The 57,979-nt window shown below is 42.2% G+C and overlaps 2 protein-coding genes across 4 annotated transcripts; both read right to left on the bottom strand.

Moving 5' to 3' along the window:
- Window positions 1–1,623: 1,623 nt before the first annotated feature.
- Window positions 1,624–11,819, bottom strand: LOC116539853 (sulfotransferase 1C4-like). Its single transcript, XM_032263035.1, has 4 exons — window positions 11,621–11,819; window positions 6,463–6,585; window positions 4,801–4,898; window positions 1,624–1,767 (listed from the first exon to the last, which is right to left on the bottom strand). Exons 1-4 carry the CDS (start codon window positions 11,808–11,810, stop codon window positions 1,624–1,626), a joined length of 555 nt encoding a protein of 184 aa, XP_032118926.1. The 5' UTR covers window positions 11,811–11,819.
- Window positions 11,820–22,537: 10,718 nt separating this feature from the next.
- Window positions 22,538–43,669, bottom strand: SULT1C2 (sulfotransferase family 1C member 2). Of its 3 annotated transcripts, XM_032262986.1 has the most exons (9): window positions 43,653–43,669; window positions 42,750–42,952; window positions 37,654–37,826; window positions 36,795–36,926; window positions 31,126–31,223; window positions 27,406–27,532; window positions 26,846–26,940; window positions 26,517–26,697; window positions 22,538–24,024 (listed from the first exon to the last, which is right to left on the bottom strand). In XM_032262986.1, exons 3-9 carry the CDS (start codon window positions 37,802–37,804, stop codon window positions 23,912–23,914), a joined length of 897 nt encoding a protein of 298 aa, XP_032118877.1. In that variant the 5' UTR covers window positions 37,805–37,826; window positions 42,750–42,952; window positions 43,653–43,669; the 3' UTR covers window positions 22,538–23,911. The 3 variants fall into 3 exon arrangements, with proteins under 3 accessions (XP_032118877.1, XP_032118876.1, XP_032118878.1); XM_032262985.1 differs by lacking the exon at window positions 43,653–43,669 and having other exon boundaries at window positions 42,750–42,998; XM_032262987.1 differs by lacking the exon at window positions 43,653–43,669 and having other exon boundaries at window positions 23,666–24,024; window positions 36,795–36,920; window positions 42,750–42,996.
- Between the last annotated feature and the right edge of the window lie 14,310 nt (window positions 43,670–57,979).

The raw sequence follows: 57,979 nt of genomic DNA, 5'->3' as shown, positions 1-57,979 counted from the left end.
AAATTCCATTTGACCCAGCAATCCCATTACTGGGTATATATCCAAAGTATTACAAATCGTTCTACTATAAGGACACGTGCACACGAATGTTCATTGCAGAACTGTTTACAATAGCAAAGACCTGGAACCAACCCAAATGCTCATCGACGATAGACTGGATAGGGAAAATGTGGCACATATACACCATGGAATATTATGCAGCCATCAAAAATGATGAGTTTGTGTCCTTTGTAGGGACATGGATGAACCTGGAAACCATCATTCTCAGCAAACTGACAGAAGAGCAGAAGATCAAACACCGCATGTTCTCACTCATAGGCGGGTGTTGAACAATGAGAACACATGGACACAAGGAAGGGAGAACTACACACTGGGGTCAGTTGGGGGGAAATAGGAGAGGGACGGTGGGGTTTGGGGAGCTGGGGATTGATAGCAAGGGAAGAGATGCCAGATGTATGTGATGGGTAGGAAGGCAGCAAATCACACTGCCACGTGTGTACCTATGCAACAATTTTGCATTTTCTTCACATGTACCCCAAAACCTAAAATGCAATAAAATAAATAAATGGGAAAATAATAATCAGCAAAAGTGTTTCAGCTATAAATTTTTAACTTGAATAATCAAGTGCTCTGGTGTAAATGTTAAAGGTTTTAATTATGCAAATTTGTCAATTCAACTTAATGGTGTAAACCAATTTGATATTTTATTTATATTGTACTTCCCCATAAGTATAACATTGTAAAGCCTTGCTTAAATTACCATTTTTAACTTTTGAGAAATGTTTTTATTATGAAAGTATTCAAATATATATGAGTAGAGGAAATAGTGTGATGAATTTCCATGAACTTATTTTCCAGCTTCAATAATCTTATCACCTTTTAGTACTCTTTAGACTTCTTTAGGAGAACAATTGATGTATTAAAAGATATACAGCATTTGAGACTTAGAAAAACATCAGGAAACTTGTGAAGACACAGTTTTGACAGTGGAAGCATGATTGAAAGACCTACATTTTTGCATGTGATCGTTTGTGATCCTACAGTGTCGGGGCCACCACTGCACCACCAATTCAAATGATGTTCATGGTTGGAAAACTTGCATGCACATTAAACCATGTCTTTCTTTCCAGTTGAACATGCAGGCAACTGGGAAGACTTCAGCCGCCAAGCACACAGGGTTGGAGCTTAAATAAACCTGCCTATGTTCAAATTCTAGCCCCTGCTCTTGCTAGCAGGGTAATCATAGGCAAGTTACTCAAACTCACTGAGCCTCAGTTTCATCACCTACAAATGATGAATATTGTTACCAAGCTTATAGGGTTACTCCAAAGATAAAACAAGTTAATGCATGTAAAACACCTAACATAGGCTTAGAGTTGGGACCTTCTCATATAGCTGGCTTGCCTACAATACTGGTTTGACCTCATTCAGAGGCTATATTACAATTGGAAACAAATCCATTGACCACAGATGACAGCCAGGACTATGCCACATCTCTCAGGATGCTGCCCCTAGTCCTAGTCTCCAAGACAAGCTAAGCCCCTTCTACACTGACTTTTTTTCTCAAGAAGGAGAATTTGATGGGGAAATCTTATCCTTTGCAGATGTAGGTGAAGGCTGGTTTCATGCACTTGGCTCACCGTTGCCTGCCAGGACTGTTTCAAAGTACTCATCCCAGCTTCCTGGGTCAGGGAGTAATTTGTTCATCCTTTGAAAATGGTAGTAGGACACCAGGTTGTCCTTGGGATTTCTTGCCACATAGATTATCTACAGTGGTGAGAAGAAACAATATAAATGGTAGAAGAAGTTAGAGATTGGGCAGTCAGTGTGCACAGTATATGTGTTCTGGTAACCATGTCCTAAAGGCCATGAATGCATCTTTTTCTCTTGCACTCATCATCCAGCAGCCAGAATGATCTTGTAAAAATGGAAATCAGGTAAGGCTGCTCCCCTGTGTAAAACTTGTCAATTTCTCTACATTGCTCCTATGATTAAGTTCAAAGTTCTCAACCTGGTGTTCAGGCTCTATGTGATCCCACCCTCCGATTCCCTTTGCTCACTTTCTCCTGGTCACACTTGCCCTCCCTCCTTCTGTGGTAGTGCTGATTTTGTGGCTGCCCCATAATATTTCTGGTTGTCCTTCTTTAGCATGTCCTGCTCTGCCATTCGGCTCTTAAAACAGGGAGTCTTAAAATGATGACCATCAAGAGGTCTGTGCCTCTTTCTAAAAGTGTATGCAGAATTTTGTACAGATGTACACTTTGTCAGGAGTGGAGTCACAATTTTCCGTAGATTCTCCATGGGGTTTATGATCACTAAAAATTTGAAATATTTAATTTAAATGTTGGCCTTTTTTAGTGCTCTGCCTGGATCTAGGTCTACTTTTATTTTTGCTTTATTTACTTTTTCTATTTTTTTTTTTACTATTTTCTTCTATTGCTGTAAATTTCATATGTTTATGACTCACAAATTTGTTTCTAGTACATATCTGTCTCCTGTGCTAGAGACTCATATCTGTATCCCTACCTGAATGTTCTGCATTCGTTTTAGACTCAATGGGGTCAAAATTCAATTCATCTTCATACAAACTAACTGCCCCTCTTTTATGATCTCTTTCCATTAATGGTACCACCATCAACAGTTACAATGACATAATCATACGAGATGCTTCTTATTCCACATCTTCCATAGCCAGTCATTGAGAGGTCTTGTGAATTCTGTCTGTTGTGTACATTTGGAATTCATTTTCTCACTGCCTCTGTCTTAACCCAAGCCTTTTAAATTCTTTTCCTGGACTATTGCTACCATCTCCTCACAGACATCCTGTTTTTCGTCTTGCCCAAGTTCTGTTCACCCCTCCCAACCACCACATCCCCCAGGGGAACTTTCTACAATGTAAATGGTATCATGTCACTTTCTTGTTCACTTCACATCTTCAGCGGGATCCAAGTAGCCTATAGGTTAAGTTCAAACATCTTAGCAGGCAATGCTGTGTAACAAGGCATCTCTGGCTCCTTCCCACTGCTCATGCCTCTTTTGTGGCCTTGGACCTATTTTCTTAAGTCTTGGCTTCTGATCTTTCAGTAACATGGAATGCCCTTCCCCTTCTTATTACTTGAAAAATTTATGTCTATTCCTCATGCCCTGACCTCTCTCTCACTCTTGTTGACACCCCTTGTCAAGGAGTTTTGTACTTCCCACTTCTGCTCCCATAATGCCTTACCCAGTTCTTTTTTTTTTTTTTTTTTTTTTTTTGAGACGGAGTTTCCCTCTTGTTACCCAGGCTGGAGTGCAATGGCGTGATCTCGGCTCACCGCAACCTCCGCCTCCTGGGTTCAGGCAATTCTCCTGCCTCAGCCTCCTGAGTAGCTGGGATTACAGGCACGCGCCACCACGCCCAGCTGATTTTTGTATTTTTAGTAGAGACGGGGTTTCACCATGTTGACCAGGATGGTCTCGATCTCTTGACCTCGTGATCCACCCGCCTCGGCCTCCCAAAGTGCTGGGATTACAGGCGTGAGCCACCGGGCCCGGCCCTTACCCAGTTCTTAATCTGTCATGGCTAATGATGAGCTCAGTATATACCTACTTCGAGAAGAGAGGACCAACATCTACTAGGCTCAGTCCTGAACCTCTCAGCCTCTTAATAATGCTATAAGGTGGAGGTACTTGAGCATAATTTTGATACTTGTTAAATTGCTGTTATATTATTCTTATTTTACTGACACTCCCAGATCAGCCTGGCTCTATCTGTACTAACAACATATTTCCATTTGCTTTCAGTCATTCAGCTACATCTGCCCCCAGACTCCATGTCTACATAGGAAATCCACTAGGGTCAGTAAGTGGAGTAAGACCCTGAATGTCACTAGAGAACCAGAGAGAGTAAAGTTGTGAATCTTGACAAGACTGTCAGAGGGCACAGAATGCCACATGGAAAATGAAGGTTGGGACTGCTTTGGCTTAGTGCCAAGGTCCATTTACAGATTCTCCCTGTAGAGGAATACTTTTTTAGATTGAAAGGCAATAAATGGTATCTTGGTGCTCTGAAAGAATTAAAAAAATTCCTTAGTGACCAATTTGAGACATAAATGAAAATGCATCTGCACCCCTGTAGGCTACAGTTGGAAAATAATTTTGATGTTTACAAAAATTTGACTTTCATCAGGTCTCAGAATGTCTAGGGCTTGCTGCTTGTAGGCACCTTTAGATGCTTAAAAGAGACAGTTTATCTACAAGTGAGATAAAGTGAGAGGATAGTAGAGCATATAGTTTTTAAGATTCCTTCAGTGCCACTTTCTGATCATTTAAATACTCATTACCTTAAGGGTGGCTGGAGGCCAACTGCCTAGAAGCTTCGGAAGAGTTCTGTAGTTATAGGAGGCATAGAGTGGGTGGTGTAGAGTAGCAGAAAGAGCATGGGCTGTGGTAAGAAAGAGGTGGATTTGCAGCCCATCTCTTCCACCTTCCATGTGTTTGTCATTGGGCAAGTTATGCAACATCTCTGAGCTACAATGTGCTCAGGTACCTCTACCTTATAGCATTATTAAGGGGATGAGATACTCAGAAATGAGCCTAGTAGATGTTGATCCTCTCTCTCTTCTTGATATAGGTATATGCTAAGCATATCCTTATCACTGAGAGATTAAGAACATAAATTATGATTGTAGATTCCATAATCTGCTCCTGGCAGATACAATGTGGGGATGACTGGGCAATAGTTATGACACAATAAACTAACTGCTCCCTATGTTTTCATGAGGAAAATCTGTCTCTGAATATTTTCTGTTTCAAGCTTACCTTACAGTTTTCCTCCCAGAAGGATGGAGGCAGTAGTTGTACAGGAAGATGAGTTTTCAGGGTCCTTGGGGAAGGCATCACGTTAGCCTCGTCAATCCCTGCAAAAATTTTCCTGACTCATTCTCTGATTTTAAAAAAAAGTTTTAATTTTTTATGCAATTGATCTTATCGGTTTTTTTTCTAATGGTTTCTGGGTTTTGTGCCATGTTATGCTTTTTTCATTCTTAGATGATAAGAAACTATTTCTCCCTATTTTCTTTTAGTATTTAGCACTTTGTATTTCCTTTTGTACCTCTGATTCTTTGCTACATTGGCCTTCATTTGGTGTATTATTTACTGCTGAGTGCCCTCTCCATTTCTCATCCCATTAGCCTTTAGAAATTACCACAGTTCCACTTGGCCACAAGGGATTGTTGGCACCAATGCAAATGAGGACCATGAGACCACATTGACAGAATTCAGGTTACATGGTGATCATCCAGGTGACCCAGAATGTGCCTACTTTATATTTTTTAATTACCATGAAAATAATAATTAAGAAATTATTGTAAAGGTCTTGAGGACTCTCAAAGATGTGTCCACAGATGGCCTCCAGGGTCAAACCGAGATGATTTAGTATGGAGTAGAACACTTTTCAAAACCTGTTCTTCGTTATATTTAACCCTAATTTTGGCTGTTTTTCTCAAGCACACTGGTGTGACACCAACTGAGCGGTTTGGAAAACCTGGCACATGTTAGTCTAGTTTCCCAACCCTACCCCTTCTCCCCCAAAAGAAGAATGAGAGAGAAGGCAACAAACAAGATTTGGTTTTAGGCCATTAGTTTGTTCATTCATTTCCCAAAGATGAGATCATAAGTCAGTTGTTCAGATGGAACTAGGATGGATTTCTGTAGAAAAATTCTAATTAAAGATGACCAGGTGCCCATGTTGGTCCAACATAGTCTATTTAATTCCACTGTATCCCTCAGATACCTGTACCTGGAGTCCATATAGGAGACACACACACATTCACGCACACTGCATAGCTTAGTGCTTGAGAGCATGAACTTAGGAAACAGAATTCTTGGGTCCAAATCTTGGCTCTGCTACCTATTAATTGTGGACCTTGAGCAATCATAATCTCTCTGTATCTTAATTTCTTCACATATAACATGGCAGCTACCTCATAAGTTGTGAAGAATAAGTGAGTTAATATGCAAAAAGTATTTAGAATAATGCCTAGCTCCTGGTATGTGCTATGATTGTCTTAGCTATGACTATGACACTTACTATTTTTCCATGGGAAGTGCATGGTGCATCCCAAATTTGAATCTGTGGTCCTTGGTGCCAGGCATCTTTGGCCCTGACACTGGGGTGCCACATGAGGATGCAGGGACTCTGTTGGGTGAGAAATGTGTAGCTAACGATTGGCACTTGTAACTGGTTGAATATTTTGTTTAATAGATAGATTGTACCTCTCTATTGTTAAGTGTTAAAGTGAAATACATTAAGCAAAAGCATCTGTCTAGATTTGCACAAGGAAAGTTATTTTTCACCCAGTACTTAGAATTAGGGATTAAAGGGAGTATTTCTCCCCCAAAATATGTTCAACTTTCAGACTCTCTACTCCTGAATTGTTCATCTTTATGTGAGGACTGTGAGTTTGTAAATGGAAGACTTACCCCAGTATGTCATTTTTATACACTCCAGGAAAGGTTGTCGAAGTTGAATGGGAGCACGCCTGCTCTTCTCAATATCTCCATCATTTTGTATCAGATCTACAATTTCCTGTGTCCAAGTGGTTCCTGAAAGAAAGTAGAATAAAGATCTGAGGAACTGATTTTTGATTTTCTGCAACTTAGAATTTAGAAACATGTTATAAAAAATTAATTTGCCTGCTAATACCTCACTTATGTTGCTTACGACATTGAATGAAAACCAAAACCAGCTATTATCTTTTCCTCATCAGAAAGATTAAGGGCAGAAATGTGACTTCTTTATTTTTTACTCCAATGATGTGCTTAAAAAATCTGAATATGCATTAATATATAAATAATATATAAATGCATTAATATATAATATATAAAACGATAATACAAATAACTATTATATGTAACAACAGGGATTATTTTTAAAATTTCCATTTGAAGAAAATCACAGAAATTCCCAAACATTAACTTTATCATTAAAAACTCTGGCTGCTAATAAGTAGTCTAGTTTTTTTTTTTTTTTTTTTTTTTTTTTTTTTAAGAACCAAGAAACTGACACAATGTCCATAATACGAAAAGGAAGAAAAAGTAAGAATTTCAAATAATCCACAAGCTGAAAAAATGAGATTGAATGAATTCCTCTTTCAAAGACAAAGCAAGATTAAACAGTGACTTCTATAAGAAAGGCGAACTCCTTATAAATGAAAAAATGATCTTTGCTGCATTTGAGGGTAAAATTTGTTTCTCTTCATGGCCTCATCTGTGATCTTACTGATTCTGGCCTCTGCAGGGCCTGTCCTCAGGAAGTGCATCCTTGTTTGGCTTCTAGGACCCTTGGCTGACCTGGTCCTATTTTTCTGTGGGGAAGCATGGACTGGATGTGTGTGGGGCTGTGGAATCAAATGGACTCAACTCCTGTATATGACGTATGAGTTGGGTGGTTTTGGAAAAATTACATAAACTTGTTGTACATTATTGATTCTCATGTGGTTTTGTGAGTTGGAAGAGAAAAAAGGTAGAACCCAGCTTGTCGTAGGCACTAAAGAAATGGTAGGTGTCGTCACGTTTTGATGGTATTGGTATATATCCTGAGGGCCAGAGCTAGAACAAATGGGACCACTGTGCTCGGGAAAACCCTGGGAAATAAGGTGCTATTCTTGTCGTGGTTCCCCCACGCCAGTTTTCTGTGATCCTGGTCTCCTTTCTCTAGTACCCTGATGCAGGTTCCTGGGTGCAGTGCCATGGCTCTGGCTCCACCTGTAGACTGTGCCCTTGTACCAGCTGCTCAGCTCCTGGTCAGTTCCTACTCTGCACTAAAACCAATTTATCTTTCTGCCCTTCTGGAGTCAGCACTGGTTTCATCTTCAAACCTTTGTTGCCTCCTGGTGATGTGCTGTCCTAATTCCCAGTCCATGCTTCTTTGACAGTTTCAGAGAGCCTTTCTCCACATAGGTTAGCTCTGCCTTTTCCTGTAAACTATGAGCATGGAATGTGGCCTTGCTTCTCTGTAGCCTCTCAGAGGAAGTCCTGGGTGCCTCTTCCTGCAGACTCCACTTTGTACTTGGCTTTGGTGTCAAAGATGCTGTCAGCATCTCAGGAAACCTGGGCTCCTTCAGTATCCCTTGACCCTATTCCTGTTTGGTTGGTGTAAGGGCTTCTGCCAGACCTCCTAGCCTCACATTCCACACTTACTCCCAACCCAGCCTGCTGACAGGGCCCCTTGCACCATGACTGGTACTCATCAGTAACTGCTCACCTCTTGCCCTGGGGAGCTGAGTGCCACTACATTATGCTCCTCAGTCACCACTATGGCCTGGTTTCCAGCACAGGCTGATGTCTGCTTTTCCGTGGACTCCACCTACAAGGTGGCAATTTCAGGCACATATGTTGACCTGAATGGCAACTCAGCAAGCCATGGTATGGCTCAGGCAAGCTGTGGCAAAGACTGTGCTCTGCAGCTTGTTCATGGAGATTGTAAAAGGTGCTGGATGCACAGCCGGATTTTCCTTCTGAATGGAAGTGTTTATTCCACCAGCTGCTTGGGATGCTGCTGGTAGATGGTCCCCAGCTATTCAGCCCTCTCCAGGCCCCTTCCTGGGACATCTTCCATTTAGGGACTGGCTAACACTCTGTTCCCCTCTCCCCAACTGGGATGGGACCAACTCTGCAGGGCCATCCCAGCTGCAGATCATACCATAGGAGGCTTTTTGCTGGGACTGAGTTGAAGCTCAGCTTCTCCCTCTGGCTAATTCTGCTTCCTTCCTTTCCTTAACTTCCAGGGTGGGGGGAGGTGTAGTAATTCCAGGCACACTCCCTAATAAACATCTCACATACTTATCTTGAACTCAGAATCTGACTCCTGGGAAGAAAAGGGGCTGGTTTGGGAGTGAGTATCATGATTTCAGATTATGACAGGGTGACTTAGATAAGTATTAGATGGGGCCTGGAACCTAGCATCTGGGATGGCTTGTGTTTTATAGGGTCACTGTCACCTTCCAATTTGCCCAGGGCAATACAGGTTGATCCTGTTGTGCCAGCTTAATTATTAAGTGTCTCTTTCTATATCAGATGAGTTAGTTTGGCAGATAAATGATTAAGTCACCACAGCATCAGGTCAGCCATCTCCCACATGTCTCAAGTATCTGTAATGCCCTGTTGCTAATCTCAGAAAAAATGTTCTTACTTATTTTCTGGGTTTGAGCTGGGAAAATGCTCAGTTCTCATGAGTCCCAAGAAGACAAACTTCTCACTCAAATGAATTTCTCTTTTCATAATTATTTTCCACTTGTAGCATTGTATTTCTTGTTCCGTATTGATAAGTGTTATCCTAGAGGGAAGTTAGTAAGAGTGTGACCCTGGATAACTTGACTTGCTTTGTGAAAAAGGCAGTTCAAGTTTTCAGGGGATAATCTTGCCTCTAGGTGATTCAGATAGAATCTGTGTTGATAGAACTGACAACTTGAGGAAAGGAAACCCAGTAGTCATTCCAGGCTGTGGCTGGGGCTGTTCACAAGCACCAAGTGCAGTGCCCATCTAACAACCATGTTATTAATTTGATCAAAACAGGTACTTACTTCAGATCTTTCTGGCTCGAAGATTCACTCCACTGGCTGCCAGGACACAACCCATTTCTGGCTGCTTCTCTGTCCAATGTCTAAGTGAGAAAGCTTCTTGGGGTTTGGTCCTGTGCCCTCTTTTTCCTCTATGCTTTCTTCCCATGTGATTCCATTCATTCCCATTGTTTTAAACATCATTTTTAGTAGACACTGTTGGTGCCTTCCTCAGATCCCCTGTACCAGCCTCTTGCACCCCCTCCAACCTCTCCATTGCTGTGAGTGCTGGCCGCTCATGTCTCTCAGCTCCCTGCTTTGCTGGAGAAGTGTCATCCTCTGAAGGGAGGCTCCTAATGGAGACAGCCTCCATCCTTCCACTTCCCTCCTGCCCTAACCACATCAGGGCAAGGCTTTACTAAATGCCACATCTTTGCTTGGCCTCTTCCCCTCCCTTATCCTACACATACCCTTACTGTTTTTTTTTTTTTTTCCTAAAAAGCACCACTTCAATAACTCATGTACGCTTGAATCCTTGCCTCAGGCTCTGCCTTAGGGCATTTAACCTGAGATGTTTCAATCTGCAGCATTTCCAGTTATATCTCCAGCTAGAATGGGCTTCCCTCTGTGATATATTTCTGACATCTCCCCTGACATCAAAACTTACTGGTCTAAAGGTCATCTCGAACTTAACGTGTCCCAAACTGAGCTGTAGTTTAACTGCCCACCTCCTGCACAGGCTCTATGCCTCTCCTTCTCCCAGGCTCTCCCATCTCAGCACAAGGGGCCACTCAGTTGATAAAGCCAGAAGAGAGTCACCCAGGAGTTATCCCTTCCTCTCAGATCTCAAGTAATTTTACCTCCAAAATACATCTCAAGTTTTCTCTCGCTCTCCATTTGCACTCTTGCCTCCTTAGTCTAAGCTACTTTCTTTCTCATCTGGAAATGGCAACATATACATCTTGTGTTCCCCAGTCCATATTTGACCCCCTTCGATCCATTCAACTGCCTAATAATAGATACCCTGGCCCCTCTCAGACCTGTACTTCCCTGACTCAGTGCTTGGCACTGGCATCCACTTGATCATTCCACCCCCAAATCTTGTCTCTTCTCTTTCCCTTACCCCCCACATATCATCTATCAGCAAGTCCTACTGCTCCAGTCTGCATATGTAAATGCTTCCTCTCCATGCTCACTATTATGGGCTAACTTGTGTGCTCCTCTATTTATATGTTGAAGTTCCTACCCACAGTATCGCAGAATGTGACCTTGTTTGGAGATAGAGTCTTTATAGAGGTAATCAAATAGAAATGATGTCATTAGAATAGCTCGCACCCAGAAAGACTGATGTCTATATAAAAAGGGGAATTTGGAGGTAGATGTGCACACACGGAGAGTGCAACGTGAATGTGAAGATGCCAAAGAGAGAGGCCTGGAACAGTGGCTTTCCTCACAGCCCTCAAAAGAAACCAAGTCTGCTGGTACCTTGATTTTGGACTTCTGACGTCCCAAACTATGAGACAATAAATATCTATTGTTTAAGTCACTGAGTTAGCAGTACTTTGTTCATAGCCATAGCTATGATAATACATTCTCTAATCTAAATTAGGACCTCCAATGTTCTCTCATTACACTCTACATTTCTTTCTAAGGTCTTTTCACAGGTAATCAAATATCTGTGAAAAGATTTGTTTAATGGTTTAATGTTCTTCTCTAGGCTGTACTGTAAATCCCTGCAGGGCAAAGATAATGAACATTTTACCAATCCTATGCTTGGTGCGGGTCTCTGGCATTTAGAAAGTTCTTAATAGGTAATTGTTGAATGCAGGGGAAAAAATGAATAACATGGATTTTTTTAACCTGAAGAATCTGCTTTGACTTGTTACCTATTTTTGATAAATGAACTACTCTATCTCTAAAGAAATCTCTATAGTATTATAGAAAAATCTTAGATCCTTTGCCATTCTGTCTGATTTCTAGAGAAGGACACTTTCTTCTTCTGCTCTTTGATTTTACTGCATGATCCTATAAGGTGCTGATACACACTCCAACTTTCCCTCTTCTCTTTCCCATGTGCATACCTGCTTTGGGGTAAGAAGCAATGAGAAGGTCATCAGGCTTTGCTTGGAAGTTCCAGATCTTATCCCAGCAATCGCATACTTTCTTTTGAAGGATGATTCCATTCACTTGGGAAAATTCTCCTCGGCATAATAAGCCCCATTGTAACTCACTTGTCTTCTCCACCTTATCGTTAGCCATTTCTTCCACCATGGTCTTCACCAGCAGGGGAAAGTGAAAAGTAAATGAAAGTTGAGGTTCACATGGGTTTTATGTATTCAGTGCTTTGGGCACAGAGCTCTGGTCATTCATTACAGGTAAATATGTTCAGGCAAACAAAGAGAGACAATTTGCATGGCTTCTGGGTGGAACTGGAAAAAAGTCTTCAGCATTGTACCAGAATAGGCCTTACCTTTTCTACTGGCGAGACTCTGGTAGGGCTCCTCCTCCGTACTGCCAGGAGGAAGAGCAGCAGCGAGGCACCAGTCCAGGAGCCTGCCCAATTCCAGGAGGTCACTTACTGGTCCCACGGTTACCCACGGAGATGAAGAATTTCGAAGAAATCACTGAAGGAATGCCTGGAGCAAGTCTTCAGGAATTCCCTTCATTCTTCCTTCTCTTCATCTGGAGTTACTCTCCCTACAGAAAGAAGAGTGATTTTCTCTTCTGGGTTTGGTTATCCATGGAGATTTGGAGAAACACATTCCCTAGACCTAAGCAGACCCATGCTTCGTTGACATATCACATGCTAGGTGTGCATGTTAGGTGCACATGTTGCCAGCTGGGGCAGTCCAGCTGGAAATTCCATCTCAACTTCTAATACTCAGTTAGAGAGTTACCTAATTCTCAGGTCTGTTTCTTTTCTGTGAGAGGTTAGACTGCAATATTTGAGGACTGTTATTACAACGAGTTTTTTTATATCGAGGCACAGCTTACATGCAGACAAATGCACAAAGTATAAGTTTACGTCTTGATGAATTTATACTTCTATATGCACCCACGTAACCACCATCCAGATCAAGATATAGGACATTCCCATTGCTTCTGATAGTTCCCTCCTGCTCCTTCCCAGTCAATGCTGTACCAGTGCCCCACACCCAAGGCAGAGGCTATTCTGACTTTTGTCACTGTAGTTTAGTTTTGTCTATTCTTTTTTTTTTTTTTTTTTTTTTTTTGAGACAGAGTCTCACTACGTCACCAGGCACCAGGCTGGAGTGCAGTGGTGTGACCTTGGATCACTGCAACGTCCGCCTCCTGGGTTCAAGCAATTCCCCTGCCTCAGTCTCCCAAGTAGCTGGGACTACAGGCATGCGCCACCACGCCCAGCTAATTTTTTTTGTATTTTTAGTAGAGATGGGGTTTCACCATGTTGGCCAGGATGGTCTCGATCTCTTAACCTCTTGATCTGCCCGCCTTGACCTCCCAAAGTGCTGGGATAGTTTTGTCTATTCTTAAACCTCATATTAATGGAATCATACATTATATACTTCTTTGTGTGTGGCTTTCTTCTTTCAACATAATGTCTTTGAAATTCATCAAGTATCAGCAGCAAGTATCAGTAGTTCATTTCTTTCTTTCTTTCTTTTTTTTTTTTTTTTTGAGATGGAGTTTCGCTCTTGTTACCCAGGCTGGAGTGCAATGGTGCGATCTTGGCTTACTGCAACCTCCGCCTGCCGGGTTCAGGCAGTTCTCCTGCCTCAGCCTCCTGAGTAGCTGGGATAGTTCATTTATTTCTATTACCATATGCTATATCACTGAATGAATATACCAGAATTTTAAAATCCATTCTTCTTTTGATGGACATAAGGGGTGATACCAATTTTTGGTAATTATGAATAGACCTCCTATGACATTTTCACTCTTTTTTTTTTGTGGACAGATGCACTCTCTCATATTCTTTTGGGTGCATGACTATGATTTGAATTGCTGGATCATTGGTATATTTAGCCTTAGTAGAAACTTCCAGTTCTTCAATACATAAACAATGACACTTCAGTTAATGATATGAAAAGAGCTACCTGACCACCTGTCTGAATGATCTCTAAGTGCTTCTTCTAATTCTGAGATTTGGACTCCCTGGCAGTGTGGGAGGACTGGCAGCCCCTTATTTATGTTACTTAGCTGTTGGCTCAGTCAGGTGTCTGCCTTATTGGAGCTGTAACTTCTACTCAGTTTGAAGTGAGTGGCCGAAGAACAATGGGCTGCTGAACAAATGGGCTCCTGTCACTGTGTTGGAGAGGCAGGCTTTTCCAGGGACCACCTCTGCCAGGATTTCTTTTAGCATTTAGATTGACTCAACCCAAGCAAGGGGGCTTCGCTTAGTCATGCTGGAGGGATTTTAGAGCTCCTACTGTTCATTTACTTTCTAGAATGTGTCATCTGACATACTGGGCATTGGCATTAACTGCACATTTCAAACAAACCATTATAAAGGCCAGCAGAGAAACATTGCCTCAACTGGTCAGATGGAGAGAATTCTACCACGCTCACAGTAGCCGCGGTGTTATCCCACTCTCAGTCATTTCTCAGCCTCAGCTTCAGGCACTATTGCTGTTTCTGAGAGCCCTTGCAGGGACTCAGAGACTTCAGAGAAGACCTGCTACCTGGAGTCCCCGACAGAAGGTGGAGAGGGAGTGTTCACCAACACTGTTAAGTCTTTTGATTTATTTCTTGTATATTTATTTATTTAACAGATTTATATATATACATATATGTTTACATATATACATTTATATTTACACACACACAAACACACAAACTAGCTTAAACCATTTGAAATGACCATTTTTGAGCTTAAAAAGGTCAGATATTGGCTGGCTTGTTTTTAAATTTATTGCCTCTCACATCCTAGTTCACGTGTCATGAGTTTTCTTTTGGATGTGGGGCTGGGACTCTGCCATCCGTGTTTCTACTGGGCCAGCTGACGCCTCTTCTTTGAGTCTTTGCTCACAAGGAGACTGAGAGGCAAGAGAAGGGGTAGAGACTTGCCCTTTTTGCTGCCTTCTTGCTCCAGGGAGTGGTAACCCTGAAATAACTCACTTCCTATAGCAGCAGCAGAGTCAGTGTGCAGATCACTTCAGAGCCAGCGTATTCACAGTGTCCTCAGGGACAGAGCCCTGGCCAATCTGTGCTCCTTCCCCAGGGGTGAGGGTTTTCTCTACACACCCCTCCTTCAAAATCCTGTTTCAGTAATTCTCATCTTTCCGAACTTTCTGTGTGATACTTGAATGTTTGCTTTCTTTTTTGGCACCAATTTCAAGTGACTCAACCTAATACTCACACATCTGAATTTAACAGTAAATCATAAATGTAATGGTCCCTTTAACAAAGGGAGAATAATGCTCCCTTTTCAGTGATAGGCAGATGCTTGGCCTATCACTGAGATATAGTAAGAGTAAGAGACTTACTGGGAGACAATGCTTGTGAGGGATAAATGAGCAGGGCTGTCAGAGCCTGGTGTAGTAGTAACCTCTGTGGAGAAGGGCAGGAAAGAGGGAAGGAAGGAAGACTGGGTAGGCAAAATCTTAGACTGGTTTAATTCTCAGAAAGTTTTAGCAAAACTGTCGGGGGGTTCTCCTTCCAAGTGCCCATCTGAGAAGATGCTCCTCCTGAGAAGGACAGGGCCAGGTGATGGGCGGAAGAATGTGGCCAGCTGACCTCAGGACCTTGAAACTTTGGTTTGGAGAGTTAACCACCAGACTTTTGACAAGGTTCCATAGTTTCCGTTACAACTATTCTGTCAGTTTATGAAGCACATTGAGCTCAGCTCCTTAGCTAACAAAATGATTTTATTTTCCAGGTGCTTGCAGAGAGGAAACGGTAATTTATAATTTGAGCAAGCTCAGGAAGTCATTTCTAGGGAAAAGCAGTGATAAGGGGAATAAAAATTGGAACATAAGGTATTAAAATTGCCCCTGTGTAGTACAGCTTTGTTTCTCTCTCTCTCTCTATATATATATCTCCATGTGGAAGGTCAGCGAAGAGTCAGCCATTTTCCTCCTTAGTCTTCATCAAATCTCTCATTCTGTGCCACTGTGGAGTAATGCTTTCACTCTCCCGTGGTCCCTGAAAAGCAATGCAATCATGCTTGAGAGATTGGAGAGGAAGTCTAATCTGAACGCTTTTTCCTTAAAGTGAAACCTTACAGATAATTAAAAAGTATGAATTCTTATAACAGGTACACATCACAATCAATTTTCTTTCAAAGACTTATTAATATTTTGAGAAAACCTCAGAATAATTGGCAGTATCATGTTAGTTAAAAAGGTTTTAAGGTCAGTCATGGTGGCTCATGCGTGTAATCCTAGCACTATGGAGGCCAAGGTAGAATTGCTTGAGCCCAGAAGTTCAAGACCAGCCTAGGCAACATAGTTAGACCCTGTCTGTACGAAAAATAAAAAAATTAGCTGGGCATGGTGATGTGTACCTGTGATCTCAGCTACTTGGAAGGCTGCAGATGGGAGGACTGCTTGAACCCAGGTGTTTAAAGTTGTAGTGAGCTGTGATTGTACCATTGCACTTCAGCCTGGGTGACAGAGTGAGATCTTTCTTTAAAAAAATAAGAAGGAAACAAGCATATTAATATTCCTTTCCAAAATACTAGTTATGTAATAATATTGTTCTCAAAGAAATTCATGGTGGTTGGCAGGCAGCTTTCCTCATAAACTGGGAGATGGAGTGGTTCATGATGTCACAATTTATTGCCACATGGTTGGTCATCTAGTTTTTCCTCATACTTTCAAGTGATGTCTGCTGAGCAATACTTTTGACAGCCTCTTCATCTAGTTTCTTCCCCATAAATTCCATTATCTTTTGAACTTCATGTTCTGCATGCTGTTGGGTGGGGAAAGGACAACAAGTTGTCATGAGGGGATTTAGGGGAGTATTAAAGGAAAGCAAGGAAACCAAATCTGGGAGATGTTCTTTAAATTCTCTTCATCTTGATATTCGTGATATTGTTAATCTTGCTCACCGAAACTTTCCCTACTGTGCCCAGCACTGCAGTTGTGTCTCTGCTGTTAGAAACTTTCCCACCAGCAGAAGGATCTGGAACTCAAGGCCTGCTGTGCAGATTCTTTTGTCCCATGAGGTGATCACTTGATGTGGTGTTCTCTCCCTTCTCCTGAGAATGGGGCTTCCTCAGAGCTGGACTCCAGTGATTATTATTGCTCTTCTGGGTCAAGCCCCTCAGAGGGCTACCAGGCTCTGGGCTGGTACTGGGGAATATCAGCAAAGAGTTCTGTGATGTGATCCATATCCAGGTCTCCCAGCAAGTGACAGGGAAGTGACATAGACTCTGAGATTACTTGGTTGTAGATAACCTTAGTGTGCTGACTTTCTCAAATATTAGTTATGCTAGCAGTGAAGTCATAACGTGGGCAGACTCAGGACCAGGGTGTTGCAGGCAGTGGTGTTAGCTATTGTTTTCTTCTTCCTGGGAGCAGTGTTTCTCTGCCAAGTGTTTCTGTAAGGGTCTCAGTTGGATGGCTTCCAGCCAGGAGGTGGAATTTGCAAGACAGCACGTGCTGCAGTAGAAGAAGTAGGATATAAGCTTGCTCTAAGTTGACCAGGGGAAGTATTCTTGTTTCTCAGCTAACGGGTGGGATCATAAAGCTTCCCAGTGTTTATGGGGCAGGGTGAGGCAGGTCTGAGCTTTTGGGCCTGGCTTGCTACGGCCACTGGGGGATGCAGGGTGGTTCTCAGGCCAATGGGATTATGATTCAGAGGGGAGTGTGGCTGTCTCTGCCTTGCAGTAGAATTCATCAGGGTAGTAAGGGATAGCCAGTAGCAAGGGGCCTCACCCAGCTTCCATGCAGTTGGTGAGGTCAGTCTTGCTCCTGCAGCACCCTGCTAACAACGCCTAGTTTAGATCCAGGCAGCCTAAGCACAGAACTCAGACCTGGCTCAGGCCATAGGGTTCCCTGGTGAGAAAGCAAGTACAGCTTTCCTCCTTCTTTTTTATAAATTAACCTCCATTAATACCTCACACAGTTAGACCATGGTATTCTCTTGTTGAAAAATCTATGTAAGTATTCTCTTGAGGGGACAGGAAATGCTAGAAGTTATCTGCATTTCCCCTGTGGTTTTAGTATTCTCCATTTCAAAATGATTGGCCAGCTCATCCTTTGTTGAGTGGGAGGGGGAGAAGAAGGAGTGGGAAAGGTGTGGCTGGGTGAAGAGATGCAGGAGAGGGCAGGGCTGAATGGCCATGGACCAACCTCTATTCTGACCCATAGTTAAGCCCTTGACTAGGCATGTTCCTAGACCAAACCGAGGATCAGGCTGCTTATTCTCACGGCCCAATAATGAGATGCAGATGAACTAGGGAAGAAGAGAGTTTAATTCTGTAACTGGGTACCAGGGGAAGGCCTGGAAAATATTGCCAGACCAACTCAAAATTACAAAGTTTTCCAGAGCTTATATACCTTCTAAGCTATATGTCTACATGTAAGTGTGCATTCATCTAAAGACATAAATGATTAACATCTTCTAATCTATAATTAAGGACTGAGTTTTGAAGGCCTTCCTCTGGAGTCTCAGTAAATTTACTTAATCTGGATGGGTCCAGGTGCCAGGGTGATTACTATTATCTTGTCTCCTGCTAAATCATGGAGGTTTGTGGAGTTCCTTTAGACCGCCAGTAAAACTTTTTTGTGGAGGTCTGGGTCCTGTTAAAGATTCCTTCATTGTTTTTCATGCTTCAAGGCCCAGGAAAGGCTCATGCAAAACTCTTTGTGGGCTTTTGTTACATTCCAGCCTTTGTATAAGGGCACTGGTTCTTTCAGCTTTTAATATTTAACCACTAAGTGCTGAAACAGTTGTTATGGAGGCCTGCCTGTTCAGCTGTTTATGAGACCTGGCCTGCCACAGACAGAGCAGAGAATACCACACGAGTCACTCACCACAAACACTTGACAACCTGACCAGCATTGGCCTAAACTCTGAGGTCTCTGACTTGCAGTAACCTGTTTGGGCGAGTCTAGTTTTGTATTATTAAGACGTTAAGTAAATTGTGCCATTTGGGTCAGATATATTGCTGCATATGAGAAACAGTCCTGATAGAGAATCTGTTAAATATCTCAGACCACATTTTTCTTTTTAGAGGGATGTCTCAACCTCTCCTAGTTTGCCTGCTGATCTGAGGCTCGGTTACCCTAATCTTTTCCTATTGCTCTTTCTCTTCTCATGAATCTCCAGTTGTATTTAGCATACTATGTACTAAAGAACTGTGTCTGCAGTTAAAATGAAAAAGACCAGGCACAGTGGCTCATGCCTGTAATCCCAGTGCTTTGGGAAACCAAGGTGGGGGGATTGTTTGATGCCAGGAGTTATAGACCAGCCGGGGCAACATAGTGAGATCCTGTCTCTACAAAAAGTAAAAAATAAAAATTAGCCAAGTGTGATGGTGCACATCTGTGGTCCTAGCTCCTCAGGATACTGAAGTAGGCGGATTGCTTGAGCCCAGGATGTTGAGGCTGCAGTTAGCCACAATTGTGACACTACACTCCAGCCTGGGCAACAGAGTGAGACCCTGTCTTAATTTTTTTTTTTTTATAAGGAACGAGTAACCTTCTGGTCAACCTGAAATTCTATGTCCTGCTTTTGTAACCAGGTGTGAGAGGCTGAGGGAGGCCAGCTTCCTACCTCTTACCTTAATCCTGAAAGTCTCCACACCCGTGAACACTTCCCAGCCCTCTTAACTGCACCAGTGTGGCTCCCACCCTCGTACTGTGTGTACGGCACAGCCACAATGGATATATTGACATGCTAATCTCAATGTTTCACCATCTTTCTTGGAGCCTGCAGGGGCTTCCTGATGCTCCTAGGATAAAGTCTAACATTCTGCTATCACCATTAAGGCTCCATGTGACATGCCCACCTTTCTTTGGGGCTTTATTTTGCCGGTTCTCCCTGAGCTTACTGCTCTTCTCCTCACAGCCCTTTCTCCTGGCCCTCAAACAGGCCCCCCTCACCAAGCCTGCTCCTGGGTCTCCTTCTCTCTGCCCAGTCTCTGTCTCTTGCCTAGATAAAGCCAGCACATGCTTTACATCTGGGAAGAACCGTGTCCTGTCAGGAAAGCTGTGCCTCAGTCCCCAGTCCCAGCTGATCTGCTGTGGCCTCTCAAAGCCTGAAACCATCTCGCATGGCATTCTCCTCAATTGGTGACATGTGTCATGACTTATTGGACTTTTGCTTCACATGCTAGACCATAAAATCCACAGGGGAAAGAACTTTGCTCACCACTGTGAGCATTCCCATCATTCACACAGTACCTGGCACATAGTACGCGTACAATTGAGAATGAATGAATGAATAAATGAGTAAATGAAGGATGGCTGTAACTTTAGGAGGAAAGAAACAAAATTATTTCTTTTGAGCTGCTGGTGCATACATATGGTGCACGCATATAGGGGGACAGGGTGTGCTAGGGCCCTATGCATCTTAGCTTAAATACTGAATTTCCTGGAACTGGTTCTATTTCTTGCATCTCTGTTCTTGTTTGATTGATCCCTTCTTGCTTAAATTGTGGGCAACTGGTTGAGTTGCAAAACACTGTGCTTTACTGGTGGCTTTTCATTCTTGACCTTGATTCTACATGTTCCCGTTGCCATATAGTTTCCACTGGTCGTTGGAAGCTGAATTTAAATGTGATTTGTTGATGTTTAAAAAAACTCATAGTCCCATGTAATCTCACAGCATTAAACTTCAAAGCTCTTTGAAATACTAAACTTCAAAGTAGGCAGGTTGAGGTCCTAGCTAGTGAAGGAAAAGGAAGCAGAAAGAATTTAAACCAAATGAGAGACTATTTGCTTGACCAAACTTTAGTCAGTCTCCTAATATATCTCCTATACCCCTCTGTGTACCTTCTTGAAAAAAATCCAGTTTTTGCAAGAAAGCTATTAAGTCAATTTAGTAGGAACTCGCTAACCTCAAAATCGGATCAGGTTCTTCATCCTCCCCCATCGCCCAGGTAATATCTAATCACCCTGGCCTATCTTTAGCAACAATCCTGTTGGATCACTGTAGCTAGAATCCATCCCTTCCCTTACCCATGATGTTTCCTCTTAGTAATTTTCTATCCCTCCTTCTTCACTCTACTACATGGCTATAAATTCCCACTTGCCCATATTGTATTAAGAGTTGAACACAATCTCTTCTACTGCAAGACCCCATTGCCATGGTCCCTACACGTGTGAAGATGGTCCTGACTAAAATCTGCCCTACTGTGCTTTAATAAGTGTCATTGAATATTTTTTCCATGAACAGACCAATCAATCAACCAACCACCAACCAACCAATTAAAAATCAGAATGCAGTTTAGTATTTGGGATCATTGCTAACCGTGGGGTGAATTATTATTATTATTATTTTTACTATCTTTGTATTAGTCAGTTTTCATGCTGCTGATAAAGACATACCCAAGACTGGGTAAATTATAAAGAAAAGAGGTTTAATGGACTTACATTTCCACATGGCTGGGGAGGCCTCACAAGCATGGTGGAAGGTGGAAGGCATGTCTTACATGGAAGCAGAAAATGAGAGCCAAGTGAAAAAGGAAACCCTTCACATACTCATCAGATCTTGTGAGACTTATTCACTACCATGAGAATAATACAGGGGAAACTGCCCCCATGATTCAGTTATCTCCCACCACTTACCCCCAAAACACTGCACTTTGGTCAAAGCCATTCAACAAGTCTCTAGGAAGTTCCAAACTTTCCCACATTTTCCTGTCTTCCTCTGAGCCCTCCAAACTGTTCCAACCTCTGCATGTTACCCAGTTCCAAAGTCACTTCCACATTTTTGGGTATCTTTATGGCAGTGCCCCACTCCACCGGTACCAATTTACCGTATTAGTCTATTTTCACAGTGCTGATGAAGATATACCCAAGACTGAGTAAATTATAAAGAAAAAGAGGTTTAGTAGACTCACAGTTTCACAAGGCTGGGGAGGCCTCACAATCATGGCAGAAAGTGAAAAGGCACATCTTACATGGTGGCAGACAAAAGAGAATGAAAGTCAAGGGAAAAAGGAAAATCCTTGTAAAATCATTAGATCTTATTCACTACCATGAGAACAGTATGGGGAAAACCACCTCAATGATTCAATTATCTCTCATGGGGTCCGTCCCATAATATGTGGGAAATATAGGAGCTACGATTCAAGATAAAATTTGGGTGGGGACACAGCCAAACCATTACTTCCTTAAACAGCAAAATTATTTTCAGTGTTAGTCATGCATAGAGACAAATAATAATATAGTAAAGAAATGTAGTCAGTGAAACTTTTCTTTTGTTCAACCTTGTGTATAAACTCATGCCAGTAAAAAAATCAGAATGCCAATTTAATAAAATTAAAATGTCTACAAAAAGTACAAGTCAGATAATTACTAAATTATACCACTGGTGTAATGTCTTATTTTCTTGATTCATTCTTATATTTTAAAACAAATAATTAACACTTAGAAAAGAGTAAATTTCATTTTTAAAGTTATTCAAAGTCTGTGAACTTCCTGTATGAACACAACTTTGTACTTACTAAACAAGGATGTAAATGTTGCTGTTCACACTCTGAAATTTTACTGTTTTATATTTTGGATACAACTGAAAACCCCAAGTCATTTCAGAGAATAAGAGTATTGCACAAACTCAGATGTTCTGCTTCTTTTCCTTTACAATCATTGTGCCATCATCACCTATGGCAAATCTACTGTTTAAACAGCAATATCCAAATACTGCAGGGTTGGAGACACAGGTTATACCTGAAGTGAGCTTGAAGGATTCTGAACTGTTATGAACTTAACCTTGGAAGGAAGCAGGCAGAGCTACATCTACCTGTTGCAATTATAAAGGTAGGTTCTATGCCTGGGGTTTCTGAATTAATTTCCGTACAAAGGTGAATAAGACATGAAACCAAACAACAAAAATTTACAATATCGTGGGGATGCAGATCACTTTTATTTATTTACATAATAAAAAGATGCTTATTTGAAGCTCACATGCATATAGTTAAAACTCAGTAGTAACCTAGCTATTATTTAGAACTTAGGACAAGAGGAGTTTTTTTCTTTTTTTCAGGGAGAAGTATTTTAACATCGACATTGTTTGGAATTGCCAGTGTATGGTGATAATAAAAAGCAGTCAGTTGAGACTAGCCTGGGCAACATAGTGGGGCCCTGTTAAAAAAAAAGAATACTTTCCAAAATCCAACAAAAAACAGTCAGAATTTTAGTTGGTTTTATGCTTCCTCTGATTGCCTGCTCCCAGGGTGAAGTGCTCTTACTACCCAAAGCTGTAGAATGCCACTGTTTGGGACTAAAAAAAAAGTGTCAAAGTTGAGAATTTGTCATTTGCTGTAGTCATTTATCCATGCATTTTTTTACTCCCTCAACAAGTTCTCAAGGGCACTTATTGTGTGCCAGGCACTGCATTAGGTACTAGGAGTAAATACTGCATGAGACTGAACCCCAAAGAATTAACAATTGAGTGAGAGGAACAGATAAGAAATTGATAAGTAAATGCACAACAACAGGCCTGCAACTGGGACAAACATGGGAAGTGGGGGAAAAGAACACCTCACTTGGTTTAGGGCTTCCCAAACGGGTAGCATTGAAGCCAAGACCCAATTACCTCCACGCCTGAGAGCCATGCCCATGATGACACTGTTGCCAGCCATCCTGTCTTCTCCTTTCTGCTTTCACCAGGATATAACTTGGGTTCCTAAAAGGCCACCATCATGCTTTCTGTTTTCTACATGACCTAGCACTAGGACGATTAACCAGGTTTTGGTTTTCTGACATCTCTTCTGTGCACTTCCATTTATTCCCATTTGCCAGTGAGAGCACTCAGGCCATGTTTCCTCAGGGCTGGCTGCACCACAGTTGCCCTCAAAGTGTTCCTGAGACCTGGCAGAACTCCAGGACTCAGCCCAGGCTGGATTTCCTTGAATGGCCAGGACAGATGCCAGAAATTTTGTTATTAATATAGACATAACCTAATATTTGGACTAGGACACATTTTCTAGAATAATGGGGATTAAAACGAACTTTTTAATATTCAAGTCATATGTTTTACTTAGTTTATTAAGCTATCTTATTTCTTACTTTGGAAAGAATAGTTGAGAAAATGGACATTAGACGTGATCCTTTTTTAAAAGTGAAGTGGTGACATAGTGTTAATCATCATAGACATAGTTTGTACCACATCATATACATTCACAGTAGGCTTTCAGAGATTCTTCTGGCTGGGACTGAAGTATCGAAGATAGTATTTGCACTCTTGCCATCCACCTTTTAATTTTATTTATATCTTGCTCAGAGTTCCATGCAGAAGTTTATGGAGGTTCCTTCCATCTTTTTTCTATAGATTTCATCAAACCTCTCATTCTGGGCAACAGTGAAGTGGTTTTTCCAATCCCCCACAGTTCCTAGAAAAAGGAAGGCCAGACAGGAGTGTAACTTTATGATTGAAAGATATAGTGTCCCTGAGTAAAGTGGTGTAGTGCCCATACTGAATCTGGCCTGTCCATATGCCTGACTCATCCAACTCCTCCTTCAGTGGACACCTGTCCATGAGCAGCTCTGGTCTAAAAAGCAGTCCTAGGGGGTTCTGTGCAGGAGGATGGACTTCTAAGTCAGCTGGACAACTGACCCAAGGCAGCTAGTGGCCTGCATGACCTGGCCCCACCTGTAGCATATTTACATGATGGATTACTACATAGACATAAAAGAAGAATAAACTACAGACACACAACAACATGGAGGAATCCCAAAACCTTATGTTCAGCACAATACACCAGACACAAGAAAGTAAATACTGTGAGATTACATTTATGTGAAGTCCGGCAACAGGTAAAATCAATCTAGAGTAATAGAAATTGGAAAAAATGGTTGTCCCTGGAAAGTTCCCTCAGAACTTTCCCACCCCAGAAAGTTCCCTCTCGTGCCTCATTGACTGAAAAGGGGCATCAGAGGGAACTTTCTGGGGTGATGAAAATGTTTCATATCTTGATTGGGGTGCTGGCAGTGTGGGTACATACATTTGTCAAAATGGGTTGAACTGCATACTTAAGTTCTGTGCATTTTTAGTATGTTGATTACATCTCAATAAAAAACAATTTTGGAAAAATATGAATGAGATACTATTTTCTCACCAAGCAACAACTTAAACTAATTTTAAACAGGGGAAATACTCTTTTCCCCACCAATGACTTTCCCAGAAAATTATGCAACAGAAGTAAAACCATCAGGAAATAATAATTTATGCACAAAGGTATTTACTGTAACATTATGCAGAAAAACAAACATTGAAAACAATAAGTATAGTGTCTATCATTAGGGGAATAGTTGGATGAGTTACGATGTATCTTTAGCTTGGTATAACATGGGACCACAAAAATCAGTGAGGTATATGAGTCTATATGCCTTGCCCTGGAGGGGTGTTTCATATCCTGTTAAGTAAAGGCACAAAATATGACCCCATTCTGCATTTTAGGGAGCAAGCTTTCATTATGGTTACATATCTTTGTGTCTGTATGAATCTGAAGAAGGAGGGTGTATAGAAAGATGGTTATGTATGAGCCTGAAGAAGGGCATCTTTACAAATCATTACCACTGATTATCCAAAGAGAAAAGGGGTAGAATTTTTTGGTTTGTTTCATTGGTATGGAATACTGTTGTAGATTGGAAAATGCAAGAGCATAAATTCAAGCACATGCAAAATCAAAGAGGAAGAAGAAAAGAATTTCAAAGCAATATGTATATCATGATTTCACTATTGTGAATAAAAATGTATATGTTATAAATGAGAGAGAAAGGGACTTCCATACTGTTGGTAGTTACTTATTAGGGGTGGAGTTTTGGTGGAGAGACCTTTAAAAATATATTTTATATCAATTGAATTTATTTTTTAAAAAGAGCTAGTGTCTTGTTCTGTTACCCAGGCTGGAGTACAGTGGCAAAGTCCTAGCTCACTGCATTCTCAAACTCCTGGGATCAAGTGATACTCCCGCCTCAGCCTTCTGAGAAGGTGGGACTGCAGTCATGCAACACCACACCCTGCTAAATAATATTTTTGTAGAGATAGGGTCTTGCTATTTTGCCCAGGCTATCTTTGAACTTCTAGCCTCAATCAATCCTCATGCCTCAGTCTTCCAAGATGTGGGATTATGGACATGAGCCAATCTGCCCGGCCCAGTTTAATATTTAACAATGACATGTTATGCTTTTTAAATTACAAAGGGATAAAGGATTTCTTAAAAAATATTAGATGGGCCAATTAGAATTTCTCTTTCAGGAATTGGAACAAAGAAAAACTGAGGATGAGGCAGTTCTCAACGGTAGTTGTAACTGAAACTCATGAAGTAGAGCAGGTTTCGGCCAAGGTCAAGACCAAGTTATGGGCAGAAACTGAGTCATCGGAAGTTATAAATTAGGAGAAGAGTGTAATGGGTGGAGAGATGGGAAGCTGGTCAGCAGAGGAGTCCATGCCTAATAGATATATGAAAAGCAGCCGAGTCCTGTAAATGGTGGAGCCTTGGAGCAAAGACCCATCCCTCCTGCTGCTGAGTCCTGGACCCTGCGATCCAGGGGCCCTCGGGAGGTCTGGACCAGTGGTGTTTCCTCTTCCTAGTTTTCTGTGTGATTGCATTTCCTTTATTGCCCAGTGTGAATCCTCACAGTAAGCTCCTTTCACTGGGGCTAGCTTGAGGGACTCTGTCCCTTGCAACCAAATACTGGAGCAAGACCCTAGAAAGCTCTCTTCTACAACATCAAATCCTTGGTTTTATTAGAAACACATATTAGGAATAGTTGAAGTGCATTGTCTTGGAATTAATAAAACCCAGTATTGTCTGCCAAGAGGCAGGCAGAGACAATGTTACAAGACAATCTGAGTGTTTGATAAAGAGGCCCCACACACCTTTCCTCATGAAGGGGGAAATGGACTGGTCCATGATGGATTTGGAAACTGTAGAACGATTTGTCATGGGATTTTCTTTCATTTTCTCAAATGACGTCTCCTGGACAATTTTATCTAGCACTGTTTCATCCAAGTTCTTTCCCATGAACTTCATCACCTTCTGAATTTCATGCTTTGGGTCCTGTGGTAAGGGTAACATTGGACTTGAATGGATGAGTGTATTAGAAATAAATACTACAATTCTCTGGGATGTCATTTGAAACAACTTTGAATGTCTCTGCACCTGAAGAACCACTTTAAAATGGTTCTTCTGCAGAGCCTTCACTCACCCTCTTTATGTCCTCATAGAAGAGGAAGAGAATCTGGTATCTGTCCTTCATCTCCCACCATCCTTTCACATGGTCAAACCAGGAACCCCAAACCACTGAAACAGACACAGGAAACAGAATGGTCTACATAGGCATAGTATAAAACCTGCTGAGTATTAGGGATTGAGTTAGAGAGAGGAAACCCAAATTCTGGGTTAGATATATCCTAAGGGTTGTGATCTGTTTGATTTTGAGGATGATGTGGATGGGGACAGCCTTGGGGTGACTTGCTCCAACATCCTCCCTAAAGTGGCTTCCTGTCTATTATGTGCAATCACATAGGGACAAGGACACCCTTTGGAAGGAGGGTGGCTCTACTTAAACGGTTTAAATCAGGTGGAAAATGCTGAGGGCTGTGGGCCTACACTCAGAAAGTGGCCAGCTGACTCTGCCCAGTCCCAGTCTATGGTAAGATACATTTGCCGAGGCACAGGCTTTCTAAGGGATAAAATGCTAACTGTAGTTCCCTAGACTCAGCCTAGCTGGAGTGAGAATGCAAGGGTGTGAAGGATGTTCTGTACCTTTTCCATTGATGAAGGTTTCAAAATACTCTTCCCAGGTACCAGGGTCGGGAAGCTTGTGGTTCATCCTTTGGAAATGGTAGTAGGAAACCATACAGTCTTTGGCATTTCGAGCTACATAAAGGAACTTTGGGGTAAGAAAAGAGGTGGGTAAAAGGTAGTATAAAAAGTGGACTTTCACAGAGTTTCCTTAGGTGGAGCCGTCGTGAGGGTGGCTGTGCACTCTGGCTCAGGTCTGCAGTGCTGGCCCTACAACTTGGCCTCGTGACCTCTCTCCTCTTCCTGTCTCTGCTTTGTTGCCAAGTCTGCTCTCTACTACAAACTCAGTCGTTTTAACTAGCTTATCGATTAGGGATTGGTGGTTAGATTACCTGATTTCCCCTTTGGTATCAGGAGCAAAATCTTTCTCTATAAACTATGACCTGCCACGTGAATAGGAGACTTCCAACAGTATCAGCCAAAACTGATGACCCCTCGAGTACCCTCCCAAAGATGCACAGAAGCTTCTTGTTTAAGAGTTTGGGCCGGGCACAGTGGCTCAAGTCTGTAATCCCAGCACTTTGGGAGGCCGAGGCGGGTGGATCACAAGGTCAAGGGATCGAGACCATCCTGGTCAACATGGTGAAACCCCGTCTCTACTAAAAATACAAAAAATTAGCTGGGCATGGTGGTGTGTGCCTGTAATCCCAGCTACTCAGGAGGCTGAGACAGGAGAATTGCCTGAACCCAGGAGGCGGAGGTTGCCATGAGCCGAGATTGCTCCATTGCACTCCAGCCTTCCAGCCTGGGTAACATGAGTGAAACTCCGTCTCAAAAAAAAAAAAAAAAAAAAAAAAAGAAAAGCGTATGAGCCACAGAGCAAGAAAATAGCCCCTATTTTTCTCCTGGTCTCCTCAGCTTGAATGATTTCCATCTCTAAGTATTTCAGCTCTGCCCCTACAATCATCCCTTCCGGTTCCGCTTGGACCACAACTTCAGATCCCTCCACCCTCCCAACTTTTCATTTGACCAAATTTGAACTTTTAACAGCATCAATCCCAAATGGACCTCTTGATTACCCATCTCAGATCTATGATCAGTTGTTTCAATGCTGTGCTTTTTTTTGTTTCACTTTTAAGTGGTTCTCGACTGGGAATGATGGGATGATTTTGTCCGCTAGGGGACATTTGGCAATGTCTGGAGACATTCTTGGTTTTACAACTTGGAGTGGTGGTGCTACTGGCATCTATGTAGGGGCCAAGGATGCTGTTCAACATTTTACAATACATAGAAGAGTCTCCTTGCTCCACTGACAAGAAAGAAAAATCTGCTCCAAATGTCAGGAGTGCTGTATTAATTTTATCTTTTATATTCTGTATTCTGATGCTTTAATATCTTGGGGCTTTGCTGACTCTGGAGGAACTGCTTATAACACCCCAGAGCCTACACCCCCAATACCTCCATTGTTGGGCTCTTACATACTAGGTCACAATTCACCTGCCCTGACCACCCCAGTGTCAGATACCAGACCACTAGGCCCAGCCCCTGTGCCCGAGAGCCTGCTGCAATGGTTTATACTGGCCAATCCCAAGCCTGCTTATCCTGCCTCATCTGTTCCTTCCCAATGAAAACACATCAAGCCTCTTGCCCATGTCTCCCGCTCAATCTCTCTGCCTCCTGGCCTATCCCCATGCTTCCCTGTGAGGCCCTGTGTGATGTGCCGTGCCTCCTGTTCTCGGGATCTGTGAGGATACATGTCTTCCTTATGACAGTCACCACTATGCCTGCGTGTCTTGCCATGCCTGATTAAATCAATTCCCAGGCCCTTTAGAACAAGTGCTGAGGTTGAGAAACCCTGCTCCTGAAGGCGTTGACTTTGTTACTATCTACTAAGTCCTACTGCCCATCTTCTCTTCTCCAACTTACCAAGCTGCAAGCACCAGTAAAGATTTTTTAAAATGTTGATATAAAATATTCCGCCTGAGTTTCTGTATTTTTTATCCTCTTCATTGCTGCTTGATAATCCTTTATTAGTTTCTCCCATGCTCCCTCTCATAGCTCTTAGCTCCAGCCACAGGTCTCTCCTCTTTCCTCAAACCTCTACCCTCAAACCTTCCTGCCTGAGTTCACTGATTCTCTGTGCAGCTATTCTGTACTTTACCTGTTCTTGAGTTTTTAATTTCAATGACTGTATATTTTTTGTTGTAGAAATTCCATTTATTTACTTAATAATTCTATGTCTAAAAGTATCTTTTTTCTTTATTTTTGATTCACTCTTTCATTTATTCACACAACTTGAACCTTCTTTTATTTCTAGAGCTGATAGTTATATTGTCTGAAGCTCTTGAGGTCTTACTCTGCCATGGGTTCTTTCTGAAGACTGTGTTTCATGGCAGCTTGTTCTTTTGTGTATTTTGTAATGTGGGATGGTGAGCTCAAGTGGGGATCCTATGGGACCTGAGTTGAAGCTGTGTCCCTCCAGAGAGGACCTTGGAACACTAGCAGTGGGGACCACCTTGAGCTAATTTCTCTGCTTGTAGTTTCTTGGACAAGGTAAGGAGTATAAGTTTGAATCTGAAACCCTGGGACAGGAAACCTGTGGCTATACATTCTCAAGGGAGCTGAGAGCCTAGGTCAAGGCAGAGCAGTTCGCTTGGGTCTCCCTCTGCCTGGATGGAGCCCTTCAGTGGTCCCAGCTTTGGCTCCTCATTCTTCTGGTTCCTTGTGTCCTGGGCTTTGATGCTGTCCCTGTGCAGCCATTAAAACTCAAGTTGCTGGATTATCCAGGTCATATTTCCCTAGAAGAGCCCCACTCTCAATTTTCCTCTCTTGAGTTTCAGTTTCCTCTGCAGGTTTTAAGCTTAGGGACTTTATTTTGATCTCAGTTATGCATTTAAAAGGAAACTTGTGATTTGTTATGCAGTATTCCGATGGTTTACACAAAAGGGTTCCAGGGATTCAGAATACCTAGTTTGCCATAATCCTGGACATGGAATTTTTCGTCTCCTTATCCAACATTACTGAAAGGACTGAAGTCATTTAATGAGTCCTCCAACTTAACTCTAGTCCTCCAAAAACATATCTTTCTTAGCTCTTCTTCTCCTTTCATTCCTGCCTCTGAGAAAACAGTGCCCTACTTTCTCACCAAGGCTGGCAGCTCAGTTTGTACCCTTAGACTCCACTTGCTTCACAGCCACTTCCATGTTTACTCAGCAAGCATGTGTCTAATGCCCTCTATGTGCCAGGAGCTTATTAGGCACCAGGGTGCATACAAATACAGTCACAGAATAAATAAAACAAGGAACTCAGAGTCTACCAGAGGCTGAGGCCAGGTGTCCTCAAGAGCATTGCTCTGCCTGTTCATCTGTTTACCCTTTGGGGAGATCTTTAGCTCTTTTCCTCTCATTCTTCCCTCCCTGGTTTATTAGGGGCCTCCCCATGGCCTACAGCCTGGGACCACCATCTTCCCTGCTTCATTTCACAGCCACACTACCTGCACTCACTACCTCCCTGTGTCTTTAGTTCCCTCCAAAAATTCAGTCTGGCTCCTGCCTTCATATCCTCTTTGAAACTGTTCAGGTGCATGTCCTGCTAAGTGTAGAACTTCACATTTTCTCTTTGCTGGTAAGCATCCGAGACAGTGAAGAGGCAAAGGTGATGGATGTTCTGCGTTGGGGTCTGCAGGACTAGCTCTGGTGGGCTTACTCTCCCTTCTGTCACAGGAAGCTGTTGCTGTCTTACCTTGCAGTTGCTTTCCCAGAAAGATGGTGGCAGCAGCTGAGTGGACAGGTGAGTCTTTAGTATCCGTGGAGAGGGCATTGCTTTGGCTTTTTCCACACCTTTAAAATAGTTCAAGAGGAAACATCTGTGTAGTACAAGCATTACATGGGGACCTCATGATCCAGGCTCTGTCCAGTATATCCCATCACCTACCTATCTTTCTGCTAGTCTCTTGACTTTCTTTTGGGATTTTACAATGGGATTATTGGTACCATTTTCATTTTCATTTTTGTAGAATTACACAGCTTCAGACCTGGACGGGGCCTTACAGTTAATTTACTCTGTCACGTTAAGGATGAGGAGACAGAAGCAAGTGATGTCTTGCTGAGGCAGAGCCAGCCAGGACCAGAGGGCAGAGGCCTCCCTCACCTTCCTGCCAGCCAGAGATGACCCCTCTGTGCCTGCAGCAGGCTTCTCATGTACCTGCCCTGTTTGCAGTCACTTGTTTCATCCCTAAAAACATGTAAATTTGCTGGCCTGTGAGACATGATTTCTACTCTCTCATTTAAAACCCCTAATGTGCATTTTGTGCAATCACTGTGTTAAGTTGAGGTTAGGGGAAAAGGTGAGAAGGGCAAGAAAAACACAGACCTTCTCTCCAAGGAGTTTCTACTCTAGAGTAGAAGTCCATATTCCTTAGAAAACCTGCCGAGCTGTCCTGCCTCTAGTCTCTTTCCTCAGCTCCACCTCTACTCCAGCTCATACTCTGTCCTTCCACGTGCCCTGGTCCTGCTGCCCCAGGCCCCTGTGCCTCTCTCTGGCCTTGATCTCTATGCATCTGGTCAGTCCCACTCAGTCTTCAAGGGTCTCTCCAAGTAGTTCCACTGCTGGTGGCATGGTGGCCTGAACATTATGAAGATCTCTCCTGTTAATCACACACCTGCAGATTCTGATTAAAACGCCAAACACATCCTTTAAATGCATAATCAGGCTCATAAGAAAATACAGGGAGCCTCAAAGTACCAAAGTGAAGAGGGAGGGAGCCACAAGATGGAGAAGTGGGCAAAGGCATTGATGACAGGTTCCCTGAGTGGGCTCACCTCCCGGGACACACAGTCCTCAGTTCAGTGACCCCTGCTCAGGGAGGAGGCTGGTAGGCCTTGGCTTTAGTGAGGCACAGATTAGGAACAGAGACCCATGCATTTACCTGAGAAACTCAAATGCCTGCCACTTCAGTGAAAGGTGAGAGAGAAAAACAACACCTACTGACAAAGAGAGGTAAGGTAATTTCTTTGTCTCGACTCTGGGTGCAGAAAAAGAGGCTTTTTTGAGAACACACAATCATAATTCTGTTTTCATACTACATACATGGATATGAAATCATACTACCTGCTTGGACCAGAAGTTAACTTAAACTATTCTAGATTGGAAATGTTCCAGTGCAGGTGTGAGATCAAGACAGGGAGAAAAGAGCTATTTATACAAAATTACAAAACAAATGAAGGAAAAGCTCTATGGACAAGAGCTAGTAAAAAACACGTGGAAGAACGAAACTCCTAGTGACCTCAGTTATTGGATGCCTTGATAGGGAATATAAATAACTATATTTAAAATATGCAAAGAAGACCAGGCGCAGTGGCTCACATCTGTAATCTCGGCACTTTGCTAGGCTGAGGAAGGTGGATTGCTGGAGTTTAGGAGTTTGAGACCAGCCTGGGCAACATGATGAAATCCTGTCTCTAAAAAAAAAACACACACAAAATTATCTGGGTGTGGCGATATGCACCTGTAGTCCAGTTGGGAGGCTGAGATGGGAGGATAGCTTCAGCTGGAGAGATTGAGGCTGCAGTGAGCTGTGATTGCACTACTGTACTCTAGCCTAGGTGACAGAGTAAGACCCCATCTCAGAAAAAGTGCAAAGAAATAAAAGAGAAAGTTGAAAACATGAGCAAGGAAACAAGAGACTACTAAAAAGACCAGGAAGATTTATAAAGTGTCTGGACATGAAAACCTGCAATGAATATGGTTAAATAGCAGAGCATATGTAGCTGAAATGAAAAGCAGTAGTGGAGCTAAAGAAGCACAATGTAGGGAAACACAGAGATGAAAACGATAATAAACCTTAGCAGACACAGAGGACAGAAGGGAAAGTTATGGGTGGAGTTGGACTGTCAGTCCCAAGCTGGAAAGCAAATTCAGGGAATCTGCCAGAAAGTGAGATCTGCAGGCCGGTTGATTTCCTTCCTGATGCTCATGACTCTCCTCTTTCCTATCACACCTGATTTAATGCCCTGAGAGCAGTAACCACTTAGTACCTAAAAGAGACCTAGTCTTCTAATTGGGAAATCTGTACTCAGTCATCAAGGTCCTCAAATGGCACACAGTCATCCTTTCTGCCCATGACTAGTAGGAAGGCCCACACCGACTCCTGATCCAGCCCTTTTGGTGGGCTCAGCCCAGCTCCAACTCCAAACTTTTCTGTAAAAAACCCTTACACGAGAGAGAAATGCTGTGGAGTTGGGGCTTTAAATAAAGAAGTTGACCAGTGTTTTCTTTTATAAACATAGGTACATTGTACATTCTACCCTTCCACCCTCTCGCCTCACCTCTCTCTCGTCAATGGTCCAGAAAAGCCCCTTGGAGTTGCCTCACCCGCCACGATGGTTGCTCAGACTCAGGGTAGAGAGAGTGCATGACACAGCCCAGGCTGCAGGGCCCATTCCCAAGCACACTAGTAGGGAAGAAGGGGGCAAAAAGGGTTATTTTTGGCCTTCAAAAGCTGCTCTAAGATCCTAGCCTTGGGATACAAGCCAAATTGCTTATGGCTGCGTGGGATAAATCAATCCAGCCAATACTGTAGAAACAGCCCCATGGGAGTACAAAGTTAAACAGAACTTGTTTCTTGCTATCAAAGGGTTTGCAGTCTGACAGGAGACAGAGGCAGAAAATTAGCAATGTCAACAGTTTATCATTTAGGTGTCACTTCCAGGAACTGTTCTTTGGCCATATTCCCCTCACTCTGCCAATAGTGCTCCATGCTTGTTGTTATATCTTCTGCATTGGTTTCTTCAATGGGACAATAACTTATTGAGGGCAAGTAGGTGTGAAGTCTAATGGCGGCACCAGGCCTTGAGCATAGATGTTTGCTGAAACTGAGTGGATCATTTCTAGGTTTCACCTATATACAGTTCGTACACATGCATGCATGTACGCACATGCACATGCACACACACATGGACACAAGTCTTTTCAAAGTCTTTCCAAATCAATTCTCTGTGGGTCACAGATGTGATCTCTTTTGTCACAGAACAGTTCTGAGGCTGGGAGTGGATCGGAGAGTGGAAGGGGGCCTGGAAAGGAGACTGACCATGCAGAGCACAAGCTAGTCCATTATCCAGTGGTGTCTGCCCACTCCAGACTGCTCCAAGAGTGGTTGAGACCTTTGGCCAACAGCCATGAGTCTATGTCAGCAACTCGTCTCCTCCCAGGGGTGCTCCTCATCTCTGCTGGCAGGGATTATCTACTCTGAAAGAAAACCACTGCACAGCTAAGTCTCCAGCCAGCATTCGGCTGTCTGTGGCCAGGCAGATCATAAAGCCCGAGATTGTTTGTTACTCTCAAAAAGCCGAGACTCTTTATGAGTCCTGGATACAGGTCACCTTGGTTCATAAAGAGGCCAGGGTGCCTCTGTCTGACATGTGAAACTGGGCAATTGGTTATCCTTTCTGCAGATTCTATAGCTCTATCCTGGTGGTTATGCAGATTTAATGATTGAACACTCTGCTCTCCACTGCCAAGAGTGCTTCATTAGAAATCTTGCTTAGGCCTCTCCTCTTTCTTTAATCTCCCAAATTGTCAGAGGTAAGACATTGGCAGGGGCAGGGGCAAGAGGTAGAACAAAGATCAAAAGCTGTTCTTGGGCTGGGTGTGGTGGCTTATGTCCATGAATCCAGTGGCTTAGGAGGCCAAGGCAGGAGGATTGCTTGAAGCCAGGTGTTTGAGACCAATCTGGGAAACAGAGTGAAACCCTAACTCTACAAACAATTAAAAAATTAGCCAGGCCTGGTGGCGTTCATCTGTAGTCCCTGCTACTCAGGAGGCTGAGGTGGAAAGATTGCCTAAGCCCAGGAGTACCAGGCTGCAGTGAGCTATGATGTCACCACTGCACTCTAGCCTGGGTGACAGAGCTGGACCCCATCTTTAAATAAACAAAAATGCTGGTCTTAGATAATCAGGGAACACATCATGGGGCCTGGAGAGGTGGTTAGTAAGAGATACCTAACACGTAGATAGGCAGTGCCAGGCACTGCTTCAAGCTTTTTACCTATATTGAAATATTGAATTCATTAATCTTCACAACAACTCTCTGAGATAGGTCTTGATTTTATCCACTCTTTTCAGCTAAGGAAACTGTAACACAGAGAGGTTATGTAAACATTGTGATGTCAGTGACAGAATCAGGATTTAAACGTTATGAGGTGAGTGATGGAGTTGGGATTTAAACCCTGGTAGTCCTTAATCGTTATACCATCCTGCTGCTCAAGGAGCAGATCAGACACACACAAAACAGCAGCCCCTGATGGCACACGGAGTGGGATCACGGTTAAGCAGGCAGAGGCTGGCCTGTTTATGGGGTCAGAGCCCCAGCCCCACAGGTAGTTCAGAGCAGCGGGGAACAGGCACTGGATTGCAAAGCCAGTGGTTACCTACCTAGTGACAATTCTCTTCTCTTTGAGAGCCAGAAGAGCCAGAGGGGCTGGATGGTAGGATCACAGGGGAAAGCAAAATCCTTTAAGGCTATTCCGACTTGGAGACACCTTGCACAGGTTACAAATGTCTTGTATGCATCAGATCAGGGACTTTCTATCTAAGACATTTTTAGGAATTTATGAGACCTCTGTCTCCAGTTGCTCCAAGTCTAGACTTCATCCTAGTTTCATTGACTACATTTTCATGCTTCAGCTACCTGTGTTCCCAGTTTTCTATCACATGGATCTCTGCAATGCTACAACTTAGGGAAGTAGGCCTTCCTCCTGTCCTTGTTTTGCAAAATACTTCCATCATCTCCCAGTTACCTGAAATATAGCCTTTTGATTATATCTTTTAGCTTCCTTCTTTTTTTTTTTTTTTTTTTATGTGAAGAGAAACACTTCCAAGGTGAGCATTACCTGAAAATGGCTTCTCTATTGAACAGAAATAATTGGTTTCAAATGCATTGGAGTGTGTGTGTGTGTGTGTGTGTGTGTGTGTGTGTGTGTGTATGTAGTGTGTGTGTGAATTATCGATTCTTATATACTCTCCTGGGTGCACTGAGCTTTATCCCGGTGGGGTACAGAGAGAAGAAGGAGTGAATGGCTTACAGTTTTTTTTACATCTTCTGTATGTTCTACAGTTGCACATGACTGGGGGAGAGCTTAAGAAGAAAAGGCAGAATCTGACCCTAGCATACATCCTTTTCACTTGGCGATTCACTTTCGGTAAAAAATATTAAATAATATGTAGATAGAGGATGAGAGGAAGATAAAAAGAAGAAACATGTGACAGTGAAAATGAGAGAGAAAGAGAAAGAGAGAAGAGGAGGGAGAGAGGGAGAGAGACAGAGAGGAGAAAAGGTGAAAGTGAGAAAAGACAGGGGGAAACAGAAGAGAGGGAAAGAAAGCAGGAGGAAAGAAAGAGGGAGGTGCTCTTACCAGAAGGTTGGGGTGGCCGAGCCCACTCAATGAAAGGATGGCGCTGTTGGATGATGGCTCGCTGGCACTTCTCCACATCCCCATTGTGTTCAATCATATCCACAATTTCCTGAATCCACGTTGTCCCTGAGGCTCAGAAAAGAAGGAAGAGAAGCAGAAACGTGCTAGACAATCTTCCCTGAAGAGTCCTGAGTAAACAAAGGGGATGTGGAGCTTGGTGTTTCCATCCACCTCTCCTCGGGTCAGTATCCTGTTAACCATGAGTGATGGAAGTCCATGTGGGATGGACTTTGGATCTCTGCAGGGAGTGGAGGAGCACAGGCAAGGCTCAGCCCACCCAAGAGCAGTGCATGGCAGAGCACAGCAGCTTCTCTGGAAAACCCAGGGATATCAGGTATCCTGCCTAAGCCCCGAGCCCCGAACCCCATTGTGGAACAATAAGGAGGAGCAGATTTCCTATCAAGGGGAATTCTAACTTAAGAGACCAGCCCGGCCGGGCGCGGTGGCTCAAGCCTGTAATCCCAGCACTTTGGGAGGCCGAGGCGGGTGGATCACGAGGTCAAGAGATCGAGACCATCCTGGTCAACATGGTGAAACCCCGTCTCTACTAAAAATACAGAAAAAAATTAGGTGGGCATGGTGGCGCGTGCCTGTAATCCCAGCGACTCAGGCGGCTGAGGCAGGAGAATTGCCTGAACCCAGGAGACGGAGGTTGCGGTGAGCCGAGATCGCGCCATTGCACTCCAGCCTGGGTAATAAGAGCGAAACTCCGTCTCAAAAAAAAAAAAAAAAAAAAAAAAAAGAGACCAGCCCATGCAGGCTCAGCATGTCTTTGCTGTCCCTCTTGCCCTGCAATCACCTGCTTTAGGGTAGGTGCAGATGAGGAGATCATCTGGTTTGGCCTCGAAGCTCTGGATCTGGCTCCAGTTGTCCACAGTTGCAAGCTGCAGGAGGGTCCCTTCCACCTCTTTCAGTTTTATCTGTTTCCCCAATTCTGAGGTCAGGGCCATAGTGTCTCAAGGTTGGGGGTCCCTATGGGAAAAGAATAGAGGAGATTTTTAAAGAAGTTGTGGTAAAATGCACATAACATAAAACTGATAATTTTAACCATCTATAGGTGTACAGCTCAGAGGCATTAAATATATTCACATTGTTGTGCAACCATTATCAACCTCCATCTCCAGAATTTTTTCATCTTCCCAGATAGAAACTCTGTATCTGTTAAACAATAACTTCCAGTTCCTGAGGCTTCCTCAGCTCCTGGCAACCACCATTTTACTTTCTATCTCTTATGTATTATATATAATATATATTTTATATGTATTTTTATATATTATACATATTTATATATTTTTTATTATATTTTTATTTTATTTATTTATATTTATTTTTATAATTTATAAATATATAATTTATTTATATATTTATAAATACATATATTTATATATTTTATATTTTTATAATTTAAAAATATATAATTTATAAATATATAATTTTATATATTTATAAATATACATTTATATATTTATTTTATATTTATTTATATTATATTTATTATATTTTTATTTTATTTTATTTTATTATATATAATATATATTTTATATGTATTTTTATATTATATATATTTTACATGTATTTTATATATATATTATATATACATATATATATATATATTTTTTTTGAGACAAAGTCTCACTTTGTTGCCCAGGCTGGAGTGCAGTGGCGCGATCTCGACTCACTGCAATCTTTGCCTCTAGGGTTCAAGCAATTCTCATGCTTCAGCCTTCCAAGTGGCTGAGATTACAGGTGCCTGCCACCATGCCTAGCTAATTTTTGTAATTTTAGTACAGAAGAGGTTTCGCCATGTTGGCTAGGCTGGTCTTGAATTCCTGACCTCAGGTGATCCACCCACCTCGGCTTCTCAAAGTGTTGGGATTATAGGTGTCAGCCACCATGCCCAGCCTACATTTTGTTTATCCATACATCTGTTGATGGAAACTTTTGGCTGTTGTGAATTAGATCTCTGTGAACATTGATGTACAAATATCTCTTTGAATTATTGTTTTCAATTCTTTCTGGTATATACTCAGAAGTGAAATTGCTAGGTCATCTGGTAATTCTATGTTTAATATTTTGAAGATCTGTTACACCATTTTCCACAGCAGCAGCACAATTTTACATTTCTACAAGCAGTTCACAAGTGTTCCAATTTTTCCAAATTGTCACCAACACTTACTGTTTCCTGTGTTTTTGTTTTTGGTAATAGACATCATATTGGGTGTGGGGTAATACACAGCTCATTGCGGTTTTGATTCACATTTCCCTAATGACTAATGATGTTAAGCATCTTCTCATGTACTTATTGACCATTTGTAGAAATAACTCTTTTGCCCAGTTTTGCCTTGTATGTGTATGATTTTTTGTCATTGTTGTATTGAGGGAAGACTTTTAAATGCACCAAAAGGAGGAAGCAGAAGAAGTAAGCCACAATTACTCAAGGATAACTGGCTACTTGATAAAGCTAACATTTATCAAACACTTCAATTTGTCATCGCTGGGCTGTGTGCATGGTATACATTAATTTATTTTAGCTTTTGCTTAATATGCGTGATAGAACTTCAGATCTGAAAGGGTCCTTACAGAAAATGTAACAGTACGAGGCCATGAAAACTGGCCTCGCTAATCTGGGCACCTAGTTTTCTCATCCATTTTATGAAATAACTGAGCCAGGTTTTTATTCAACCTCTAGCGAGGCCAGTTTTCATGGTAGCTTCTGCTTCTAGATTGAGCTGAGCCCTTTAAGATGAAGACAATTTTCAGAAAATGGAAGAGAAATTATTTCTGAAAATTTTCAAATGTGACAAGCAGCTGTATTTATAATATGTTAAAGAAGATGGAGTTTGGATAGTACTCCTGAAATTACGGTATGATCAACTTCAGCAGAGGAGGGATAAGAACAAACATTTCTTGTAGGCCTTCTGTTAGGTCCTTCATGGACTTTTCTTTTTCTCTCTTAATTCATATGACAATTTTATCAAGAAGGAAAAATTATCACCTCATAAATGTGAAGAAGCTGAGAGTCACATGATCAATAACTTGTCCAGGATCACAGCCAAAATCTGTCTACAAGTCTTATGTTCCTTTTTTAAAAATTGCCCCTTTTTTATGGAGAATTTAAAGGTATACATTGCAGAAAATTTGGAAAAAGTCCAAATGTACAAGGAAAACATCTACCAAACAAGAGTTATTATTATTTTGATGTACTTCTATCAGTCTTTTTCAAATGTATATTGTTGTAGGCAGAATAATGGCCCTAAAGATATCCATGTCCTAATTCCTAATACATTACAGTTTGTGGCAAAGGGCTTTGCAGATGGAATTTAGGCTAAAGACCTTAAGGCAATGAGCATGTCCTGTATTATCCAGGTGGGCCTAATGTGACCACAAGGACACTTAAAAGTTGACAAGGGTGCAAAAGAGCCAGTCAGAGAGTCATGTGGCAGAAGAAGTGGTTGGAGATATTGGAAGCATGAGAATGACTCAACTTGCCATTACTGGCTTAGAGACAAAGGGGAAAACAAGACAAGGCATGGCCTCCAGAAGCACAGAATGAAGCCAACTGGGAAATGGGACCTCTGTCCTACAGTTACATGAATCTGAATTCTTCCAACAACCAGAATGAGCTTGGAAGGGATTCTTCTTCAGAGCCTCTGGAAAGGAACACAGCCCTGCCAACACCTTGATTTTACCCAGAGACACCTGTTAGGTGTGAGTTAATAAACTTGTGTTATTTTAAGCTGTTAAATTTTTGATAATTTGTTATGGCAGTGATAGAAAACTGTTTATACATAGTTATGAACAAAAAGTATACGTATATGTAAACATAAAACTACGAAACACTTTTTGGGTACTGCTGTGGTTTGGATGTAGATAGTCCCCACCAAAACTCATGTTGAAGTTTAACTGCCAGTGCAGCAGTACTGAGAGATGGGGTCTTGTGGGAGGTGTTTGAGGCATAAGGGTGGATCCCACATGAGTAGATTAATGCCATCTCCCAGAAGTGGGTGAGTTTGGTCCCTTTGTACATGCCTGCTTGCCTTTCCACTTCTCAGCATGTCTTGATGCAGCATGGCCCTCACCAGAGGGTGAGCACATGCCAGCACTATGCTCATGGACATTGTAGCCACCAGAATCATGGTTCCAAATAAACCTCTTTTTTTTTTTTTTTTTTTTTTTTTTTTTTTTTTTTTTTTTTTTTTTTATAAATTTGAGATGAAGTTTTGTTCTTGTTATCTAAGCTGGAGTGCAATGGCACTATTTTGGCTTACTGCAACCTCCACTTTCTGGGTTCAAGTGATTCTCTTGCCTCAGCCTCCTGAGTAGGTGAGATTACAGGTATATGCCACCATGCCTGACTAAATTTTTGTATTTTTATTAGAAATAGGGTTTCACCATGTTAGCCGGGCTGGTCTTGAACTCCTGGCCTCAGATGATAAGCCTGCCTTGGCCTCCCAAAGTGCTGAGATTATAGGCATGAGCCACTGTGCCTGCCCATAAACCTCTGATATTTATAAGTTACCCAGCCTCAGGCGTTTTGTTGCAGGAACACAAAATGGACTAAGACACATATTAGTGGGGCTCGAATTGTGTCCTTCTAAGTTCATATGTTAAAGTCCTAGTCCATAGTATGTTAGCATGTGGCTGTATTTGGAAATAATGTCTTTAAAGAGGTGATTAAGTTAAAATGAGGCCACTAGGATAAGACCTAATCCAATCTGGTATCCTTGTAATCAGAGGAGATTAGGACACACTAGGCAACACCAGGGGTGTGTGCACATGGAGGAATGACTATGTGAGGACACAGTGAGAATGTCCTGTATAGGGTGGGGGCAAGGGGATGGTGAGTCCAATTCTGGGGTTGAGTCTGAGGTACTTGTGGGTCTTCCCAATGGAAGGGGTCTGTAGGCAGGTGTACATGTGAGCTTAGGTCTCTGGCCTGGAAATAATGTCCTGAGAATCATTCACGTAACACATTGGCCAGCTCTGTGGTAGGTGTTGTGCTCTGCGCAGGTAGCTGATGACTGAAAGCCTGGGTATGACTGTGAACGTGTGTGGAAGGGCACCTGCTGCTGCTGAAGACCAGGGTGGTTAAGGGCTTGGCTGTCCAGTGTACTATGCATCCCACTGTATTGCTCTTGTTGGAAGCCTGCATGGGGAGTAACAGAACCTGGCTAAAGCTTGGAGAAGGAGGTGCAGCAAGAGACTTGAGGCAAGTGAGTAGTGCAGTGGGAACAGAAGGACCTGCCAGTTCCCACAGGATAAGTTCCAAGCCTTTCTCAACTTCCCCAGGTCTCTCATTGCTGGGGCACATCAGCACATGATTCCTGCCTTTGGAGAGGCAGGCATGTAGACACACACATTTCCTGTTGAGCAGCCAGCAGGAACCTTTCATCCCATCAGGCCAGATCCCTATGACCACTTTTGTGGAGGCATTCCTGACTCTGTAAACAGAAATAATCACTCCTTTCCATGGGATCCTATAGTAGTTTGCATGCAAATTTTATAGTTCTTACTTCCTGTCTTACAATTACTTGCTTATAAGGCTGGTGTAAGAGGAGGGCTCTCATGGAAGTAGAAATAGTCTTAGCCAGAGAAGTTGAGCTGGCCCTGGAGGAGGATGGGACATGGAGGGTATTCGGGAAAAGATCAGGGAGGAAGAAAGAGATAGTATTATAGGGTAGAGAGCTTTGGGAGGTGATTGGCTGGGGTCCTGAATTTCTAGGTCTGAATTTTTAGGCTGGAGGCTGTTGGTTACAAAGTTCTTTTTATATTATTTTATCAGAGGATCTTTTCTGGTTTCAGTAAATTCATCTATAAAGTCACACCTATGTGGCTAAAGGCTAAAAAATAAACTAACGAGTTAGGTACAGAATTTCTTTTAAGCCGTATTCTTACCTTCAAGTTCCAGCTGGAAGTCAGCAGCTCAAAGGCACACCCAAGGGTCAGCAGTCACGGAAAGGACTTTGGCAGGAAGCAGACGGCAATTGCAGAGGGTCAAATTACCACTGTCTCAGAGTTACGGGGTGCTCAGCAGGTAGCCAGCATTTTGGGAGGCTCTCAGCTTCAATGTGGGAAGTTGAAGCTTTTACTGGAAGAATCTGGATTGAACAGAAACAAACTGTGACCTTGCCCTGGGAGGGAGAACTTCTCGCTGTACCATGATCACTCATGTGACCCTGACTGCTGTGCAAATACCAGCTCCCTCTAGTTCATATGAACTAAAGGCACACTTTCCTCCTCCTCTTGGTCACCACCTAGAGCTCTTCACATCTCTCCTGGCCGTAGGCTGCTCTGGCTCTCCCTCCTCCCACTGGCAGGGAAGCTTAAACAGGTGGGGACTGGAGGGAAATGGAAGGTTGGCTCTAGGACCAGATGCATCAGATTTCAGATAGGCTCCTGCTTATTTGATGAACTCCCTTTTCCTCCATCCTTAGCCTGAGATTTACTTTCTGCATCTATGAAGTGTGGGTAATACTGCCTGTCTCCAATCCATGCTTTAAGATTGAAAGCAACAATGTTCATAAACACACTGTGTAGCACATGCTTAAAACTGCTGGTTCTTCTTTCCTTTCTTCCCAAACTGTATTTGGGAAGAAATCTACACCAAAATGCAGAGAGGATAGAGCAAAAGTCTAGAGTTTAGGTGTCTACTTATTTCCACCTTGTCTTGTTGTACAAAGGGTACACTCTCCTGGAGGCAGAGTGTATTTGGTGTCTTTGGTTACCTGGGAAATCAAATGGACCAAGTTAATGATCACTGAACTGCTATTCTTCTGCCAGCCCCAACCTTGTACCTACCCCGGTGCTTTCCTTGTGGAATTTAAGCATAACGCCACCCCATCTGCCCTTCTTGCCAAACTTTCCCTTGTCTTCTTTGACCCTGTACATCCTAATGTTTCTTTGCTGACACCACTTCTTCCTCATTTCCAAAGAGCTTTTGTTTTAAAAAAAAATTGAACTTTCATTTTCTACTTTTGCTGTCTTCCCAGTTCCACTTATCCCAATGCTGTCAATTTTCAGCCCCATAGGACTGATTCACGGTTCTTAGTGCTAACTCACATTTTCTCTGCAGTTAAAGTCCCTAAGCCTGCTAAGGTGTCTGCCAATATCAGAGCCAGGCTGTATGGCATGCTGCATCTCCCTGCCTTTGCTGTCTGCATGGGCCACAGTCTCTACAATTGCAGAAACTGCTAGTGTCTGCTTCCTCCACATTTGTGGCAGATGAACTGGGATGTTGCACAATCTTCTAGCAGTCTCCCTATTTCTGGTCTCTTCCCTACTATTGTCTCATACTTTCAGCATATAAATTAAGCTCAGCTCAGATAAGGCTATCCTCTGGTTGTTTATGGCTCAAATTCTGGATACTTGCACTTTGAATTCAAGACCTTCTAAATTAATTATTATTTTTTATAAGACAGGGTCTCACTCTGTTGCCCAGGATGGAGTGAAGAGGCATGATGATAGTTCATTGCAGCCTTGACCTCCTGAGCTCAAGTGATCCTCCTACCTCAACCCTCTTGAATGCCTGGCTCAAGACCTTCTTTAATATAACACCATCCCTGCCGTGGACCCCACACACCAGGTGAACTGAATGACTTACTGTCCCCTGTATGCATCCTATAATTTCCTGTCTCCCTGCTTCACTCTTGTTGTTCCCCCTGCCAAAAATGCTCTTACTCTTAGTCTGGCACACTGCTGTGTACCTGTAGTCCCAGCTACTTGAGTCTAGCCTGGGCAACATAGTGAGATCCGATCGCTAAAAAATGTTCTTACTCTGTTTCCATAGAGTCAAATTCTTCAGCTTAGAACCCACCTTTTCCTTGAAGCCTTTCCTTACGTTATAGCTGGAAGCAATCTCTACTGTGAACTACCATATGCTTTTAAAAAATAAAAGTTTTATTGAGATTAAATTCACATACCATGCATTTCACCCAAGTGTACAGTTCAATGCTTTTAGTTGTACAACCATCATCACAATCAATTTTGGAATATTTTCATCACCCCATAATGAAATCCCTTATTTATTTATTTGTTTATTTATTTATTTTGAGATGAAGTCTTGCACTGTCTCCCTGGCTGGAGTGCAGTGGCATGATCTTGGCTCGCTGCAACCTCTGCCTCCCAGGTTCAAGCGATTCTCCTGCCCTAGGCTCTCCCGTAGCTGGGATTACAGGCACCCACCACCACACCTGGCTAATTTTTTTGTATTTTTAGTAGAGATGAAGTTTCACTATGTTGGCCAGGCTGGTCTCGAACTCCTGATCTCATGATCTGCCTGCCTTGGCCTCCCAAAGTGCTGGGATTACAGGTGTGAGCCACTGCCTCATTCTTCCTACCCCCATCTCCGACTTTAAGAAACCAAAATCTACTTTGTGTCTCTATAGGCTTGCCAATTGTGGACATTTTTTAAAAATTTAAATTTTCTTTTTCTTTGTGATGGAATCTCACCCTGTCGCCTACACTGGAGTGTAGTGGTGCGATCCTGGCTCACTGCAACCTCTGCCTCCTGGGCCCAAGTGATTCTCCTGCCTCAGCCTCCTGAGTAGCTAGGACTACAGGCACATGCCACCACACCTGGCTAATTTTTTGTATTTTTAGTAGAGATGGGGTTTCACTGTGTTAGCCAGGATAGTCTCAATCTCCTGACCTCATGATCTGCCTGCTGTGGCCTCCCAAAGTGCTGGGATTACAGGTGTGAGCCACCATGCCCAGCCCTATTGTGGACATTTTACATAAATTGAATCATACAGTGTGTGGTTCATAGGATCAATTTGCCCTTCTCTTACAGCAATTTTCTCTTTTTACTTTAATGAGGAAATCAACTATCTTCCCAGTGTGTCAACTGGAGTCTAAGTCCACTAGTACCATTTTTTAATGAACATGTCTTATCTCTCAACCAGAATGGGCTATAGTATGAGCTCAGTGAATAGTTTTTCACCATGTACCCATTCAACTGGATTAATATATTTATTGAATCAATTAACAAATGAATGAAAGAAAAATTTTAGTTTTCACCAGGACTGGGACTTGGATGAGGGAACTAAAGTGCAAAACGTAAGGAGATACTCACTCCAGGATTGTTCAAGCCCTGCGAATGGGTGCTTCCTTCAATGCTTTGCCCTTTCCTCACCCTAGTCCGTGGTTTATACAAAATCCATCCACGTGGATTTTCCCTGATTTGTGATTCATGTACATCTGGAACTTTTTGAGCTGTTTCTGGGAACCAGGTAAAGTGTGCCTTCTTTGGAGTTAGGGGAAAGTCTCCAGCAGCTTCTGTCCACTAGAAAGACCAAAACCACCGTTGCCTCCTGGAAGAGTTTTGTGAGGGATCTGATCATGGTTTACAATTGGGAAAAGTAGCCAAGCTGCTTTGTGCCACTGGTACAAAGAGGAAGGCGCCTGTGTTCTAGCAGGGTGGCTTTGAGGAGCAGCAGGAACAAAGGTCTCTTCTCTGGACATAGCCATCCCTTCTGGGTGCATGTTCTCCTTCAGCTGCAACTGCTTGAGGCAAGCCTTGTAACACTTGCCTGAGTCACACAGATCCTTTCACCAAGTCCACAAGTGAGCAGATGAGTTGTTTCCTGCAGGTCCTGTAGTACTAGGTGGGCAAAACCTGACTTTTTTTGTAACTATATGGATCTCACTTATTATCCAGGAAACTGGCTCAGCATTCTCCCAGCCTGTGCTCCCTTGTCTTTTAAAAATTTTTATTCTGTTTTTGACCATCCACAGTTTACATAATTACATGTCTCTCAGGCCATTTTTCTCACTTTGCAGTGTTCATTGGCTTTAATTCTCTGTTTCCCTTTTCTTGTCCAATTCTTGTCCAGTCACCCAGGGAAAGACAGAGCAAGTGTCTTTCTCCCTCACTTTCTACTCTTTTCTTTCGTATTCCCCTTCTCATCCTTCCGTTTGTGGGCCCTGGCCCCACTCCAGCCATGGCTGATGGCTGTTAGCATAGGGATGTGGCATATTTGTATCAAGGAGGAGAAATCCTGAGATGTGATGCAGTTAGAAATAATGAAGACTGACACTTTATTAGTTTCCTCGGGCTTCTGTACAGATTGGGTGGCTTAAGGTACAGAAACTTCTTGTTTAACAGCCCTGATAGATAAAAATCCAAGATCAAGATACAAGGTGGGCTCCTTCTTGGGCTGTGAGGGAGAATCTGTTGCATGCCTCTTTTCCAGCTTCTGGTGGTTTGCAGGCACCAGCCCAATCTCTATCTTTATCCTCACATGATGTGTGTGTTTGTGTTCAAATTTCCTCCTTTAATAAGGACATCAGTCCTATTGGATTAGGGCTCACCTTAATGATCTCCTGTGCAAATACTGTATTTCCAAAGAAAGTCACATTCACCAGCACTGGGAGTTAAGACTTCAACATTTTTGAGAGGGACTCAATTCAACCCATAGCACACTAATACCAGTTTTTGGAGTTTTGAAAAAATATAAGTTTCTTTCAAAATTTTCATAGTAGTTTTGAACTTCATTTACCATTTTCTCCAGCTAAATTGGCAGTTTGTTTTAAGGCACAGACATTCAAGTAAATGCAATAATCTGTTTTATTTAATAACTAGTTTTACAGTAGCATTATCTTTTTACTTACAATTCATTTAGAGTGCCTGGTGTTTCAGCTACCTTGTAAGTTCATTGTAGGTATTACTCTGATCTTGAGAACCCAGTACTCTTTTCAGCATTGTTTCTTAGGAAAGTGTCTTTTAAGTTTCAAAAACTGAAACTATACTTTGAGCACAATCAATTTTTAACTGAAGACTTCCTGTGCAAGTTTCTGGATCTTTGCTGTCACCTTTAGATGTGATAATTGAACCTTTCAGAAGCATAGAAAAGTAGACCCATGATAGTCCCAACACACTTTTAGGATGTCTGAAGTGAACAAATAATGTTTTATACATATGTTAGGACATTGAATAACTGATCATATAGTGAGGGAAACAACACATCAAATGATGTGTTTGATGTGATCCTGTCTTTGTAAAAAATGTTTTGTCCATCAGCTGTATGGAAAAAGACACACCAAAGCCTGTACCCCAGAGTCAGCCATACTTATCTCTTGGGATGGAATGTGTCACTGGGGGTGGGAATGGGGGCAGGATGTGGAAACCACTTGTTGAATGTGATTGTATTAGTCGATTTTCATACTGCTAAGAAGAAATAACTAAGACTGGGTAATTTATAAAGAAAAAGAGGTTTAATGGACTCACAGTTCCACGTGGCTGGGGAGGCCTCACAATCATGGCAGAAGGTAAAGGAGGAGCAAAGGCATATCTTACATGGCAGCAGGCAAGAGAGCATGTGCAGAGGAACTGCTTTTTATAAAATGATCAGATCTCATGAGACTTACTCACTATCATGACAACAGCATGGGGAAAACCTGTCCCCATGATTCAACCACTTCTCACCAGGCAAGTCACAAGGTGGAAGAAAATAGTTGTAACATAGAAGTTGTTAAAAAATTCATATCTAGATTATATAAAGAACTGATACAAATCTATGGGAAAAAGACTGATAGCCTAATAGAAAAGTGGGCAAGAGACCTGAACAGATACTACTTCACAAATGATGATCTGACCAATAAATACACAAAGATGCTAACATCAGTAATTACCAGATAAATAATCAAATCAAGTAATTAAATAAGCTATTTTATTTATGTATTTATTTATTTTTTTAGACACAGTTTCACTCTGTTGCCCAGGCTCAAGTGCAGCTGTGCAAATCTCAGCTCACTACAACCTCCACCGCCTGGGTTCAAGCAATTCTTCTTCCTCAGCCTCCTGAGTAGCAGGGATTACAGGTGTGCACCACCACCCTTGGTTAGTTTTTTGTATTATTAGTAGAGACAGGGTTTCACCATGTTGGCCAGGCTGGTCTCCAACCCCTGGCCTCAAGTGATCCACTTGCCTCAGCCTTCCAAAGCGCTGGGATTATAGGCATGAGCCACTGCGCCCGGCTTATGTTATTTTAAATAAATTCAATTGAAAATTATGTCACAATTGAATACTACTACCCAACCATCAGAATGTCTAAAATCAAATGGTCAGGATATGTAAAATTTTAGTGATGATAAGAAGCTAGTATCCAATTACAATTGCTTTTTCTTTCTGTCTTTCTATATTTTCCACATTTTCTCTCAATTTATTTTCTCCAATCAGAGCATAATGATATTTTTCTCCAGAGCAGATTCTTATTTTCTTAATGCTTTCCAGCTCAGCAACTAAAGCCAAAAGTTGGGCAGAACTGATGGGTCTCTCCAAATAAATCTAGCAGGTTTTAGACTGGTGTTTTAGAGGGCATGGGGCAATTCACAGTACCAGGTTGTAGAGGATAATTTAAGGGGTAGAATTTTTTTTTTTTCTGTTGTACAATTGTTTGTTTTATTTTAATTTTTTATTTCCATAGGTTTTTTTTTCCCATTTATTTATTTTATTGCATTTTAGGTTTTGGGGTACATGTGAAGAACATGCAAAATTGTTGCATAGGAACACACATGGCAGTGTGATTTGCTGCCTTCCTCCCCATCACCTACATCTGGCATTTCTCCCCCTGCTATCTCTCCCCAGCTTCCCACCCCCCACCCTCCCTCCCCTATTTCCCCCCAACTGACCCCAGTGTGTAGTGTTCCCCTCCCTGTGTCCATGTGTTCTCATTGTTCAGCACCCGCCTATGAGTGAGAACATGCGGTGTTTGATCTTCTGCTCTTCTGTCAGTTTGCTGAGAATGATGGTTTCCAGGTTCATCCATGTCCCTACAAAGGACCCTAACTCATCGTTTTTGATGGCTGCATAATATTCCATGGTGTATATGTGCCACATTTTCCCTATCCAGTCTATCATCGATGGGCATTTGGGTTGGTTCCAGGTCTTTGCTATTGTAAGCAGTGCTGCAATGAACATTCGTGTGCACGTGTCCTTATAGTAGAATGATCTGTAATCCTTTGGATATATACCCAGTAATGGGATTGCTGGGTCAAATGGAATTTCTATTTCTATGTCCTTGAGGCGATCATTAAAAAATCTGGAGACAACAGATGCTGGAGAGGATGTGGAGAAATAGGGACACTTTTACACTGTTGGTGGGAGTGTAAATTAGTTCAACCATTGTGGAAGACAGTGTGGAGATTCCTCAAGGGGTAGAATTTTTGACTTCGGAAAAGAACTTTAGAAAAAACCAACTCTGGGTTGCAGCATCTCAGCAGGTAGAGTGTGGATGACTGTGACATTGGGCAGCTCACTCACCCACTGAACTGTAATAGTCTATGGGACCAGGGTCTTGGTGGCTAAACCTATTTCTTCTGCATTATTTCTTCCAGGACTTCCTACTCTAATGTATTTCTCTCCAGAAATTTTTACAGTTCTTGGCCATCCTAGTACACAGCTGGCTCATATAGTCCAGTATTTTATCTGTAGGTATATCTATCAGATGTAGATGTCAGCCAATACAAGTGGGTTGTTGTGACACTATAGTTGTTGTTATTCAAGGTATCCACGTTGCAGTAAATGAACTTCCTCATTTTATTGTTTAGTAGCTTTTCTTTAAGTCAAAATATCTCTGTATGATACTAATGATGATATAATATTTCTTACTATATAACTGGTACAATTCTAGGAATTTCACATCATTATTATTTCATGTAGACCTCTGGCAACCCTGTGGCGTGGCTGCTATTATTATTCCCCTGTCATGATGACACTGAGAGGTAAATACCTTGCTCCAGATCACAGCTGCCGAGCTTGGATTTGAACCCCAGCAGGCTGCTTCTCCAATTGAGGCTTTTGAATACCACATCACTCTCCATTTTAAGCCCATCTGCTATAGCTTTGTTTCCTGGTGAATGTAGAGTGGTGGGATTGGCACCAGCATGAGATGTATTCCTTGTTGAGTCACTTCCCTCAACTAGGTCTCCAGGCTGGATTTCTGAAGGCAAAGGGCCTCAGCTACTTTCTCACAGCAGAGCTTACGCCTGAATTTCCTCCCCAAATACCTGAGGGTGCTCTGGCCACATGCTTAAAACAGTTATAACTCACTTTTTCCTCTATGGAAGTTTGCTCAACCCTGGGGTCTCACATGTTAAGTACAAAGGGTAATTTGATGGTTGAGGGTGTGGAGCAGTATCACTGTTTGAAAACATTTTTTCTCACTAGCCAAGGTCATCTGAAATTTATGCTTGTCTTTTTTTATTGCATTTTAGGTTTTGGGGTACATGTGAAGAACATGCAAGATTGTTGCATAGGTACACACAAGGCAGTGTGATTTGCTGCCTTCCTCCCCATCACCTATATCTGGCATTTCTTCCCATGCTATCTCTCCACTGTCCCTCCCCTATTTCCCCCCAACAGACCCCAGTGTGTGATGCTCCCCTCCCTGTGTCCATGTGTTCTCATTGTTCAACACCTACCTATGAGTGAGAACATGTGGTGTTTGATTTTCTGTTCTTGTCAGTTTGCTGGGAATGATGGTTTCCAGGTTCATCCATGTTCCTACAAAGGACACAAACCCATCGTTTTTGACGGCTGCATAGTATTCCATGGTGTGTATGTGCCATATTTTCCCTGTCCACTCTATCATCAATGGGCATTTATTTGGGTTGGTTTCAGGTCTTTGCTATCATAAACAGTGCTGCAATGAACATTTGTGAGCATGTGTCCTTATAGTAGAATGATTTATAATCCTTTGGATATATACCCAGTAATGGGATTGCTGAGTCAAATGGCATTTCTATTTCTAGGTCCTTGAGGAATCACCACACTGTCTTCCACAATGGTTAAACTAATTTACACTCACACCAACAGTGTAAAAGTGTTCCTATTTCTCCATATCCTCTCCAGCATCTGTTGTCTCCTGATTTTTTAATGATCGTCATTCTAACTGGCGTGAGATGGTATCTCAATGTGGTTTTGATTTGCATTTCTCTAATGACCAGTGATAATGAGCATTTTTTCATATGTTTGTTGGCCTCATGTATGTCTTCTTTCGTAAAGTGTCTGTTGATATCCTTTGCCCACTTTTGAATGGGCTTATTTGTTTTTATCTTGTAAATCTGTTTTAGTTCTTTGTAGATTCTGGCTATTAGCCCTTTGTCAGATGGGTAGATTGCAAAAATTTTTTCCCATTCTGTTGGTTGCCAATTCACTCTAATGGCTGTTTCTTTTGCTGTGCAGAAGCTGTGGAGTTTGATTAGATCCCATTTGTCTATTTTGGCTTTTGTTGCCAATGCTTTTGGTGTTTTGGTCATGAAGTCCTTTACTTCACCTGTGTGCTGAATGGTTTTGCCTAGGGTTTCTTCCAGGGTTGTTATGGTGTTAGGTCTTATGTTTAATCCATCTGGAGTAAATTTTAGTGCAAGGTATCAGGAATGGGTTGAGTTTCTGCTTTCTGCACATGGCCAGCCAGTTTTCCCAATGCCATTTATTAAACAGGGACTCCTTTCCCCATTGCTTGTTTTTGTCAGGTTTGTCAAATATCAGATGGTTGTAGATGTGTGGTGTTGCCTCCGAGGCCTCTGTTCTGTTCCATTGATCCATATCTCTGTTTTGGTACCAGTACCATGCTGTTTTGATTACTGTAGCCTTGTAGTATAGTTTGAAGTCCGGTAGTGTGATGCCTCCCGCTTTGTTCTTTTTGCTTATAAATGATTTGGCTATACGGGCTCTCTTTTGGTTCCATATGAAGTTTAAGGTGGTTTTTTCCAGTTCTGTGAAGAAGGTCACTGGTAGCTTGATGGAGATAGCATTGAATCTGTAAATTACTTTGGGCAGTATGACCATTTTCACTATATTGATTCTTCCTAACCATAAGCATGGAATGTTTCTCCAACTGTTTGTGTCCTCTCTTATTTCATTGAGCAGTGGTTTGTAGTTCTCCTTGAAGAGATCCTTTATGTTTCTTGTTAGTTGTACTCCTAAGTATTTTATTCTCTTTGTAGCAATTGTGAATGGCAGTTAATTCTTGATATGGCTCTCTTTAAGTCTGTTATTGGTGCATAGGAATGCTTGTGATTTTTGCACATTGATTTTGTATCCTGAGACTTTGCTGAAGTTGCTTATCAGTTTCGGGAGATTTTGGGCTGAGACGATGGGGTCTTCTAAATATACAATCATGTCGTCTGCAAATAGAAACACTTAGACTTTCTCCTTTCCTATTTGAATACTCTTTATTTCTTTTTCTTGCCTGATTGTTCTGGCTAGAACTTCCAATACTATATTGAATAGGAGTGGTGAGAGAGAACATCCTTGTCTAGTGCCAGATTTCAAATGGAATGCTTCCAGTTTTTGCCCATTCAGTATGATATTGGCTGATTTGTTGTAAATAGCTTTTATTATTTTGAGATGCATTCCATCAATACCTAGTTTATTGAGGGTTTTTAGCATAAATCGCTGCTGAATTTTGTCAAAGGCCTTCTCTGCAACAGTTGAGATAATCATGTGGTTTTCATCTTTGGTTCTGTTTATTTGGTGAATTACGTTTATAGACTTGTGTATGTTGAACCAGCGTTGTATCCCCAGGATGAAGCCTACTTGATCATGGTGGATAAACTTTTTGATGTGCTGTTGCAATCAGTTTTCCAGTATTTTATTTAAGATTTTTGCGTCTATGTTCATCATGGATATTGGCCTGAAATTTTCTTTTCTTGCTGAGTCTCTGCCAGGTTTTGGTATCAGGATGATGTTGGTCTCATAAAATGATTTGGTAAGGATTCCCTCTTTTTGGATTGTTTGGAATAGTTTCAGAAGGAATGGTACCAGATCCTCTTTGTATATCTGGTAGAATTCAGCTGTGAACCCATATGTACCTGGGCTTTTTTTTGGGTGGTAGGCTCTTAATTGCTGCCTCAACTTCAGACCTTGTTATTGGTCTATTCAGGGTTTTGGCTTCTTCCTGGTTTAAGCTTGGGAGGATGCAGGTATCCAGAAATTTATCCATTTCTTCCAGGTTTACTAGTTATGTGCATAGAATTGTTTGTAATAATCTCTGGTGATGGTTTGTATTTCTGTGGAATCTGTGGTGATATCCTCTTTATGTTTTTTTATTCCATCTATTTGATTATTCTCTCTTTTCTTTTTTATTAATCCGGCTAGTGGTCTATTTTGTTGATCTTTTGGAAAAACCAGCTCCTTGATTTATTGATTTTTTGAAGGGTTTTTTTGTGTCTCTATCTCCTTCAGTTCTGCTCTGATCTTAGCTATTTCTTGTCTTCTGCTAGACTTTGAGTTTTTTTGATCTTGCTCCTCTAGCTCTTTCAGTTTTGACGATAGGGTGTCAATTTTTGATCTCTCCTTGCTTCTCATGTGGGCACTTAATGCTATATATTTTCCTCTAGAGACTGCTTTAAATGTGTCCCAGAGATTCTGGTATGTTGTGTCTTCATTCTCGTTGATTTCAAAGAACATCTTTATTTCTGCCTTCATTTCATTGTTTATCCAGTCAACATTCAAGAGCAAGTTGTTCAGTTTCCATGAAGCTATGCGGTTCTGAGTTAGTTTCTGAATTCTGAGTTGTAACTTGATTGCACTGTGGTCTGAGAGACTGTTTGTTATGATTTCTGTTCTTTTGCATTTGCTGAGGAGTGATTTACTTCCAATTATGTGGTGAATTTTAGGGTAGTTGTGATAGGTGCTGAGAAGAATGTATATTCTGTGGATTTGGGGTGGTGAGTTCTGTAAATGTCTATTAGGTTTGCTTGGTCCATGTCGGATTTCAAGTCCTGGATATCCTTGTTAATTTTCTGTCTGGTTGATCTATCTGTCTGATGTTGACAATGGGGTTTCAAAGTCTCCCACTATTATTGTGTGGGAGTTGAAGTCTCTTTATAAGTCATTAAGAACTTGCTTTATGTATCTGGGTGCTCCTGTATTGGGTGCGTATATATTTAGGATCATTATCTCTTCTTGTTGCATTGATCCTTTTACCATTATGTAATGTCCTTCTTTGTCTCTTTTGATCTTTGTTGGTTTAAAGTCTATTTTATCATAGATGAGATTTGCAACTCCTGCTGTTTTTTGCTCTCTATTTGGTTGGTAAATCTTCCTCCATCCCTTTATTTTGTGCCTTTGTGTATCCTTGCATGTGAGATGGGTTTCCTAGATACAGCACACCAATGGGTTTTGGCTTTTTATCCAATTTGCCAGTCTGTGTCTTTTGATTGGGGCATTTAGCCCATTTACATTTAGAGTTAATATTGTTATGTGTGAATTTGATCTTGCCATTTTGATGCTAGCTGGCTGTTTTGCCCGTTAGTTGATGCAGTTTCTTCATTGTGTTGATGCTCTTTACCACTTGGTATGTTTTTGGAGTGGCTGGTACTTGTTGTTCCTTTATATGTTTAGCTCCTCTTTCAGGAGCTGTTGCAAAGCAGGCCTGGTGGTGATGAAATCTCTGAGTACTTGCTTGTTCGCAAAGGATTTTATTTTTCCTTCACTTATGAAGCTTAGTTTGGCTAGATAGGAGATTCTGGATTAAAAGTTCTTTTCTTTAAGGATGTTGAATATTGGCCCCCACTCTCTTCTGGCTTGTAGAGTTTCTGCTGAGAGATCTGCTGTGAGTCTGATGGGCTTCCCTTTGTGGGTAACCCGACCTTTCTCTCTGGCTGCCCTTAGCATTTTCTCCTTTATTTCAACCCTTGTGATTCTGACGATTATGTGCCTTGGGGTTGCTCTTCTTGAGGAATATCTTTGTAGTGTTCTCTGTATTTCCTGGACTTGAATATTTGCCTGCCTTGCTAGGTTGGGGAACTTTTCCTGATTAATATCCTGAAGAGTATTTTCCAGCTTGGATTCATTCTCTCTGTCACATTCAGGTACACCTCTCAAACGTAGATTAGGTGTTTTCACATAGTCCCATATTTCTTCGAGACTTTGTTCATTTCTTTTTACCCTTTTTTCTCTAATCTTGCCTTCTCATTTTATTTCATTGAGTTGATCTTTGACCTCCGATATCCTTTCTTCTACTTGGTCAATTCAGCTGTTGAAACTTGTGTATGCTTCGCAAAGTTCTCGTATTGTGTTTTTCAGCTCCATCAATTTACTTATTTTCCTCTCTAAGTTGTTTATTCTCATTAGCACTTCGTCAAATCTTTTTTCAATGTTCTTAATTTCCTTGTATTGGGTTAGATCATGCTCTTTTAGCTCACAAAAGTTTCTTATTACCCACCTCCTGAAGCCTGATTCTGTTAATTCATCACACTCATTCTCCGTCCAGCCTTGTTCTCTTGCTGGTGAGGAGCTGTGATCCCTTGTAGGAGGAGAGGCATTCTGGTTTAGGGTGTTTTCATCCTTTTTTCACTTGTTTCTTCCCATCTTTTGGATTTATCCACCTGTTCTGTTTGTAGTTGTTGATTTTCAGACTGGGTCTCTGAGTGGACATCCAGTTTGTTGATGATGAATTTATTTCTTTCTGTTTTTCACTTTTCCTTCTAACAGTCTGGCCCCTGTGCTGTAGGACTGCTGAGGTTCACTTCAGGCCCTGCTTGCCTGGGGATCACCTGCAGTGGCTGCTGACCAGTAAGGGTTGCTGCCAGTTTCTTCTTCTGCTATCTTTATCCCAGAAGGATATCCGCCAGATGTCAGTCTTAGCTCTCTGTTACGAGGTGACTCTGGATATGTGGGGGTCAGGGAGCTGCTTGAGGAGACAGTCTGTCCTTTATAAAAGCTCAAGTGCTGAGCTGTGAGCTCTGTTGTTCATTCAGAGCTGCTGGGCTAGTACGTTTACGTCTGTTGCAGCAGAACTCATAGACCGCCCCTTCCCTTTTTTTTCCCTAGGTGCTCTGTCCTGGGGAGTTAGGGCTTTATTTATAAGTTTCTGTTGTGCTGCTGCCTTTTTATCAGGGCTGCCCTGCCCAGCAAGGAGGCACTGTTGTCACTGTCTGCCTGAAGATGCTTTACTGAGCTGCTGTGGGCTCTGGCCAGCTGCTGTCAGAACTGAACTTCCCTGCAATCCTATTTATACAGGTATAGTTAGAACTGCCTTGGCAATGGTGGCCCACCTCTATAATGGCAGACTCTCTCTGTAATGGCGTGCTGCCTTGGTAATGGTGGGCCACCTTAGTAATGGCAAACTACCTTCGTAGCCTTGGTAATGGCTGACGCCCATCCCCCTCAGAGCTGGACCATCCCAGGTTCAGCTGTGCTTGCTGTGAAACTCTCAATCCAGAGCCTTTCTGATTGCTGTTTTTTTGTTGGGGTGGGACCAGCCAACCCTGATCACCTGTCTCCCTGACTCAGAGCCCCCTTTTTTTTCAGTTGAACGGTCGACTGTCTCCCAGGTGTTCCAGTTGCCCATTGATAAGGCTCCGGGATCTGTGTGATTTCCCATGCGGTGGCTCACTGCACTGGCTGAAACAGCTGTGCTGAGACTCGTGGTGCTTTTTTGCCTGGGAATCTCCTGGCCTGGCTCCCTGTTTCAGTCCTCTCTTTAATCAGATGAATGGGCAACTCTGCCTTCCCAGATCTCCAGTTGCCAGCTAAAATGGTGCCTGGACCTGTGTATTTTGTATGGAGAACCACCGTGCAGGGGTGCTGGCAAAACAGCCACGCTGGTGAAAACAGCCATGCTGGCGACTCATGGGGCTCCTCCACCTGGAAATCTCTTGGTCGGTGGGCAATAAAAATCCGTCTGGAAATGCGGCATCCACTCACCCTCTGCACTTTTGCTGGGAGCTGTAATCCTGAGCTGGTCCTAATTGGCCATCTTGGATTCCTCTGCTCTATTCTTGTCTTTTAAAGGTCTAAGAATCCCACACACTTACCAAATGAATAGCATATTTTATATTTAATGTTTTAATCCATTTTATTTAAAGGACTAAAAGAAAAGCTCTTATGTGGGAGTTGAACAATAAGAACACATGGACACAGGGAAGGAAATATCACAGACAGAGGACTGTCAAGGGGTGGGGGACTAGGAGAGTGATATCATTAGGAGAAAACCTAATGTAGATGACGGGTTGATGGGTGCAGCAAACCACCATGGCACACGTTTACCTATGTAACAAGCCTGCACATTCTGCACATGTATCCCAGGACTTAAAGTATATTTTTAAAAAATCCTACTTGTAAGAGATAAAATGGTACAGTTTGAAGGGCCTTTGGTAATTTGATTGAAAACATTAAA

The sequence above is a fragment of the Sapajus apella genome, unplaced genomic scaffold (assembly GCF_009761245.1).
Source record: "Sapajus apella isolate SASKATOON/1434 unplaced genomic scaffold, GSC_monkey_1.0 scaffold134, whole genome shotgun sequence".
NCBI classification, from domain to species: domain Eukaryota; kingdom Metazoa; phylum Chordata; class Mammalia; order Primates; family Cebidae; genus Sapajus; species Sapajus apella.
The sequence above is the reverse complement of the archived record's forward strand: the minus strand, read 5'-3'. Positions and strand labels throughout refer to the sequence as shown.

Bases quoted from the DNA above. Each gene is read 5' to 3' on its own strand.
- LOC116539853 (XM_032263035.1), bottom strand. From the start codon at position 11,810: ATGGTGGAAGAAATGGCTAACGATAAGGTGGAGAAGACAAGTGAGTTA. The intron at 4,899-6,462 runs GTAAGTCTTCCA...AAATTTTTGCAG, and splicing joins TATAAAAATGACATACTGGG to GGATTGACGAGGCTAACGTG. The intron at 1,768-4,800 runs GTAAGCTTGAAA...TCACCACTGTAG, and splicing joins TCTGGGAGGAAAACTGTAAG to ATAATCTATGTGGCAAGAAA.
- SULT1C2 (XM_032262986.1), bottom strand. From the start codon at position 37,804: ATGGCCCTGACCTCAGAATTGGGGAAACAGATAAAACTGAAAGAGGTG. The intron at 27,533-31,125 runs GTAAGACAGCAA...CTTACCCCAAAG, and splicing joins TCTGGGAAAGCAACTGCAAG to TTCCTTTATGTAGCTCGAAA. The intron at 26,941-27,405 runs GTACAGAACATC...TGTCTGTTTCAG, and splicing joins AACCTTCATCAATGGAAAAG to TGGTTTGGGGTTCCTGGTTT.